This window comes from Meriones unguiculatus, chromosome 5 (assembly GCF_030254825.1).
Source record: "Meriones unguiculatus strain TT.TT164.6M chromosome 5, Bangor_MerUng_6.1, whole genome shotgun sequence".
Lineage (NCBI taxonomy): Eukaryota > Metazoa > Chordata > Mammalia > Rodentia > Muridae > Meriones > Meriones unguiculatus.
The window spans coordinates 30,388,619-30,460,707 of record NC_083353.1 but is presented as its reverse complement, the minus strand read 5'-3'; the positions used below and the strand labels follow the sequence as shown (position 1 = coordinate 30,460,707).

General features: G+C 39.0%; 1 long non-coding RNA gene and 1 pseudogene across 1 annotated transcript in view; one reads left to right on the top strand and one right to left on the bottom strand.

Moving 5' to 3' along the window:
• Window positions 1-25,765: 25,765 nt before the first annotated feature.
• On the top strand, window positions 25,766-36,094 carry LOC110561971 (nucleoside diphosphate kinase A-like; annotated as a pseudogene).
• Window positions 36,095-68,270: 32,176 nt separating this feature from the next.
• Window positions 68,271-72,089, bottom strand: part of LOC110566587 (uncharacterized) — a 15,264-nt gene continuing 11,445 nt past the window's right edge. Inside the window, exon 3 of the long non-coding RNA XR_009591839.1 lies at window positions 68,271-68,312. This is a non-coding gene — a long non-coding RNA (uncharacterized LOC110566587). The remainder of the gene's footprint in view (window positions 68,313-72,089) is intronic.

The window sequence follows — 72,089 nt, the reverse complement described above, 5'->3', positions numbered from 1 at the left end:
CCATAATATATAACTGCTTAAGCAAATAGAAATTATTTATTTCTCTCAAAACTAATTTATTTGTGTCTGATGCACATCAAGAACAACAGGTAAACAAGTCACTTCCACTGTTTTCTTTTTTCACTTACATTTCTAAAAAGGTAAATTTGCTATTACCTGTAACCTGCTGGGTAGGAGTGGGAAAGATGAGGGGGCTGCCTTCCAGCCATGCAATCCAAGATCGTTCATTGAAAGAATTTTTTCCCAAATGTGTTCTATTATTCTTTTCTGAGTAATTGCCAAAACTTTAATGAAAGTCATCTTGTGTGGTAATCTCAAAACAGCTCATGTCTAGCGAGTTTCCAGCATGAGTAAAGGCATATTAAACCACTCTCAGAAAAATGCCTCCTTACAATTGTAACTGCTTTCGGCCTCAACAGTCAAAATGCAGTGTCTGTTACTGGCATGCAGAGTCCCTAGTTGGATTTCCCATCCTAGCTGCTGGCTCCTTGAGCTGCCATAGACTGGAAATGCTGCAGTAACAGCATGTACTCAGCCTTTTGAAATGGGAAAGGAGCCAATGCAGCAACTTTTCTGCCCAATTAAAGAGCATTGTCTACAGCAGGCCTGCACAACATAAGGCCTGCAGACTGCACGCAGCCATGAAGTAATTGTTCATGACCCACCAGATTCAAGAAAGGAAGCAAGTCGAAGGACTGGTAATATGGCCCCCTATAAGCAAGAAGACATGATTCTATTCTACAGACCCCACCTTCACATTCACATGCTGCTGCGCCATGTATCTAAACTCAAGGTGGCAATCCTCCTACCAAAGGCTTCCACTACTGCAGTCCTGCCCTGGTCCAAACACTTCTGAACTGTGGGGACTGTCCTGGAGTGGAACCGGAAAACCCAGATGCATTCACCTGCGGCACGCTATTTTAACAGTGGAGAAGTGCACATCAGGGAGCGCTCTGGCTTATATTTCTGTATTAGAACATGCTTTTCTCTCGCTTCACCCTGTCATGCGGTTGCAAGTAGATGATAGGTAACTTATTGCTCAGACTGGAACACTTACAAGAATGAAAACAGAAGGGAGTAAGGTCGTGGAAGGAGGTAAAGTAGGAAGCTCCAAGACCAGTTCCTGCACCGAATGTGACAGAGTTTTGTTGTCACCAAGCACTTAAGGAAAACGTGGTTTGACCACGCCAGTAACGTGAGGTAGACTGCACCAACTACACAATGAAAAGTGCTATGGCTTTTGTTCGTGTGTCACAAATTGGAAACATGACTGAACAAACAAACATCTACGGCCTTCATCTACCAATGACCACCATCCTTGATGTGAGGAGACAAAATGATCTCAAAATTGCTTTATCACAATATTTAAATTGCTCACTTTTCCACAAAAAAAAATAGTGTGTAAAGTACAACAAAAAATAGAAACATATAACACATCACATAAAAAAATAAACTAAGAGATACCATTTCTAAGGCAGCTCAAAAATTGAGCTTAGTAGGTAAAGACTTCAACCATCATAATCATTTATGAAGGAATTAAGAAACAACTAAATTAAAATAGGCAAAGTGTGAATAAGTAAAAATATCAATAAAGGAACTGAAAAAATATTTTTGAAAGTATAAATACTGGAGCTTAAAAATATAAGATTTTAATTCACAGGTGTTCCATAGCGCATTTTATCAGGCAACGGAAAGAACGGCCCAATGCCTGGTGGAGCACAGAAGTCAGTAGAGAAGCAAGCACAGCCTCAGAGACTTACGGGACGCCATCAAAGATTCCAACACAGTGCGGAAGCTACACAATGGCAAGAGCTATCAGAGAGGGAAAAAGTTAAAAACATTATTTAAACCCTCCCAAAGTTTGATTGAAGACATGAATTTACACATTGAGAAGCGCAAAAACTCCAAGCAGGACCAACTCAAAGAGATCCATTCCAAGTGTATGATCAAATGATTACAAGTAAAAGACAGGGAGAAACAGTCCAGAAAAGAGCAGAAATGAAGAGAGCCATCATGTGCAGACTGTTTCTCATCAGAAATGCTAGAGGCCACAGGAAATAGTATGTAAAGCTATGAAAAACACAAAAAAGAGAAAACATGTCAGCCAGGTATTTAACCTAGAAAAACAGTACTTCCAAAGGAAAAACTGAGATAATCCAAGATAACAAAATCTAAGAGAATCCATTGCAGCAAGAGTTACAGGAGGGGGGGAGGGAGATGAGGTGGAGGTTCTTCCACCTGAGCTAAAGAACACCAAATAGAAACTGAAATAATACAAAGAAATCAACAATTAAGATAGTCGTATAAGCGTATCTTATTACATATTTTGACATGTATCCCTTATTTTAAAATTCATCAGATTTATTTTTGCTTCAAATATGTATTCTGTATTTATGTCATTCTCCCACCTCCAGCTTCTCTCATGATTGCTTTCCTAAATGTTCCCTCTCAAATTCATGGCCTCTTTTTCTTAAATTATCATTGATACATATATAAACAAATAAATATGCAAATATAATCTGGGCCTATTGCTTATATGTACAGGTTTTGAGAACCAAGGTGTACCCAACTTCAACTGACACATGTGCAGGAAATATTGTGAGAGAGGATGAAGAAAGACTTAGGAACCGCAGAACCAGGAAATGTGCTACGACATGCTGTCTTCAATGTATGACACTGAAACTGTGCCCATGAAATCCCAACAATATGGCTGCCTAAATAAGACCTGACAAGTTGGCATGCCAATGTGGATGGGGAACGCTCACAGGGCCTTATCTTAGGGGGACAGTCATACCTCTTTTTAATTTCTGTTTGACTTTTAAAAACAATACAGCAAACAATGAACACTTATGTTAGTGTCCAAGTAATCAGGGTCTTGCATGTTTCATGTGAGCCTTCTACCATTCAACTATACCACTGTCCTGGTTACCAGTTAAGTTTTATGTCAAGTGACACAAGTCAGGGGTATAGATGGGACTTAGGCAAGTCTGTAGGACATTTTCTCAGTGACTCATGGAGCCTACTGTCAGTGAAGTCATTCTTGAGCTGATGGGCCTGGGTTCTGGAAGAAAACATGCTGAGTAACCCATGAGGATCAAGCCAGTAAGCAGCCTTCCTCCCCTGCCTCTGCATCAGCTCTTGCTCCAGTTCTCTGCTGTGAGCTCCTGCTTTGGCTTCCTTCAAGGATGGACTACAGTGCGGACATGTAAACCCAATAAACCCTTTTCTCCCAGTTGCGTTGGTGTGGTGTTTCATCACAGAAATAGTAATCCTAAGACTACCCAAAAGGACACTTAAGAAAAGTGCACACTTAAGACCATATTCTACGATGAAAGAATGAAAGTTTTCCTTTCAGACTGGGAACAAAATAATTGCTATTTAACATTTTATAAGAAGTCGTTGTGGGATTATAATATTCAGTATTGATTTATATAATTACTAAGGTAGCAGTTACCCCTTAACCTCCTATTCTATTTTAAAAATAAATGGACACAGAAACCTGTTAGCTTTTTTTATATGCCTTAAAACACTAAGGCTGACAGATCTTAACCCCTTAAGGTACCCTGTTATCCCCAGACAAATATCCCATTCAAAATTCTCACAGATACTTTCACCACACCTGCTTCTCTCTAATAATTAGTATTGATTCATATTTATTATTAATAATCCTTTTGCTACAGGAAATTCAAGCCAAGGCAATTACATAAGAAAAATAAATAAAAGATATCCAAATCAATGTTACCCTTTACAGGTATGGAGAAGTAAAACTACTTATATTTACACATAACATGATTCTACATATTCAAACTTATGAACATTTTTCAGAGGCAAATTAAAAGTCTCTGCTACAGTTAATAAATCAATTCAGTGCAGCTGAATTGAGGTCAATAAACAGATATGAATTCTACTTCTATACAGTAGCAAAAAACCTAAAAAAAAATTAAGAAACCAATTCTACTTACAAAACTACTCAAAAGAATAAAATATCTATAAATATTGAAAGTCATGAAGATTGCATAAAACCTTGTAGAAAGCAATTAAAGCAGTCTAAGATAAATTATAGCACACCCATGTTTCTAGACTGGAATCCTTCATGTTAGGGGAAAGATCAATTTTCCTTGAGACAATACACAGTTTCTTGAATTCCTATAGAATTTCAAAGGACTCAAATCACCCAAATAGTATTTTAATGATATAAAATAGTTGGAGTTCTCACACTACTTAATTTGAAACCTTGCCACAAATCTGAAATATCTGAAGCACCGTGTCTTGGGCATAGAGATAACATATATAATAGAAGTGAAAGTCCAGAACGATCTGAACTTTTTGGCCAGTTGGTCTCTTTTTCCTTTTGAGATTTATTTCTTTGCTTTAAAATGTATGGACATTTTTCCTGGAGGTATTTCTGTGCACCACATGCATGCCTGGTGACTGAAGAGAGCAGACGAGGGGACAGAAGAGGGCATGAGACCCCTGTAACTGGAGTTACGGGTGGCTATGAGCCACCATGCGGGTACTGGGATTTGAACCCAGGTCCTCTGTAAGAGTAACAGGAACTTTGAATGACTAATCCATCTGTATCTCCAGTCCTGTCAACTGGTCTTCAACAAGCAAAAGCAGAACATTCAACAAGCAAAGAACTTTGTTTGACAAATGTTACAGAGAAAAATGGGTAACCACATATAAAATAAAGAGACTCTCTACACCCCTATTACCTCTGCATACCCCTTATAGCATAATCAGTGCAAAATAAATCCATGGCCCAAATACAAGAGCTGCAATTGTGCAACTGGTAGAAGAAAACAGAGTTACATCTTCATGACCTCCGGGTGGCAATCAAGCATTCGCTGTGTCCAACAGAGGCAATAAAATTTTAAAAAAAAACAGCTATGCTTGATAAAAAGTAAAATATTTTTGGTCTCAAAATACATTCCTGACCATGTGAAGAGGGAAAGTTGACAGAATGGGATTTTTTTTAATTTTTTTTTCAAATCATATATCTGCTAAAACACTACTATTAGGATGCATAAAAACAGTTCTTAACAACCAAAAGAAACATTAATACAACAAAAAATGAAACACTTAAAATGAAATAGGTCAAGCATGACCTGAGCCCCTCCCTCTAGCCCATACTTGCAAGAGCATCAATGGCTCAGTGCTGCCTTACTAAGCAGGAAGCCTCTCACACTAATCCTGAATTACAAAATACATTAAAACCATAGCACACGGTTCTTCTCATGTAATATACACAATAGACCACATGACAGAAGCAAAATAGTGATAACTGAAAAATAATAATTCTTTTTAAACAATAAAAGTTCAGAGGAAAAAAGGAGACACTTATCCACTTAAATATCAAGTGACAGAGTTTGAACTGGCTTCCTCTGACCCCTTCAAACACAATTCATTTTGCAAATGTTAATATTACACCTGCATGATCTTAACGCTTGCTCCTCAAGGGTTTACACATGTGTGGCTCTTCTTTTCAACTCTTTTTTATTTTATGTCCATCTCTAATGTTTGGTTTTGTTGGGGTTTGATTTGTTTTGTTTTGTCTTTTGTCACTTAGAAAAAGCAAATAGAATATTTGCCCAAATCTATCATTAAATTATAATTCCTTTTAAGAGAAAATAAAAATAAAACACAGAGAAAATACAAGTGAGGAACCTCTCTGAAATTTCCATTACATATCAAGTTATGAATGTGCACATTTTCCATAATTCATCAGATTTTCATCAAGAGAGAAAAGACCACAATTTGGCCTTGAATCTGTGGTAGAAGTTAGTTAAGAATTCCAAGGCAGGACTTGGGGAGCTTGGCTCCAATATTCCACACACTGTTCAATCCCCAGCACCACACACAAAAATAAATAAATAAATAAATAAATAACAAATAAATAAATGCTAAATAAATAAGTAAATAATAACTTTTAAAATAATTAAAAAGAGGCTTAAAACAAAACAAATATGGCTACAAATAGGCATCTGATTGCTAAGAATAGATAAACTACTTTTTAAAACTAGATGTCCCCTAACTAACATCACTAGTTGTGGCTTATTTTGGAAATGTTCTCAAACAAATTCTCTGAATTTATTTTTTGATTTAAAACCAGGAAAGAGACTGTTTTTTTAAACAATTTATTTCTTTTTTATATATTAATTACACTTTATTCACTTTGTATCCCCCCATAAGCCCCTCCTTCCTCCCCTCCTGATCACACCCTTCCACCCTCTTCTTCACGCATGCCCCTCCCCGAGTCCACTGATAGGGGAGGTCCTTCTCTCCTTCCTTCTGATCTTAGTCTATCAGATCACATCAGGAGTGGCTGCATTGTCATCTTCTGTGGCCTGGTAAGGCTGCTCCCCCCTCAGGGGGAGGTAAACAAAGAGCAGGCCAATCTGATTATGTCAGAGGCAGTCCCTCTTCGCATTACTATGTAACCCACTAAAATCTGTATATCTAAAGAAACTAATCAAGAGAGAGGACCCTGACTAAAATGCTTAATCCCCATCCCAAAAGGCAAAGAAGAAGGACATCAGAAAAAGAAGAAAACAGGAAACAAGCTAGAAACCCTCCACAAAGGGCCTCTGAAAGGCTCTGCCCTGCAGACTTATGGCCAACTGTTGGGCAGAGTACATGGACTCTTATATAAGAAGTGGGAAATAGTAAGATCTGGAGTGGACAGGAACTCCACAGGGAGAGCAACAGAACCAGAAATTTGATCACAGGGGTCTTCCCAGAGACCCATGCTCCAACCAAGTACCATGCATGGAGATAACCTAGAACCCCTGAACAGATGTAGCCCATGGCAGTTTAGTGTCCACGTGAAAGAGACTATTTTGTGGGATACGGAGGAAATGGGTCCGTGGATAAATATTTGTCATGCAAGTGTGAGGACCGGAGTTTAGATCTCCAGAGCTGTCACAAAAGCCTCTTGAAAGCCCAGTCCTTAGCAGGCAGAAAGAGTGGACTCCCCAGGAAAGGTTGGCTTTCCATGGAGAATGCCTGCTTTTGGAGTAAAGCACATAAGAAACCCAACCACTCTGAATTCCTATCTAAATGTAAATTTCTATAATGTGATCCTTCCTGTACTTTTGTAACAGATTTGGCAGAGGCCTCATCTAAAGCCCCATATTGTATTGTATTGTGTTGTATTGTATTGTATTGCATTGCATTGCATTGTTTTGTATTAGATTTGGTTATTTTTTTGTGTGAATGTTTTGACTATATGAGCACCATGTGCATGCCTAGTATCTGAGGGGTTCAGAACAAGGCATCAGATCCCCTGGAACTGGAGTTACGAGCCACCACATGAGTACTAGGAACTGAACACTGGTCTTCTGTAAAAACAAGTCCTCCTAAACCCTGAACCATCTTCCCAGCCCCTTAGTTGCCAGTAGCTTTATCTTGTCATTTTGCAAAACAAAATGCTCAAAGCCCAACTTTCTGCAACACATAAAGAATGCTGAAACCGGAAATGACGCCAATACTAACAGACATTCTGTTGTTCCTTTAACTCACTGAATAATTGCCATACATTCCCACTCCCCTCATCTCCAGAGCTCTGCTTAAAACTCTTGCTACCTGAAGCCAAATGTAAGGTTGTGTTCCTTTCACTCAGTTGTCAGTCTCTCACCTGGTGAGGCTATAGACTCTGAGAAAAGACGTGTGCTCGTGAATTTTAAGTCAACTTGACACAAGCTACAGTCATCTGAGAGGAAGAAATTTCAACTGAGACAGTGCTGTATGCAAGCCTCTCAGGCATTTTTCTTAATTACTGATTGATGAGGGAGGGCACAGCCCATGTGGGTGTGGACCTGAGTTCTATAAGAAAGCAGGTTAGGCGAGCCATAGAGCAAGCTAGAAAGCAGCACTCCTCAACAGGGCTTGCCTCCAGGTTCCTGGTCAGCCTGAAGTCCACCTTTAATGCAATAAACCTTTTGCTCCCAAGCTGCTTTTGGTTGCAGTGTTTTCTCCCAGCAGTAGAAACCCTAAATAATGCTCTAGTTTTCAACAAGTGGATCAAAGATTCTGCTTTGGCAAAATCAAATAGATCGAAAATTAAACTTTCTATATTTTTTAATTTATGTTTTTATTTTATTAATTACACTTTATTCACTTTGTATCCCCCCATAAGCCCTTTCCCCTTCCCCTACCATTCCCACCCTCCCTCCCCCTTCTTCACGCATGTCCCTCCCCCCGAGTCCACTGATAGGGGAGGTCCTCCTCTCCTTTCTTCTGATCTTAGTCTATCAGATCACATCAAGAGTGGCTGCATTGTCATCTTCTGTGGCCTGGTAAGGCTGCTCTCCCCTCAGGGGGAGATTATCAAAGAGCAGGCCAATCAGGTTATGTCAGAGGCAGTCCCTCTTCCCATTACTATGTAACCCACTTGGACACTGAACTGCTATGGTCTATATCTGTGCAGGGATTCTAGGTTATCTCCATGCCTGGTACTTGGTTGGAGAATGAGTCTTTGAGAAGTTCCCTGTGGTCAAATTTCTGGTTCTGTTGCTCTCCTTGTGGAGTTCCTGTCCTCTCCAGATCTTACTATTTCCCACTTCTTACATAAGATTCCATGCACTCTGCCCAACAGTTGGCCTTAAGTCCCAGCATCTGCTTTGATAGTGTGCAGGGCAGAGGCTTTCAGAGGCCCTCTGTGGCAGGTTCCTAGGTTGTTTCCTATTTTCTTCTTCTGATTTCCATCCTCTTTGCCTTTCAGGATGGGGATTGAGCATTTTAGTCAGGGTCTTCTCTTGATTGGTTTCTTTAGATGTACATATTTTAGTAGGTTTATCCTATGTGAAATGTTTATATGAGTGAGTATATACTATGTGTGTCTTTCTGCTTCTGGGACAGCTCACTCAGGATGATCCTTTCCAGATCCCACCATTTACCTGTAAATTTCATGATTTCCTTATTTTTCATTGCAGAGTAATACTCCATTGCGTAGATGTACCACAATTTCTGCAACCCATTCTATAGTTGAGGAGCATCTGGGCTGTATCCAGCTTCTGGATATTACAAATAAAGCTGCTACAAACATGGTTGACCAAATGTCCTTATTGTGTACTTGAGCCTCTTTTGGATATATGCCTAGGAGTGGTATGGCTGGATCTTGAGGAAGCTCTATTCCTAGTTGTCTGAGAACACCAAATTGATTTCCAAAGTGGTTGTACAAGTTTACATTCCCAACAGCAGTGGAGGAGGGTTTCCCTTTCTCCACAACCTCTCCAGCATGTGTTATCACTTGAGTTTTTCATCTTGGCCATTCTGATGAGTGTAAGGTGAAATCTCAGAGTTCTTTTGATTTGCATTTCCCCAATGGCTAATGACATTGAGTATTTCTTTAAGTGTTTCTCTGCCATTCGATGTTCCTCTACAGAGAGGTCTCTTTAGATCTGTTCCCCATTTTTTAATTGGATTACTTGGTTTGTTGCTTTTCAGCTTCTTTAGTTCTTTATACATACTGGATATTAGCCCTCTGTCAGATAAAGGGTTGGTGAAGATTCTTTCCCAATCTGTAGGCATTCGTTTTGTTTTGAAGACTGTGTCCTTTGCTTTACAGAAGCTTTTCGGTTTCATGAGGTCCCATTTATTGATTGTTACTCTTAGAGCCTGTGCTGTTGGTGTTCTGTTCAGGAAGTTGCCTCCTGTACCAATGAGTTCTAGGGTCTTCCCCACTTTTTCTTCTAACCGATTTAATGTGTCTGGTTTTATGTTGAGGTGTTTGCTCCACTTAGACTTTAGTTTTGTGCAGGGTGATAAGTATGGATCTATTTGCATTTTTCTACATGTAGACATCCAGTTAGACCATCACCATTTCTTGAAGATGCTATCTTTTTTCCAGTGTATGGTTTTGGCATCTTTGTGAAAAATCAGGTGTCCATAGGTGTGTGGGTTTATTTCTGGGTCTTCAATTATTTTCCATTGACCAACCATTCTGTTTCTATGCCAGTACCATGCAGTTTTTATACCTGTTGCTCTATTGTACAGCTTAAGATCAGAGATGGAGCTATCTCCAGAAGATCTTTTAGTGTAGAGGATTGTTTTAGCAATTCTGGGTTTCTTGTTATTCTATAAGAAGTTGAGAATTTTTCTTTCCAGGTCTGTAAAGAATTGTATTGGTAATTTGATGGGAATTGCATTGAATCTGTAGATTGCTTTTGGTAAGATGGCCATTTTTACTATGTTAATCCTGCCAAGCCATGAGCATGGAAGATCTTTCCATTTTTTTGATATCTTCTTCTAATTCTTTCTTCAGAGACTTGAAATTTTTTTCACACAAGTCTTTGACTTGCTTGGTTAGGGTTACACCAAGGTACTTTATGTCATTTGTGGCTATTGTGAAGGGTATTGTTTCCCTAATTTCTTCCTCAGCCCTTTTATCTGTTGTACACAGGAGGGCTACTGATTTTTTTTTAGATAATTTTTTATCCAGCCACTTTGCTGAAGGTGTTTATCAGCTGTAGGAGTTCCCTGGTAGAGTTTATGGAGTCACTCACGTATATTATCATATCATCTGCAAATAGTGGTAATTTGACTTCTTCCTTTCCAATTTGTATCCCTTTGATCTCCTTCAATTGTCTTATTGCTCTAGCAAGGACTTTCAGAACTATGTTGAAGAGATATGGAGAGAGTGGGCAGCCTTGCTGTGTCCCTGATTTCAGTGGGATTGATTTAAGTTTCTCTCCGTTCAGTTTGATGTTGGCTATAGGCTTGCTGTATATCACCTTTACTATGTTTAGATGAGTGCCTTGTATCCCTGATCTCTCCAATACTTTAAACATGAATGGATGTTGGATTTTGTCAAATCCTTTTTCAGCATCTAGGGAGATTATCATGTGTTTTTTTCTTTCAGTTTGTTAATATGGTGTATCACATTGATGGATTTCCCTATATTGAACCACCCTTGCATACCTAGGATGAAGCCTACTTGGTCATGCTGGATGATATCTTTGATGTGTTCTTGTATTCAGTTTGCAACTATTTTGTTGAGTATTTTTGCATAAATGTTCATGCGGGAAATTGGCCTGAAATTCTCTTTCTTTTTGGGTCTTTGTGAGGTTTACTACCAGGTGACTGTGGCTTCATAGAATGAGTTTGGTAATGGTCCTTCTGTTTATATTTTGTGGAATAGTTTGAAGAGAATTGGTGTTAGCTCTTCTTTGAAGGTCTAGTAGAATTCTATGCTGAAACCATCTGGTCCTGGGCTTTTTTTTTTTTTTTTTTTGATGGGAGACTTTCGATGACCGCTTCTATTTTCTTTGGGGATATAGGACTATTTAATTGATTTACCTGGTCCTGATTCAGCTTTGGTAAGTCGAATTGATCAAGAAAATTGTCCATTTCATTTAGATGTTCAAATTTTGTGGCATATAGACTTTTGAAGTAAGTCCTAATGATTGTTTGGATTTTCTCAGTATCTGTAGTTATGTCCTCCTCTTCATTTCTGATTTTGTTGATTTGGATGGGGTTTCTCTGCCTTTTAGTTAGCTTGCCTAAGTGTTTGTCTATCTTGTTGATTTTGTAAAAGAACCAGCTCTTGGTTTCATTGAATCTTTGAATTGTTTTATTTGTTTCTAATTGATTGATTTCAGCCCTGAGTTTGATTATTTCCAACCATCTACTCTTTTTGGTGTGTCTGCTTCTTCTTTTTCTAGGGTTTATAAGTGAGCCATTAAGTTGCTTGAATGAGCTGTCTCGAATTTCTTCTTGAAGGCACTTAGTGCTATGAACTTTCCTCGTAGCACTGCCTTCATTGTGTCCCACAAGTTTGGGTATGCTGTGTCTTCATTTTCATTGAGTTCTAGGAAGATTTTAATTTCTTTCTTTATTTCTTCCCTGACCCAGCTGTCTTTTAGTAGCAAGTTGTTCAATTTCCATGTGTGTGTAGGCTTTTTGCTATTTCTGTTGTTGTTGAGGTCCAGCTTTATTCCACAGTAATCAGACAGGTTACAAGGGATTATTTCAATCTTCTTGTATCTGTTGAGGCTCACTTTGTGACCATCTATGTGGTCTATTTTGGAGAAGGTTCTATGAGGTGCTGAGAAGAAGGTAAATTCTTTTGTATTTGAGTGTAAGGTTCTGTAAATGTTTGTTAGGTCCATTTGATTCATAACCTCTGTAAAAGACTTTGTTTCTTTGTTTACTTTCTGTTTTGTTGACCTGTCCTTTGTTGAGAGTGGGGTGTTGGAGTCCCCCATTATTAATGTGTGGGGATCTATGTGTGGTTTAAGTTTTATCAATGTTTCTTTTACAAGTGTGGGTGCCCTTGTATTTGGGGCATAGATGTCTTCAAGGTAGAATTTTCCCTTGGTAAGTATAAAGTGTCCTTCCCCTTCTCTTTTTATTAATTTTAGTTGAAAGTCTATTTTATCAGATATTAGAATGGCTACTCCTGCTTGCTTCTTGGGTCCATTTGCTTGGAAAGCCTTGTTCCAGCCCTTTACCCTCAGGTAATGTCTATCTTTGTGACTGAGGTGTGTTTCTTGTATGCAACAGATTGCTGGGTTTTGTTTACAAATCCATTCTGTTAGTCTGTGTCTTTTTATTGGAGAATTGAGTCCATTGATATTGAGAGAGATTAATGACCAGTGGCTGTTAGATCCTTTGATTTTGATGTTGGCTGTGGTCATAAGGTTGTGTGCTTGGTTGCTTTTTGTTTTATTGTAGTGTGGTTAATTATTTCTTGTGTTTTCTTGAAAGTAGCTAGTTTTTTTGGGTTGTATTTTCCCTTCTAGTATCTTCTGTTACGGTGGATTTGTGTGTAGGTATTGTTGAAATTTGCTTTTGTCATTGAATATCATGTTTTCTTCATCTATAAGGACTGAGAGTTTTGCTGGGTATAGTAGCCTGTGCTTACATCTATGTTCTCTTAGGGTCTGCATGATACCCATCCAGGCCCTTCTGGCTTTCATAGTCTTTGTTGAAAAGTCAGGTGTGATTCTAATGCGTTTGCCATTATATGTTACTTGGCCTTTTTCCCTTGCAGCTTTTAGATTTTTTCTTTGTTCTGTATACTTACTGTTTTGATTATTATGTGGTAGAGGATTTTCTTTTCTGGTCTAATTTATTGGGTGTTCTGTAGGCCTCTTGTATTCTTATTAGCCTCTCCTTTAAGTTGGGGAAATTTTCTTCAATGATTTTGTTGAAAATATTTTCTGGGTCTTGGAGCAAGGAATCTTCTTTTTCCTCTATTCCTATTATTCTTAGGTTTTGTCTTTTTTATGATGTCTTGAATTTCTTGAATGGTCTGTGTCAGGAATTTTTTAGATTTAATATTTTCTTTGGCAGATACATTGATTTCTTCCATTGTATCTTCCACACCTGAGATTCTTTCTTCCATCTCTTGTAATCTATTGGTTATGCTAACCTCTGTAGTTCCTGCTTTCTTCCCTAAGTTCTTTCTCTCCACAATTTCTTCCATTTGTGTTTATTTTTTTAATTTTTAATTTTTCCAATTCTATCTTCAGGTCTTGAGCTATTTTGTTGGTTTCCTTCCCCTGTCTGACTGTATTTTCATGTTTTTCCGTCAATTCCTTCAGCTGTTTGTTTGAACAATCCACTGTTTCTTTTATTTCATTCAGTGATTTAAGCATTTCCTCTCTAAAGGCCACAGACTGTTTGGCTGCAGCTTCCTGTATTTCTTCAAGCCATAATCTCCTTGTCTTCAATTTCCTCCATTTCTTTACGGATAGCCATGATCTGTTTGTTTTTATCTTCCTCTAATTCTTTTCGTATTTTATTTGTTTCCTCTGTTATCCTCTTCATGAACATAGATGTTAGGTCATCTTCTTGAATTTCAATTATGCTGAGGTGTCCAGGGCTACTTGCGCCTGGATAACTGGGTTTTGGAGATGTCATATTACTCTGTCTTTTGTTGGTTGAGCTTTTACACTGGCTATTGGGCTTTTACACTGGCTATTAGGTGTTTGGGGTTAGTTTCTGGTGGTTCTTGGAATCCTGTGGTAGAGAGAATCCCCTTGACAGGAAGATGGTTTTTCCTGAAGGAAGCCTTCTCAGCTTTTTGGGTATAGTCACTGGATGGCTAGTGTTTTTCAAAAGTTGCCCCTGCTCACCTCAGGCATAGAGACCTGAGTGGTAACTGTGGTCCTTCTTAGTCGAGAGGGCTCTCCTCTCGCCCAGGGAAGTCCTGAAGACAGCTGCCCTGCTTCTGGGTTTCTTGCTATAAATTTAGTGATCTGCTGCTGTAACCTGTGTGTCCTGTGGTTTGGTCAGTTTTGTTAGGGTAATTGGTTGCCCCTTGGAGCAGTATCTGGGGGTTAATCTAGGGGATTCCGGGCTTTTGTAGGTCTGAGGTTGGGGCTCTGTGCACCAGTACCAGAGTAAACTGTGGCAGGTGGGTACCGCTCTCCTGCTAACAGCAGGCTATCTGGGGCACAGCAGGTCCCTGGGTTGGGCCAGTCTGTGGGGCCTTTTCCAGGGATATACTGGGTGGCCTAAGTCTATCCCCTTTGCTTCGTTCCCTGTGAGGATTTCTCCCGACAGGGACTCCAAGTGCCCTGGGGCACACAGCTCTGTCTGTGCTAGAGAGCTGGGCACTCAGCAACTGGCTGTGCCCGTGGCTGGAGCCCAGTTCAGTGATGATGTCTCGTACCCACTGATCTGTGAGACTTTTTTCCAGGGAAAGACTGGGTGACCCAAGCCAGTACCGTTTCCTTGCTTCCCTGTGGGGTTTTCTGGCGACTAGGACTCCCAGTCTCTGGTGTTTTCGTACCCACTGATCAGCCTAGGAAGGTATTCAGGACACGCAGGTGTGTGGCTCTGGTCTGGCAACCTAGTGCCTGTGAGACCCGGGATCTCTTCCAGGTTCTGGCTGGGTGACCTGAACATGGATCTGGCTGATTCCCACACCGTGGGGGTTTCCTCTCACCTGGGAAACACGATCGCTGTTGTTTTAGGGCCCAGAGTTCAGTGTCTTGGTCGCTGTACAGAAAATGTTGTCCTGCTCCTCAGACACAGTCTTCTCCTGGCGCCGCCATCTTGCCCCCCCCCCCATTTTTTATTTTTAAATAATTTTATACATTCACTTGTATCCCAGCTGTAGCCCCTTCCCTCTTTCTCTCCCAATCCTCCCCTTCCTCCCTCATCTCCTCCCTGCCCCCTTCCGAGTCCACTGATAGGGGAGGTCTTCTCCTTCCATCTGATCCTAACTTATCAGGTATCTTCAGGACTGACTGTAATGTCCTTATCTGTGGCCCAGTAAGGCTGCTCCTCCCTTGGAGGGACGGGGAGCTCAATGATCCAGTCATTGAGTTCAGGTCAGAAATAATTCCTGTCCTCCTTACTAGGGAACCCACTTGGATACTGAGCTACCATGGGCTATGTCTGAGCACGGGTTATAGGTTATATCCATGCATGGCCCTTGGTTGGAAAAACAGTCTCATAGAAGACCCTTGTGCCCTGATATATTTGGACCTTGTGGGGTTCCTGTCCCCTCTAGGTCATACTAACTCCTCATTCTTTCATATGATTCCCTGCACTCTGCCGAAGGCTTGGTTATGGGTCTCAGCATCTGCTTTGATACACTAATTTATTTATTTTTATTAATTACAATTTATTCACTTTGTATGCCAGCTGAGCCCCTCCCTTACCCCCTCCCAATCCTACCCTCTTCTTCTTCTCCTCCCATGTCCCTCCCCCAGTCCACTGATAAGGGAGATCCTCCCTCCCCTTCCCTCTGATTCTAATCTATCAGGTTTCATAAGAACTGGCTGCACTGTTTTCCTCTGTGGCCTGATTAGGCTGTTCCCCCATTAGGGGAAGGTGATCAAAGAGCCAGCCACTAAGTTCATGTCAGAGACAGCCCCTGTTCCCATTACTATAAGGAATCCCACTTGAAGACTAAGCTGCCATAGGCCACGTCTGTGCAGAGGTTCTAGGTTATCTTCATGCATGGTCCTTGGTTGGAGTATCAGTCTCAGAAAAGAGCCCTGTGCCCACATTTTTTGGTTCTATTGCTCTCCTTGTGGAGCTCCTATCCTCTGTAGGTCTTTCATCTAACATTCTTTCATAAGATTCCCTTCACTCTGCCCAAAGTCTGGCTGTGAGTCTCAGCATCTGCTTTGATACCATGCTGGGTAGAGTCTTTCAGAGTCCCTCTGTGGTAGGCTCCTGTCCTGTTCTGTTTTCTCACTGATGTCTGATGTCTATCTCGTTTGCCTTTCTTCTTAACCAGGGTCCTCCTTCTTGCTCAGCTTCTTTAGGTATATACATTTTTGAATCATTATCCCATATTATACATCTAATATTCACTTATAAGTGAGTATATATCATGTGTCTTTCTGCTTCTGGGATACCTCACTCAGGATGATCTTTTCTAGTTTCCACCATTTGCCTGCAAATTTCATGATTTCCTTATTTTTAATTGTTGTGTAGTGTTCCATTGTGTAAATAGACTACAGTTTCTGTATCCATTACTCAGTTGAGGGATGTCTGAGTTCTTACATTTTCTGTCTTATTTGCACTTTGCTGTAGAACAGTGACAACTATAAGACCCAGAAGGGTTTTCTCACAGAGCCTTGTTAACTCGTGCATGTTATTGGTTCATATTAAAATGTGTGCTTTGTGTAGAATTTATTTACTATGCATACCAGTTGGTGTAACTTTGACACACACATGACAGAAGAAATAAACAACAAATAAATTTTATACCAAATATCATAGGCTGAAAAATCAGGAAAAGTCCATTAAGACTCTCCATGTCGTTTTCATATGCTGCATGTGTGTTTTAAATATGTTAGTATAAAGAGTGTTGGGTTCCAGAGACTGAACAAGGGTCAGTGTGAGAACACTTCATTCAGGTTGCTAATCAGTTGTAGCATGGGATGGCGTGTTGCCATTTTTACTTCAGTTTTCTTCTTTCATTTTTAATTTTTATTGTTATTTTTATTAAAACAGGGTCTCTCGTAGACCAATATGACTTTGAACTTCTAATCTTTCTGCAGCTACCTTTCAAGTGCTGTAATTACAGGCTGTGCCAGCACACCCAGTTTTGTATGGTACTGAGAATCATATGCTGGGCTTTCACACACACTATTGAAACACTTTCCTAGCTGAGCTACATCCTTAGCCCTTTCAAAGAAAAGAGCTAAATTTTCTCAAATATGTCATCTTGTCTGGTCTCCAAACTTAACTTTCCTTGGAACTACTTAAAGAAGTCAAAGTATCACTATTCACAGATTATTTGAGAGTATACATGAGCAACCCCAAAAATACTATTAACTTTTAAAAGACAAAAAAAAACTGATTTTTGTATGGATAGTTTAAAAAGAATGTTTGTATTTCCTAAGGAGAGAAAATATAAATTTGGTCTCATTCTAAACAAAATAAAAGAGAAGTTGAAAGGTAATTAAATTTCTTCCTGCAGAGAAGAAAAGATGCAGGTAAAGAAGGAAGATCTGAAACCAGACTTCCTAAATTTGCCTCATTTTCTTCTTTTAAACTATATACAAATTTAAACTTAAGGTAATTATAAAATAAATTGGTGTCAATAATTTTTAAAGTTATCTCCTGAATTTAGAAGGTATATATACTATGAAAAGGAAACAGGTAGTTTAAGGAGGTTGTTCAGAAGGAGGCATGTGACATTAAAGGGAGAATGGGATTATCCAGTGTCTATGGCTCAAGAGAAGGAAGGCGGATGGGGAAGAAGTGAGGGACACAAACAACAGAAACAAATTGTGTTTGTAAACTTCCATGATGTACGCTAATAAAAGAGAATGTTGTTTAAGCTTCTGGCTTAAACACACAGAGAACAATTATTCCAAATGACTCCAGAGAAATTTAATAATAAATTCTCAATGAGTAGTAAAATAACTAAATAGAATTTTTGAGCTGTTTCTGGTAGCCATTTTGTTACTAATAACATTGGTATTTTTAATACTGAAGTATTAAATAATCTTATTAATGTTTTTAGGAACTACATTTTCAACATGAGAGACCAGAAACACCCAAACACACACAAGCTCACATATACACAGATTAAGTAAAACCTCTTTAATACTGAATCTAAGTTAGAGAATGTCTGGAGAAAGGCCTATTTGCAAGGTTGACCCTGCAAACTTTTGTTTTGGCACACTCCTGTACCTCTGGCAAGGGTTCCTTGTACATAAACTGTTCATACAATATGGTTAAGCTAACTTGTGCTGTCTTTCTGAAAGTCTGGTGTTGTGAGCATGCCAAGCAAAGGGCACTTCATGGCCAGCCTTCAATAAGCACCATGGGCACTGGGTCTCCAAAAATGGTCTCTAGTAGACACTTCAGACACACTTCAGAACTTACTCCTGAGGGAACTCAGTTTGTCCATCCGGCTCTGTAAGAAGATCCTTCGAGCTGTTTCCCTCAAAACTCAGCTTCGTTTTCCTTCATTACTAGAATTGCTCTGTGTACTTCTGCCATAACACTAGTCATGATGATGACTGTGTGCTGAGTCCTGTGAATCCGTCTAGGGAATTACTGAACCCAGAAGTAAGGGGCTTGTCTCACCAAGTTGAACAATAACAATCTGCTTTTTACAAAAAATAAATTATACAAGACAAAAATGTATATAAATTAAAAAACTAGATACCAAAAAATAATAATAACCCAGATAAAATATGAAGAACAGATCTAAACAGAGAAGTCACAAAGTCACAGTAGAGGAATCTCAAATGGCTGAGATGCCCTTAAAGAAATATTCAGCATTCTTAGCCATCAGGGAAATGCAAATCAAAACTGCTTTGAGATTCCATTTTACAACTGTCAGAATGGTTAAGATCAATAAAACAAGGGACAGCTCAGGCTGGGGAGGATGTACAACAAGGGAACATTCCTCCATTGCTGATGGAAGTGAAAATTTGTATAGCCACTATAGAACTCACTATGGTGATTTCTCAGAAAGATGAGAATCGATCTACCTCAAGACCTAACAATACCACTCTTGAGCACACACCCAAAGGACATTTCATCCTACCACAAGGACTCTTGCTCAACTATGTTTATTGCTTCTCTATTCACAATAGCCAGAAATTGGAAACAACATAGTTGTCCCTCAACAGAAGAATGGATAAAGAAAATGTGGTACATTTACCCAATGGAGTATTGTTCAACTGTTTAAAAGAAAATGACATCATTAAATGTGTAAGCAAATGGATAGAACTAGAAAAAATAAATCATCCTGAATGAGGTAGCTCAGAACAAGAAAAATAAATAGGTATATATTCATTTATATCTGGATATTAGCCATTAAATAAATTATAGCCATATTATAATCTGTAGACCCAGAGAGGCTGAGCACAGAGGAAAGAATTAGAAGGAATACATAGCTCTCCCTGAGAGGGGGAAATAGAATGGATTATAGGGGTAAACTGGATTTAGGATAAGGGGACCAGAATGGGAGGATCAGGTGGGAAGGACATGGAATTGGGATTTCGGAAAGAATGAGTTGAGAGACAGTTAGAATTAAAGAACGGTTTAGGGCAATATGGCAACCTAGTGCAGTGAAAAAATTTTACGATATATGAAAGTGATCCTAATGAAGTATCTAAATAATGAGGAAGAGGAAACCCCTATTGGCCACCTCTTATTACCAAACAAACCTTCCAGGGCTGGGAGTGGGTTTCATCCAACTGAGCTTTTAAACAAAAGGGTCCCATGGAAAGGCCCAAACAACTCTGGCTGTTGACAAGACAATAGTTTGCTCTCCACAAACTGACAGCAAAGCCTCTTTGCTTAAAACAACACCCATACAACTCCTTAACCAAAGAGAGGTTAAGCTGGTGCCTATATAGAAACTTCATCCCCACGTTTTAGTGTCTATAACATGGAAGGGTACTCTGAAGGCAACCAAAAGAGAAAAGTAAATGCCAACACAACCACAAAACCTTTCATCTACAATCTGTTCTGCCTGCAAAATATGCTATGGAAATTGTGTCACAAGCCTTATGGGGTAACCAACTGATGCCTGATTTGACTTAAGACTCACTCAATGAGAAGAAATCCATACCTGACATGGCTTGTGTGACCAAGAACCAGAGCATAGATAGCCCAGAGATCTAGGATAAAACCAAATATCACTGGTCTAGGGGAAAAATAACAATAAAATGACTCCTAATGATATTATACTAATACTTGTAGATTGGTGCCTTATTCAGCCATCATTAGAGAAACTTCCTCCTGCATCAGGTGGGAACAAATACAGAGATGCAAAGCCTTATATTACAGAGAGACAGAGACAGAGAGAGAGAGAAAGAGACCTTGGAACATATAACTCTAACAAGATTTCTCCATTAAATCCCTTTCCTCAGAGCTCAGGGAACCCTGTACGAAAGAAGACAGAGTGAGGAGAGATAAAGGGAAAGAAGGACACCAGGAGATGAAGGACTTCTAAATCAACTGAGCAAAGCTCAGATGAATTCACAGACACTGAAGAAGCGAGCACGGGGCCCACACACATCTCCACCAGGTCCCTTGCGTTCGCACACATTCACCACAACTTTCAGTTCAAAACATTGGTGGAACTGATGAATGTGAAAACAAGTCAGTCTCTGATTCTTGTGCGTTCTTTTGGAGCTCTTATTTTCCCACTGGTTTGTGGTGTCCAGCTTTCATATAATGGTTTTCATTTTATCTTCCATTTTATTATGTTCTGTTCGTATCTTGCAGAAACCTGTCCATTTATAATGTGAGAGAAGAGGAGTGAATCTGAAAGGAGGAAAGAGGGGTAGGAACGGGGAGGAGTAGAAGGAGGGGAACTGTATTCAGGTTTCATTGTATGAGAAAAGAATCAATGTTTAATAAGAGGGGGAAAATTACACAAGAAAAAAATGAAGAAATGCCTGTAGAGTTAATGGGCAAATATTTCATTTTAATTTTTGGTTGTTCTGATAAAAATGGCAAATATTGAAATATTTGTTTTTAAAAAACAAAAGCAAGCAATGTGGTATATTTCTATGTTCCCCAAAATCAAAGGATTTTTAAGCTTATTTAGGCCACTAGACATTGTAGCATGCAATAATAATAATCCAGCACTTGAGAAGTATCCCAGGTAGGTTGGGAATTCAAGGTCATCCTCAGCTACATGAGTTCAAGGCCAGCTTATGTTACATGAGATCCCATCTCAAAACATAGGACAAACAAACAAAACAGTTACTACAGCTTAAATCTGTATTAATAATTTTGCAATTCATATTTTATGTAAATAAACTAAAATGTAAACAAAATTTAGAAAATGAAAAATTACCAACAAGAAAGTGTCAAACATTTATTGTTTATGTACTAGTATTATTTACTTATTTAAAAAAAACCATTTTGTACAAGATATACCAAAAACTTTTTTTAACTTTTATTAATTACACTTTATTCACTTTGTATCCTTCCCATAAACCCCTTCCTCCTCCCCTCCTAATCCCACCTTCCCTCCCCCTTCTTCATACATGCTCCTCCCCAAGTCCATTGATAGGGGAGGTCCCCCGTGAGGGGGAGGTGATCAAAGAGCAGGCCAATCAGTTTATGTCAGAGACAGTCCCTCTTCTCATTACTATGTAACCCACTTGGACACTGAACTGCCATGGGCTACATCTGTGTAGGGGTTCTAGGTTATCTCCATGCATGGTACTTTTAAAAATATAGGAAAAGTTATTCATCTTGCTTTGTAACTTAGTATTGCCTTAATATTCAAAGTGACAAAATTGAACTAAAAAAAAAAACTATAAGCCAGTATCATATGTTAGCATAAATAAAAAGAAAATTTCCACTTGAACTTGAGTTTCTGTACAGTCGTGGAAAGTGTGCAACTTTCTGACTCATCCATGTGCCTACATGCATTTTCATGTATATGCCTATATGTATGTAGCATAATGACAAAGGGAGGTTTCTTTCAGAAAATTAAGAATAGATCGATGAGCATTTTAAAATCTATTAATTTGTCATATTAACATATTAAAATTTCATGAGACCACTCTAAAGATGGAGAAAAAGTACTCAACATATACATGCACATTACTAAGAAATACCTCCTAAGCCAACAATATATATTCTTACTCTGATATTTAATGGTAACACTTCAAAGTGTTTTTAATCAAATACAAGCTAGCAATGTTTGCTATTACAACTACTTAACATAGTATGAAATTCTAGCCATACTTTAAACAATGTCAGGATTTAAAATGTATTGTTTTTACATTGACAGAAATGTGATTACACAAAGCACCCAAAAATAACACAAAAATTGTCAAAACTGAAAAAAATTCAACAATATTCCTGAATGTTAGATTGCTATGCAGAAGAACAACTGCATGCTTATAAACTAATAATGTCTCAGTAAAAAAAATAAAGATCTCATTTTCAATAGAAAAATAGTTATAATGAAAAAAAAATGAGCATCAAAAAAGTTCAGTCTAGAAAGCAGACACTTAGTGATTTTAGAAGAAAGCAAATTTTGCCATCTGACATCAAAATAGGGAATGCATTCTTAAACCAGACCCAAAAATTTGAATCCTTAAAGAGAGCATTTACAAGATAAAGGTTTTAAACTTTTATGCATTACATAAGCAAGGTAAAACACACACACACACACACACACAAGTGAGGCATGGTGGTACACACCTGTAATCTCAGCACTCAAGGAGACAGAGGCAAGCAGAGCTCTATGAGTTTAAGGCCAGCCTGGTCTACAAAGTGAGAGTTCAGGACATCCAGTGATTGTTTGAAACTAAACAACAACAACAAAAAAGAAAATCACAAAATGAGATACATTTAACCAAAAATAAACTGTTAAAAATAATTCTTAATCAGAAGGAAGGAGAAGAGGACTTCCCCTATCAATGGACTTGGGGAGGGGAATGCGTGAAGAACGGGGAGGGAGGGTGGAATTGGGAGGGGAGGAGGGAGGGGCTTATGGGGGGATACAAAGTGAATAAAGTGTAATTAATAAATAATAATAATTCTTAAATTAAAACGATCAAGCAATTAAAAAAATAGTGTTGGGGAGATGGCTCAGTGGGTGAGAACACTGCTGGCAAGCTTGATGACCTGAGTGGAGGCACACATGGGCGGACACACAGAAGAAGGAGGAGGAGGAGGAGGAGGAGGAGGAGGAGGAGGAGGAGGAGGAGGAGTGGGGAAAGAAGGCATGGCTGTAATTTTTTGCATTTATTTATCTATTTAATCACTTTACAGAGATCCTAGGCCCCTCCCTCCTCTCCTCACAGTCTCACCCTCATAGAAGGGGAGCTCAGAGAAGGGGAGCTCCTCAGAGAAGGGGAGCTCCCCCTTGGGTACCAAGCCACTCTGGCACCTCAAGTCAGAGCAAGACTAAGTACATCCTCTCCCACTGAGGCCAGATAAGGCAGGCCAGCTGGTGGAACTAGATTCAAAGGCAGGCAACAGAGTCAGAGACAGGCCCTACTCCCATCCTTAGTGGACCCCAGATGACTACCCTGCACATCTACTACATATGTGTAGGGGGTCTTGGTCCAGCCTAGGCATGCTCTTTGGTTGGTGGTTCAGTCTTTACGAGCCCCCATGGGCCCAGGTTACTTTACTCTATAGGTCTTCTCATGGTAACCTTGAGCCCTCAGGCTCCCTCAGTCTTCCCACTTTTCCACAAAACTCTCTGAGCTCTATTGTTTGGCTGTGGGTCTCTGTATCTGTTTCCATCAGCTTCTGGATGAAGCTTCTCAGAAGAAAGTTATGCTAGGCTCCAGTCTGCAATCATAGCAGAGTAACATCAATAGTGTCAGGGGTTGGCTCTCTCCCGTGGTGTGGGTCTCAAGTGGGCCAGTCATTGGTTTGACGTTCCCTCATTCTCTGCTCCACCTTTATCCCTACACTTCTTGTAGGAAAGACGAATTTGGGGTCGAAGGCTTTATGAATGGGTTCGGGTCCCCCTCCCTACACTGGAAGTCCTACCTGGCTGCAGGAGGCGACCACTTTAGGCTCCATATCATACTCCCTTCCCCCACCCCTCCACAGACCCCACTGCTAGGAGTCTCACCTAGGGACACCCCCATAGACTCCTGGGGCCTCCCCTGTCCCAGAGATGCCCCCCTCACCTATTTCTGTTCTCTCTCCCAGGCCTCCACCTCTACCCCCATCCCCACTCCCCCCACACCTGATCCCCACTACCATTGCCCTCTCCACCCCCTCTCCCACCCAGCTCCCTCACTCCATCTACTTCAGAGGTCTACTTTATTTCCCATTCTGAGTGAAATTAAAGCAAAGTCTCTTGGGCCCTCCTTGTTACTTAGCTTTTTTGGGTCTACAGATTGTAGTATGGTTCTCCTCTATTATATGACTAATATCTACTTACAAGTGAGTACAAACCATGCATGTCTCTCTGGGTCTGAGTCACTCAGGATGATCTTTTCTGGGTCCATCTATTTGCCTGCAAATTGCATGATGTTTTTGTTTTTAACAGCTGAGTAAGTATTCCATTGTGTAGATGTACCACATTTTCTCTATCCATTATTCAGTTAAGGGACATCTAAGTTGTTTCCAGTTTCTGGCTATTACAAATAAAGCTGCTAAGAACATAGTTGAGCAAGTGTCCTTGTTGAAGAGTGCAGCACCTTTTGGGTATATGCCCAGGAGTGGTATGTCTGGGTCCTGAGATAGAACTATTCCTGATTTTCTGAGAAAGCACCAGATTGATTTCCAAAGTGGTTGTACAAGTTTGCACTCCCACTGCAATGGAGCAGAGTCCAAGCAATCCTTGACTCAACCTGAGATTCACCCCATGGAAGAGAGCCAGCCCCTGACAGTAACAACAACACTCTGTTAGGCTTGTAGACAGGAGCCCAGCATAGCTATCTTCTGAAAGGCTCTACCAGCAAAAGAATGAAATGATCAGATGTTGAGACTCAACAGCCAAAGACTGAGCAGAGCGCAGGGAGCCTTGTGGAAGAGTTGGGGAAAAGATTAGAAGGACCCAGAGGAAACAGGAGCTTCACAAGAAGACCAACAGAGCCAGCTAACCTGAACCCAAGGGGGTCTGCTGAGACTGAAGCACCAACAAAGAACCATGCATGGACTGGATCTAGGCCCCCTACACATATGTACCTGATGGGCAACTTGGTCTTGTAGGTCCCCTAGTAAGCAGAGCAGGGGCTGTCTCTAACAATGACTGTATTGAATACTTTTAAATCACATCCCCCTGGTGGAGCTCTCTTGCCAGGCCAGCATGGAAGAGGATGTTCTCAGTCATGATTTGACTTGAAGTGCCAGGGTGGGTCAGTTGGGGAGGTCCCCTTTTCTTGAGGGAGAGGGGAAGGCAAGGAGGAAGGAGGGAGGACGAGGGGACCAAAAGAGAGGAAGATGGGAAGTACAACTGAGATGTAAAGAGAACACCTAAATAAATAAAGTTAAAAGTTTAAAATTAAATAATAAAAATAAGTAATATGCAAGTGTACATGTATACATAAATAATTTAAATGAAGTTATGCCACTTAGGGCAATAATACTTTCCACAAGAGCCATAGACTCTGTAACAAAACCCATTCTAGGCACAGGAAACCTTGCTTTGAGTTGTTTGTAAGGATTGTCCAAGAAACTCACAAAACATGTAGGTTGTTGTTGTTTCCTTTGGTTGCCTCTCAGAATGTAAGACCCCATTGCTGAAGACACCACATACTTTGGACGTAGGAATCAAGCTGGAACCTCCTCCCTAAGAACTGGCTTTCATGGTGTGAGAAGGTGCTATACAAGCTGCCAAGGGAGAGAAGAAATCAGTTCTCCCCAGATGTAAAACCTGTGAACCGCAACCATGACTGGACGGGCAAGACAGCCACAATGTGGCAGTAATGAAACTTTTTTCTTGGGGAATAACCAACAGCTGTACAGTGGGACTTAAAGCCCACTCAAAAACTAAGGAGTTCATGCCGGGGGCTGTAAACCTAGCCAGTACTGTGGCTAGAGAAGTCATAAACCCTGGTAGAGAACCTCCCTCTGCCATTTCCCAAAACCCATAGGATTTCTAATTGTATTTCAAATACTTTTTTTCGTTTTAATCAGTTTCAGTCCTTTTGCCACTTTTCTTAGCTAGTGTATAAGTGTTGTGAGAAAGTCCATGGGCACCTTGAGTTATGAAATAGTTCACGGATGCAGTTTAAGAGGGACACTTGGTGGCCTCCCTAGTAAGGGGAACAGGAACTGTCTCTGGCATGAACTCAGTAGCTAGCTCATTGACCTCCCCACCCCCCCACCCCCCCCGTGAGAGGAGCAGCCTAGCAAGAGCACAGAGGAGGATATTGCAGCCAGTCCTGGTGAGACCTGATAAGCTAGGGTCAGATGGAAGGGGAGGAAGACCTCCCCTATCAGTGGACTTAGAGAGGGGCAAGGAGGAGATAAGGAAGGGGGCTACAGCTGGGACACAAAGTAAATAAACTGTAATTAATATAAAAAAATAAAAAAATATATTAAAAAAATAGGGATACTTGGTTTTGCTCTTAGTGGTCCCATCTCTCGTTTTCTCCTGTTCCTTGTGACATTTGTTACCATTGCTCTCTTCTGTTGCCTTCAGTGAGAGGCTGCTGAGGCTGGAGACTACCTCCTAGCTACAGCTCAAGCGACAGAGCCACATACGGGTTGTAGAAGCTCAGATGGCTGGCCAAGAAATCCTTACTTTCACCTAGAGCATGTCAGATGGCATTTGGCTTCATCCATGTCACATCAGTACCAGCAATTTAGGTGTCTTTCGTTTCAGGGAATTTTATCTTTTTTTGTATTTCTCCCAGCAGTAGTAACAAGAGCTTTATCAACTGTCATTTATATTATTCAGAAATAAACAATATTTAGCATTATAAATCCAGGCTACACATCATGTATAAACACACAGAGACACACCCACACACACAGTGTATTTTCTTCTTTATTGTTTTTTGTTTTGAATTGCTTTCAACCAATAGTAAGAACTGTCCTCCATAAGTTTATTTTTATCATTGATTGTATTTTTAATTAGACATAGCTACCCTCTTTAAATTTATGAGGAAGCAGTATGATGCAATATTGGAAAACAATACTATCAAGGTGTTCCCTGGTTAATGGGTAATTAGAAAACACAAAATATAAAATATTTGTAAATATTCTCACCCCAACTGATTATTGTGCCACTTCCAAGCACTTATTTTCTAATTTTTATTGTTTTTTTAGTAAAGAACAAAAAGTCATGTTTTTTTAAAAGCTTAGTATTATTAGAAGCATTATTTTATTTATTAAAATATTTATTATAATTTCATGTATTTAGACATTTGGCCTACATATGTATGTGTGTACACCACTTGTATATGTGATGTTAGGAGAGGGTGTCTGATCCCTTGGAATTGTAGTCACAGATGGTTTAGCTTTCATGGGGATCCTGGGAACCAGACAGGTCTTCTACATCAGCAACAAGCGCTCTTAACTGCTGAACAATTTCTCAGCCCCAGAAGCAGTATCTTATACTGTCATAAATAACCTGCATATCTCTTCAGTTTGAATGAATACGAAGAATCTTAATTCAATAAAATTAATGTGATGAATCTGTTTAGGCTTTTTTTTTACCTCATTAAAACTTCAATGATTTTTGTATTTTTAAGGAACTCGCTTTCCAATAACTGGATGTTGTCAATATGTGAAAATGAAACTGAGTAGATTCATATGAGAGAGAAGGTGGGGAGCAACTGGGAAGAGTAAAGGGAGGGAAAAGAGTATTCAGATAAAAAAGAAAAACAATGCACATTGAAAAGGCTGTCTCTCCCATGCCTGCCTCACTGGTACAGATAAAGTAAAAATACAAGGCCTCTCACTGGTTGTGAGGCAAACTGCATGCTTTGGTTCCACCCTAAGACGTAATCTGTATTTTATAAAGAAATGTACTTATTGTCATTTCAGCCAGGTGATCTCTTTGTAATTGCTAGCATTCCAAAGAAGCATAGTCACCTTTAAAGTGATTAATGGTTCGTATTTTTATTGAGAAATAGGTTCTTTATCACCTATCTTTGTTTATCTCCTATTGTGTTCTCCCTTAGAAATGTACAGATGGGGCTGGAGGGATGCTCAGTGGTTAAGAGAAATGTACAAACAGAACTTCCCCCTTGTACTCCCAGCATTCTATACCAAAACAGGAGGATCCCGAGTTTCCAGCTAACCTAGGATAGTTTGTCAAAAACAAAGCAAACAAAACTTTTCCCCGCAATGTAAAACATGTATACTAACAAACAATCATAGATCTAGGGGTGAAAGTATACCCAAACTGAAATTGTAGAAATCTACAAACGCGTGAAACTAAGACAGTAAGGGAGAGTAATAACCAAGTAAAGAAGGCACTAACATTGGAGGAGGAAGACATAGTGCTTACTTGGGGTTATTTGTTTGTTCTACCGCTGAAATGAATTTCTACCCCCAAAATTAAAAATAAATAAGTAAATAACAACAGCACTAAAGATGTCTAAAGGAAGATGAGAAGCTCTGAGGAATCCTAACTCCCCTTCTTCCTTCAGAAGACACCAAATTGGAGCAGTCAGAACCACAACATATACTAATGAATTAGTCCTAATAAATAGCATATAAATAATAGATAAAATTTTGTTAATAAATTAATATGTCTCTGCAAACTGTTAAACTGCCTTTGGTATCCTGTGTGAGCACAGGAATACTTCAGATTAGATAAGCTCTAAAATGACCCAAGATTTTTTTTTTGCCATTGTTTTTAATTTTTTATTATTTTAATGTATTTATTATTTTTCCAAAATGTCTTTTCCATCAATTTTTCAAAAGAATATTTTTGCTGGGTAATTGTGGCATATGCCTTTAATGCTAGCATTTGGGAGGCAGAGGCAGGCAGATCTCTGAGTCTGAGGCCAGCCTGGTTGACAAAGTACAAGGACAGCTACGGCTACACAGAAAAATTCTGACCTCCCCCCAAAGTAACTGTGTGTGTGTGTGTGTGTGTGTGTGTGTGTGTGTGTGTGTGTGTGTGTGTATTCTTCATAAATCCAATTTCTGGACCTCTGTCTCTAAAAAAAAAAAAAAAGTTAATCTAAACTTGTTTTATATAATACCCAGGTTTCCAAGTTTACTTGGTTATTTCACTTACATAGGTGAAATAACTTACATAGGTGGTTTGTATAATATTCCTTTCATTTTTATAAATTTTTAAAACCAAGACATAATGAGAAAAAAAGCTAAGGAGAGGATTTTGAAAGAGGATCCTGTCTAAGCCAACTGTCAGTAGTCTGTTGGCACAAGGCCTTTGTGTGAACTGTTTCCAAGACCTCAGTCTGAAAGGCAGCCAAAGGCTCCACAAAAGAATAGGCCCCAAATGGCTTGCTACCTTTCACCTTTGACCCTTTGCCCAGCTGTCTCATTCTTTTGTAAACTTGAAAATCTTGTGAGAGAAGGCTTAGCAATTCTGTTTACAAATAGTGAATTTATTTCTCAGGAACAGCTTGGCAAGACATATCAAAGTCACCTGACCGATAGTTAGCATAGATAGGCCACAGACTTTTCTTACAATTAAGCCAGAGCTACAACATTTTGACTGGTTGAAATCAGCCTTGGATTATGCAGCAATCATCAATCATTTAATTTGCTCTGTAGTGCACCCAAGTATTAACACATAAAATGTGACAGAAACGCCGTGACTGCCAAGGGGCGGAAGTTATGGCTTCTTACACGGAGGAGAGAAAAAGCAACAGTTTCAACTTGAGTGCTAAAGTCCTGAGTATTGACCTCCGGCCTGGACAGCTGGCTTGCGGGTGAAGAGCAGCTGCTGCCGGTGGGGAGGACCTGAGTGCAATTCCTAGCACTGTCATGGCAGCACACAACTTGCATAACCCCAGTTCCAGGGGACACGACAGCCTCTTCTGGCCTCCAAGAGCACCAGGCATGCACGTGGAAAACACAGGGCAAACCTGGACACAAAACACTCGTGCACATAAAAGTACATAAAATTTAAAGATTCTGTCTCAACTGCTACCTCTTGATGAGTCATTACACAGCAAAAAGCATTCGGTGTTCTAGCTATGTACATCTTCAAAGTCTGGTCTTTCGGTTAGACTATACGTTACATATTTACCTGAGAAATTTACTTGACTAAATCAATTATCTCCAGCATGTCTGAACTGGTCTCTCAAGGCTGCAGCTTTGATCATTCTTTTACTTCTTTTAAGATGGATTAATTAATTAATTGTCACAAAGTGTTGATAAAGTATAGCCAGATTTTCTTTTTACACTGTGAAAAGTTATTTTAAGTGTGAATAAATCAAGGGCTTTCTAGACAGCCTGTCAGTAAAGTGCTTGTGGCACGAAGACCTGTGTTCATAGTTCCAGGATCCACATAAGTAGCCAGGCATATCAGTGATTGTAAGCCTGGAAATGGGGAGGCAGAGACAGGAGGAAACCTGGATCTCACTGACCTATCCAAACCTGTGATCTTTGAGTCCATCAAGAGATTCTATACGAAGAAGATCTAGTGGGAAGTACTTGAGGAAGAGATCAACGTGTTTCTCTGGTCTTCACCTTCATATACACACACATACATAAGCACTTCTTCACCTTTGTGCACACTCACACACATGCTTGAGCTCTTACACACACATACATACACCACCTACCCAACACCCACACAAACAATGAATAAAACAGAGTGATCACATTTCAGAAAAGTATTTGCTGAGTAATAAGGATAAATAATAAGTAAAATTGATTTATTATTTGAATTTCCTCACTGAGCTCAGCATATCAAAGCGATACATGTGCAACTCATCAAAACTATTTACTAACTGAGAGGAAGAAAAAAGTCCCTATTGCTGAAGGCATCCTGCACTTCAGAAGCAGAGTCCAGAGGCTGCTTTGCTGGAACTGCCTGAATGCCTCCTCCTTGAGGACTGCTTTTCATGATACCAGCATAAGCATGCAGGCTCCCAAGAGAGGGAGGCAACCAGCAGTCCTACCAATCTATGGTACCCATGAACCACAAAATGAGCACTGTGGCATGATTACCCTAAGGGTGTGGTAGTGGCATTCATACCTTAGCAATAACCAATACCTAACTGAGCTTAAGCCCTGCTCACTTGAAATCTCAGTAATACTGAATTACTCAGTAATACTGAAGTCATGGATCTCTGAGAAGAACCTACCAACTGCCACTGTAATAAACCAGAATAATCCCTAATTTTTTTTTGCCCTAGTGCTACAACAGAACACCAGCTGAAGCCATTTTTGACCATGCCTCCTGTGGATCTCACAGACCATCACATCCTAGGCTTCCACCCCTCCCCCCACTCCTTGCTGTGTCTCTGCATCCAACTTCATAGGACACCCCATGCTCATCTACAAGTCATACCTGATTGTCATACCAAATTGGCTGCCTGCAAACCTTCTCTCTTGTTTGTCCAGCCAAAGTAATCATCCAGACTCCTCCCTAGCTAGTACTGCAACAGAACTCCAGCTGCATCTTCCCTTTCCTGTAGTCTACTCCTCCGTGAATCCCACCTGACCTCCTTCCCCCTGCTCCAACCTGCACCCCATTCTCCAGCAGCAGCAGGCATTCCCAGTGAACACAGCAGCTGAACAGGTCAAGAGAGCAAGCAACACATAGCCATCACAATCTCTGAAAAATCAAAGAAACAAAAATCAAGGAACAAAACATCTACCCAACAGAGACAAATACAGAAATCAGCACCTAGTTCTATAATCAACACAAACCCAGATGCTTAAATGCCAGCTTAAGAACACAATCAGTAACAATCAGGGAAATATGACTCCACTAGAGCCCAATTAACTTACAATATAGTATTCCAACACAGAGATCATTAAAAATGAAATGAATAAATCTCAGAAAGAAATCCAGGAAAACACAAACAAATAATTGGAGAAAATTAATAAATCCCTTGATGAAAGCCTGGGGAGGAAACACAAAAGAATATAACTCCTTCTCAGCACCTTGTGGAACTTTCTCCAAAACCGACCACATACTCAGGCACAAACCAAATCTCAACACATACAAGCAAATTAAAATAACTCCCTGAATCCTATCAGACCACCACAAGTTAAAGATGGATATCCAAAAGAACAGAACAACAGAAAACCTAGAAAACATAGATACTGAACTACTCTATACTGAAAGACTACTGGGTGAAGGCAGAAATAAAGAAATAAGTTAAAGAATTCCTAGAATTCAATGAAAATGAATGCACAAAATACCCAAACTTATGGGACATAAGGAAAGCTGTGCTAAGAAGAAAGTTTATTTCACCAAGTCCCTTCATAAAAAAATTGGACAGATCTCATACTAAAAATTTGACAGCACACCCTAAAGCTCTTGAACTGAAAGAAGCAAATACACTCAAGAGGAGTAGATAGCAGGAAATAACCAAACTCAGGGCTGAAATCAATAAAACAAAATAAAAAAACAATAAAAAGAAATCAACGAAATAGAGTTGGCTCTTTGAGAAAATCAACAAGATAGACAAAATTCTATTCAAACTAACTAAAAAAACAGATACACAAATGAACAAAATCAGAAACATAAGAAAGACATAACAATAGACAGCAAAGAAATCCAAAAAATCATTAGGTCATATTTCAAACAAACTTTACTCCATAAAATTAAAAAATCTACAAGAACTGGACAATTTCTCAATAGATACCACTTACCAAAGTTAAATCAAGATCAGATGAGCAATTTAAATAGACCTATAATCGTGAAGGAAATAGAAGCAGTAATTAAAAGTCTCCCGACCAAAAAAGCTCAGAGCCACACAGTTTCAGCCCAGTCTTCTATCAGACTTGCAAAGAAGAGTTAATACCAATTCTCCTCAAACTATTCCACAAAATAGAAACAGAAAGAACATTGCCCAATTCATCTTATGAGGCCACAATCATTCTGATATCCAAACCACACAAAGACTCAACAATGAAAAAAAAAAATACATAACAATTTTTCTAATGAAATACTTACAAACTGAATCCAAGAACAAATCAGAAAAATCATCTACCATGATCAAGTAGGCTTTATCCCAAGGATGCAGGGATGGTTCTATACATGAAAATGTGTCAAAAACACATTATCATTGCGCTCTGGAAAAACCTTTGGCAAAATCCAACACTCCTTCATAATAAAAGTGTTGAAGAGATCAGGGATACAAGGAGCATACCTCACCGTGATAATGGCAATTTATGACAAGCCTATAGCTAACATCAAACAAAATGGAGAGAAACTCAAAACAATTTGACTAAAGTCAGAAACAAGGGAAGGCTGTCCACTCTCTCCATCCATATCTATTCAACATGGTATTGAAGTTCTAGCTAGAGCAATGAAACAACTAAAGGATATCAAGAGAATGCAAATTGGAAAGGAAGAAATCAGTGTCTTTATTTGTAGATGATATGATAGTATACATAAGCTACCAAGTATACATAATTTTACCAAGGAATTCTTATAGCTGACAAACACCATCAGCAAGTGTTTGGATATAAGATTAACTCAAACACTCAGTAGTCCTCTTATATACAAACAATAAAGGGGCTGATGAAGAAGTCAGGGAGCTTTATTTAGGTTTATTTAGGTTTGAACCCCTTACCTCCTTAGAGCCTGGAGCTTTACTGACTGAGCCACCCGAGGCTTACCAAACAAGAATACAATTTAAAAATGGTGTACAGATCTAAACAGAGAATTCTCAACAAAGGAATGTCAAATGGCAGAGAAACACTTAAAGAAATGTTCAATATCCTTAATCATCAGGGAGATGAAAATCACAACTACTCTGAGATTCAATCTTACACCCATCAGAATGGCTAAGAACAAAAACTCAAGTGACAACACATGCTGGAGAGGATGTGGAGAAAGGGGAACCCTCCTCTGTTGCTGGTGGGAATGTAAACTTGTACAAACACTTTGGAAATCAATCTGGCACTTTGTCAGAAAACTGGGAAATAGTGCTACCTCAAGACCCAGCTATACCACCCCTGGGTGTATACCCAAAAGATGCTCCACCATACAACAAGGTCATTAGCTCAACTATGTTCATAGCAGATTTGTTTATAATAGCCAGAATCTGGAAACAACCAAGATGACCCTCAATGGAAGAATGGATACAGAAATTGTGGAACATTTACACAATGGAATACTACTCAACTATTAAAAACAAGGAAATCATGAAATTTGCAGGCAAATGGCTAGAACTTAAAAAGTTCATCCTGAGTGAGGCAACCCAGAACCAGAAAGACACTGATGGTACAAACTCACTTTTAAGTAGGTATTAGCCATATAATATACGATAAACATACTAAAGTCTACAGACCTAAAGAAGCTAAATAACAAGGGATCCTGGGGAGGATGCTTAAACGTCATTCAGAATGGCAAACAGGATAGACACTGAAAGTGGTGGAAGAGAGGGAACAGGACAGGAGCCTACCATAGAGGTCCTCTGAAAGGCTCCACCTAACAGGAGATGGAAGCAGTTGCTGAGACTCATAGCCAACTTTGGACAGAGCAAAAAGTCTTAGGGAAGAAGAGGGGGATAGAAGGACCTAGAGGTGACAGGAACTCCACAGGAGAACAACAAAGCCAAAAAATTCTGCGCCCAGTGGGGCTTGCAGAGACTGATGCACCAACCAAGGAACAACCATGGAGAACACCTAGACTGCCTGCTCTGATGTAGCTGATTGGCAACTCAGTCGCCATGAGTGTTCCCAAGTAAGGGGAGCAGGAGCTGTCTCTGACATGAACTCAATTGTCTGCTCTTTGATCACTTGCCCCTGGCAATGCAGCTTTGCCAGGCCCCAGAGAAAGAGATTCCAGCAAGTTCTGATGAGACTTGATAAGCTAGGGTCAGATAGCAGGGGAGGAGAACTCCCCCTTTCAGTGGACTAGGGGAAAGGGATAGGAGGGATGAGGGAGAAAGGGTGGGACTAGGAGGAGATGAGGGAGGAGGCTACAATCGGGGTATAAAATGAATAAGTTGTAAAAAAATAAAAAAATTAAATTAAAAAAAAAGAAAGAAACTGGAGCGCCAGTTCCAATGGACATATCTACCAAATACTCCTGCACCTAAGGCTCAGATTGTCAGACAGGAGGTCCACATGGAGAGCAACAGAACCAAAAAATCTGAGCACAGGGGTCTTTCCTGAGACTCATACTCCAACCAAGGACTATGCATGGAGATAACCTAGAACCCCTGCACAGGTGGAGCCTATGGCAGTTCAGTGTCTAAGTGGGTTCCATAGTAATGGGAACAGGGACTGTCTCTGACATGAACTGATTGACCTGCTATTTGATCACCTCCCTCTGATGAGGGAGCAGCCTTACCAGGACACAGAGGAAGACAATGCAGCCACTCCTTATGAGATCTGATAGACTAGAATCAGAAGAAAGGGAAGGAAGACCTCCCCTATCATTGGTCTGGGGGAGGAGCACGGGTGGAGAAGAGGTAGGTAGGGTGGAATTGGGAGGGGAGGAGGAAGGGATCTATAGGGGGGATACAAAGTGAATAAACTGTAATTAATAAAAATAAAAAGTTTTAAAAATAAGTAAAAAAAAAGATTATCAGAGAGGAGGCACATAGATTTTAAGAACTAGAGGATCAGACTCCTAGGTATGTTAGAAGCCCGTTCATGTTAAAGACCTAACTTCTGAAGGGGGCTGTGGCCAACTGTGAGCACACCTTCATTGCTCTCCATCCGGACAGGGTTCAGTGGGAGACGGTGGGAGAGATCATCAAGCATTTTAAACAGAAGGGATTTCTCCTTCTTGGCTTGAAATTTATGCAGACATCAGAGGACCTTCTCAAGGACCTTCTCACTACGAAGACCAGAAGAACCGTCCCTTCCTTGCTGGCCTGGTGAAATACGTGCACTCAGAACCAGTGGTTGCTATGATAAGGGGGGCCTGAGGGGGCGCTGAATGTTATGAAGACAGGTCACATGATGCTTGGAGAGACCAACTCCACGGACTCTAAGTGTGGGACCGTCCAAGGAGAAGACTTTTGCATCCAAGTGGGCAGGAGCTTCATTCACGGCAGTGATTCTGTGGAGAGTGCAGAGAAGGAGATCAGCTTGTGGCTTCAGCCGGGAGTTGGTGGATTGCAAGCGCTGTGCACAGTGCTGGACCTGAGTGACAAGAGCGCGTCTGCTTTTCCCCTCTCCTTACCTCTGTCCTCACAGGCAGGGGATCAGCAACTCTAGCATTTGCTTCCTTGGACCTGGAAGGAACACCTGGCAGCTATGACTGTCTGTACAGCATTAAGTGCCTCTGGTAAATTAAAATGTTTCCTCTCAAACAGAGAGAAGAAAAAAAAAGAAAGAAAGAAAGAAGGAAAGGAAGGAAGGAAGAAGGAAGGAAGGAAGGAAGGAAGGAAGGAAGGAAGGAAGGAAGGGGAAAGAAAGGAAGGAAGAAAGAAAGAAAAGAGGAAAAAGAAAGAAAGAGAAAGAAAAAAGAAAGAAAAAGATAAAGAAAGAAAGAGAGAAAGAAAAAGAAGGACAGAAGGAAGGAAGGAAGGAAGGAAGGAAGGAAGGAAGGAAGGAAGGAAGGAAGGAAGGAAGAAAAGACAGTCAGTATCCAATAAGAGGATCACTCCCTAAATGGCAATCTCCTTACTATTAATACTCTGCTGTCATTGCCAACGAAAAAGTTTCATAAAATATAGTTTACAACAGGCCCTGTAGGTGCTATATGCAATGTTAGAAAACAGCTTTATTTCCAAAGTCTTAATATGATATGTAGAGAGTAGAATGTATATATGGAAAGTTAACTCGTGTGTTCCTAGAGCAAGAAATATGTAATGCATTGACATAAGGCCAGATACATTGAATCTGATAGGAAAGAAAATGGGAATAGCCTTGAACTCATTGGCACCAAAAAAGACTTTTTGTAGACTTTCTTTTTTTTCTTTTTTTTAACTTTAATTTTATTTTATTTTTAATTACACTTTATTTACTTTGTATCCCCCCTCTAATTCCCTCCCTCCTCCCCTCCCAAACCCTCCCTTCCTCTCCATGCATGCCCTTCCCCAAGTCCACTGATAGGGGAGGTCTTCTTTTTCTTCCTTCTGATCCTAGTCTGTTAGGTGTCATCAGGAGTGGCTGCATTGTCTTCCTCTGTGGCCTGGTAAGGCTGCTTCCCCCTCAGAGGGAGGTAATCAAAGAACAGGCCAATCAGTTCATGTTAGAAGCAGAAACAACCCAGATGCCCTTCAACTGAAGAATAGATACAGAAATTGTGGTACATCTACACAATGAAGTATTACTCAGCAATGAAAAACAAGGAAATCATGAAATTTGAAGGTAAATGGTGGGAACTGGAAAGGATCATCCTGAGTGAGCTTTCCCAGAAACAGAAAGACACACACAGTATATACTCACTCATATAGACATATAATATAGGATAAAATCTACTAAAATCTGTACATCTAAAGAAACTAATCTGGACTTTCAAAATTTTTAAAGACCTAGAAAGACACACATTTTTTAATGCAGTGGAAAATGTAATAAAAGTGTTCTATTAGGACTGGAAGACCAGGGTGCAGGGACCATGTAGGACCACCAGCACAGGGAGAAAGATGGTTTCTCCTCTGCCCTGCACGCATTATTCTGGTGACACATGTATTTAGGGTTCAATAGAAGAAAATGAGTTTCCACTGTCATGGCTTACAGACACATGCTTCAAAGTGCTTTCTAACATCAGTCCTCATTTCACTCACCTTCCCAAGTTCCTGTTGCCTTGAGTCCCTGTCTGACTGTAAGCTATAAGGTGAAATAAACCCTCCCTTTCCCTCTGTGATAGACCTATAAGCTGAATGAACCCTTTTCCTCCCCAAGTTGATTCTGTTCAGAGAGTTTCTCACAGTAACAGAAATACAAACTAAGATTTGTATAAAAAGCAGCCATCACAACTAAGCAGTCTTGGGGCTTTTTTGATAGGAATGCACTCTGTAGCCCAAGTGAACCTTGGACTCACAGCTCTCCTGCCTCAGCCTCCCAAGGTCTGGGGGTAATGTTAAGAGCCACCACACTCAGCTCACAGTTTCAGTCAATCAAAATCAAGGCAAAAAAATCTATGGTGCGTTAAAACATTAAAATTTTAAATAAGTAACATTACTGAGTTTCCTTTTGGCCTAAGGTTCTCATACAGCAAGCACTGTTGGCAACTTTGTCTTTGCTTAAAATTTTGAAAATTGTTCATTGTGAATTTGGTGCCTAAGGCTAGCCTGTCACTCCTCTCACACCAGTTCTGTTAATAAACATCAGAATGAAAATACTGTATGGAAAAAATGTGACCTTGGTAGTAACAGGCAGGAAGAAGAAAAAAAAAGGTTTCCGTAGTTTGAATAAGATATTTTTATGTAAATTACTTAGAATAAAATAAAATTTTTAGAAGTATAATAATTTATTAATCTAAATGAATTAACAGTTTGAAATTATAAACCCTCTTTTTTAACTTCTGTTTTAAAATTGGAAGCTGGGTTATTTAGCCCTGGACATCATTAAGACTCAAAGGTAAATGACTCTTTCGCTGTGGATGGCTGACAATAAAGCACATTTGTCATTATTGGTCTCTACCCAACTAAATAAGTAGATTCGTTACCCCAGTTCCAACAACTAAAAACATTTCTGGACATTATCAAATCCTCCTGAAAAAGTTTAAACTCACTAATTGAATCCCTCTTCCTACAGAAACCATGCAAATTTCATCTATATGATGATGGAGGACTAAACTAAAACCTTAGTGTATCAGTCAGGCACATGCCCAGATCTCCCAAAAATGAAGATTTTTTTAATACAACCACCTACAGCAGAGAACTTACAAGATAATGAGCAACTATGTCAGAATTCTAGATGAAACAACAAAACCCAATATTCAGTTCTCTACTAAACATAACACCAAATATTTCAGCCAATTTACCTTAAATGCATTTGCCCATTGGCAACTTTAAGCCTCAGTCCTAAAACGCTGGATGCAAAGAATCTGGAAGTCAAAGCTTACCTGAAATGAAAGGTCTATGAGAAAATCCTCCTCACGTTCAGCTGGACCTGAAGACTAAATACCTAGACTAGCAATGTGGTTTCTACTCCCAGAGCCAATGTGAAAGTGGAAGGAGAGAAGGCCGTTCCACAGGATGGCCCTCTGGCTTGCACATGTGTGCTGTTTAAGCCCACCTTTCCCCACACATACATATCATCATACGCATACCATGAAAATAATAACTAATAGATAAATGTAAAGGTTAGAACTAGACTGAAGCCTGTCCCACACCCTCTACCTATTCCCATAGGGTTTAAAAAAGGCGGTTCTGACACCAAAAATGAGGGGAAATGTTGAGAGAGAGAGAGCAGAAGAAAGCAACCTCTGTTGGCACTCATGGACATTTGCCTTACAGGTTCTCATCCCCCGAGTGAGCAGGGAATACCGAGCTAGTACGCTGGCTGGAAATCCAAATGCCAACAAAAGCCAATGCAAATTCTTCCTCAAAAAACGTTATCTTTACTGTCAGTCTTCAAACCATATCAGATTATGTTACATGTTGCAAGGGCCATTAAGAAAGAAAGGCTTCCAAAGACACAGAGCATCAGGAATTCAAAACTGTCATAAATAAAAAACAACTGAAATAGACAAAACATTAGACGTATCATTTAGAACTCGGCTTACAAAAAAAAAAAAATAGAACTCGGCTTACTATCATTTTAAATGCCGCACAAAAACAAACAAACAAAAAAAACTATAAAAGTAAGAAAGCAATTTAAAAACAATCCAAATTAAATTTCTAGAAATAAAAAATATATAATCACTGAAATTTTAAAACTCAATATATTTCTTTAGCAGCCAACTAAACCCCAAGAAAGAGAATTAAGGAAATAGAGGATGAAGCAGTAGAAACTGCAGAAAGCAATCTAAAGCCATCCAGCAGGAAAGAGTGGGAAAATGTAGAGTTATTCTATTCCAGAAAGGTTACAGCCAGAAGCACTCACATACTTTACCAAAGGTCACTTATAGACGCTTATAAACAGCTCTGAATTCAGGATACAGTTGGAAGCTGGCAGCTCCTTACGGTGACTTTCAGTGACAATGACTTGTTGTGTTTGTTCTGTGCGTGTTGCTGTCACATCAGCAACACATACATGGACACATACATGTCACATACATGGACTGTCTGTCAGCAGGTAGAGTTCAGTTTGTTGTTGGAATGACTTTGAGAACTATGTATTAGCATTGGAAATGGTTGTTTTAGACCCTTTTGTGTCATAGAGCATAAAATCATAGACTGGGTAATTTTCAAAGAAAATAAACTCATCTTTTCCAAGTCTGGAGTTGGGACAAATAAAGTGGAGACCTGCATTGGACAGTCTTCTTGCTATGGTCACCTAACAGCAGCCGGAGAGAATGAGGGCAAAAGTGGGAAAACGGGGCAAAAGGAAGCCACACTCACCTGTCACTGCTGCTGCTGCTGCTGTGTTGTTTTGAAATAGGGCCTCTCTATATAACCCTGGGTATCTTAGAGATTGGCGTGTAGATGAGGCTGGTCTTTAACTCACAGAGATCCTCCTGCCTCTGCCTCTGCCTCTTGAGTGCTGGAATTAAACGTATGCACCACCACGGCCTCCAGAACTGATTTTTTATAACAATCCTATTACCCCAGTGCTAACCAACTCTCTAGATAATGACACGAAGTGGTTCCTGAAGGCAGGACCCTCATGACCTAGTTAATTCTCAAGTATTCTACCTCTTAACACAGAGAATGACACAACACACAACTTTAGGCATCACAGTCATTTTGTTGTGTCTATTATAGCCTAGGAGCTTTTGTTTAAAGTATATAGAGAAAGGCTGGAGAGGAGGCTCAAGGGTTAAAAGCGTTTACTGCTCTTGCTGATGACACAGGTTCAATCCCCAGTACCCACATGGTAGCTCACAACCATCGATAACACCAGTTCCAGGAAATCAAAGAACTCTTCTGCCCTCTTCTGCACTGCAACACACGGACACATACACATAAAATTACCTAATTAGAAAGGTGTGTTAGAGGGGCCCCATGCTGACATCACAGAAGCAAATGTCCATACTTGAAATAATCGCCACAGTAAAGAGGATACACTCCCACAAACTGGCAACTGGCATGCACAGGACCCAAACATAGGTATATGAAACTATGCTCTTCTTTCTTGCTTGTGTCAAGCAGCAAAACTGAGAAAATGTTTGCTTTGGGGAAATCACAGATTTCAAAGCAACTGGAATCCCTATGAAATGGTTCACACATGCTACGCTGCTGTTGCTGGGATCAGGGTGCAGTTCAGTGGTAGTTCAGGGTCCTGCATCTGAGTCCAGCACTGAAAAACAGCCAGCCAGGGCTGCACAATGAGGCCCTATCTAAAATTTCTGAATGATTCCATTATAAAACTTTAGCTATGAAAACAATGTAATATTGGCAGGAAGAAACATGTAAATCATTGTAAGTACAGAAATAAATTCTTACATTTATAGTCAAGAAATGTGCTGAGAAAGTTCACTGGGGAAAAGGTAGCCTTTTCTGGATCCACACTGAGAAGGTGACATGTGCTCTCTATCTCACACTTTACGCAGAACATAACGTAAAATGAACTGTTGGTCTACTTCTGGAGCTGTGTCGGACTCCAAAATCATGTTCATTGACATCGTTTTCCTTGCTAAAGAATGAGTCCATGACTTCAGTCATGTCAGGGTAGTGCCCTCTGAATGAACTACATCCCTAAGCCCTAAAGGTATTTTTGCCCAAGTAGATAGAGCTCCTGCACTTTTTCCCCTCGATTGTTTGGTGGATGGAGTTTAACATGATGTGATTGCTGTGCTTGTCTCTCCTGCCGCTCACCTGCCAATATACTTCTGCATAAAAAATTTTAAAAAGTCAAATGAATACAGATATATTTTAAAGTAGAATGATCCTATTGGTTCAGTTTTACAAATGGAAAGACTCAAGATTCAGGTCCTGGGGATCATTGCCCTACTCAGAAAGAGGGCCTCCCTGTCAGCCACCACTGAAATACTCTCTCTTCCTAAAATTGCAATGTCGTGGCCCCTTTACAAGTTAGACACTTGGGGAAACTACACTTCCTTTAGCAAAAGTCCTTTCTTAATGTCCAGTTCCTCCTCTGTTCATTTTTTTTGATTATAGAAAGGAAAACAACATATTTTTACAGCCTTTGTTCAGGCACAGAGGTGGCTTGTAGAACTGGTATCAGTTTATAGAAATTGCATGAATGTTAACAAAACATCCTAACAATTTTTTTAATCTGAAAAATAAGCTCATCATCATGAATCCACTTTGAAATACAAAAGTAGAAATCATGCTGTTCTTAAAATTGTTCAAAACTGTGCTTCATGTTTAAGTCAATTTGTTTTCTTCTTAAAGAGTTGATTGTATATCTTATTCTGTTAGAAAATATGATATATCACAAAGTAGAAAAGTTAGAATATGTGCCGACAATCAACCAGGAAAAATGGATCTGATTTATAATTCACTTTGAGAATGTCTAGTCAATCAAGTGATTTGTAATCATAAAGACTGCCAGAATTGTATTTCATTGTCTTTTATTGCCATTTTTTCACTGTTTCTTAGCAGCACAAATTAGAACACATATATTTATTTAGAAGTTTTTTTTTTTTTACTACTAATTAGGGTAAAGGATATACAATTTGAACGGCCAAAATATATAATATCACCCAAAAAAAAATAAGTCTTACTGTTTGTTGCTTGAACAACAAAAATCTTATTTCCAAACCATTTCCCCACTTATTTTTGAATTATTTAGTGGATATGTCATTCATAAAAGTCCATTTCAATTCTGTATATTCATTTAGTTACTTCTGTATATTTTAAAATAAGTAAGTCACTCAGTGGAAGATAGTTGGCATCAGAGACCTGAAGCTTCCTGTTGCTCCATGTCAATATCTTTACTGTACATTCTCTCCGCAGTCTAAATTTAAAAGTAAACACATCCTAAAAAGAATAAAAATTTTACAATTATAAAACAAAATACAAAGCCAATGGAAAGTTTTTCATATTACTAACAAAGTAATATGGTAAATAGGTATTTTAATGTAAAACTATTGAATCATGTAAAAAATGTCAGTGTGGTTATTCTAGACATAATTACCATTTTAATCAAGACTGCATGACATAAGGGTGGTGACAGATTCAAAGCAAATGAAACTTTACACCTGGTAACAAATGGGACATCCTTTAATTTTTTTCATATCCAAACAGGCATCTCCTTTCCCACCTTGAACTGCTGATACCCAAGCACATGGAGACAGTATTCAGAAAACTAATAATGTTAAGGTCAATGAACACTAAAATCTAATTCCTAGTAAAAAAATTAGTTACTTAATTTTGTTGGTCATCTTCCAATCGCAAATAGTTGTTCAAAATTGTAAAATTCTGTGTAGTGACTTTAAGAATCTAGTACGATTGGAGTGAGGGTATGGAAAGCTATTTACACACTGAATAGTCCTGGAGAGAATAACCATTCTTTAATTCAACAGCTGTTTGTTAGCCACCCTGCATCATGGGTCATGGATCACACCAAAAATGGAAATGCAAAACAAAAAAATGAAACATTAAACATGCGACTTTTGTGCCTATCTTAAAAACTGTCTAGTCTGGCAACTAAGAGCAATGAACTACGATTTCTACACCAGATCCCTGAAATGGAAAAGCACAGTGACAGAAGTCAGTCACAAAGAAAACTGAATCTCACATGAAAAACTGCTGCTTACAAGATAAGCCAAAAACAAACACTATGATGGTCAAGACAAAAATACAAATTAAGACAAGAATGCAAAACAGATTGTCACTGCAGCGTGATCAGGAGCCACTGAGTTGGCCTGAAATTATTAGTATGCAAGGACTCCCATGATGTTGGATGATAGAAAGGGCTGTCCTAGGTGAGGCTGGAGTAATCTACAGTAGTATGATAGCAGAGAACCACACAACGACTAGAAGGAATAGAATCTGTATATTTTATAAGCAATAAAAGCCATTGAAAGATTTTAAATATGAAAATCACAGGTATATGAGGCCATAGCTCATGTAGAACATGAGCCTAACATTTGTGACTACAAATACAATTTAAAAAAAAACTTACAGAAACACAGGTTTTCATAATTTCTAAACAATTATGTACTTTTTCATTGACAGTGGTTATGCTGGCTAATTGCAGGTTGACTTGACGAAGGCCAGAGTCATCTGATAGGAGAGAACCCCACTTGAGAAGAGCCTTCATAAGAGCGGGTTGTAAGGAAGCCTGTAGAACATTTTCGTAGTGGTTGATGTAGGACAGCCTAGCCCATAGTGAGGGAAGGCATCCATGGGCTGGCGCTGGTTCTGGGTTCTATGAAAAAGCCAAGGGGAGCATACCAATAGCTGTACCTCTGAGGGGCCTCTGTAGCAGATCCTGCCTCCAGGTCCTCACCCTGTTTGAGTGCCTGTCCTGACTTTCTGCAGTGATGTATTGTGGGTGTGTAAGTGTAAGCCAAATAAACCCTTCCTCCTCTATGTGCTTTTGGTCATGGTGCTCCATCATAGCAAGAGTAACCCAAGTTAAGACAGTGGTCAAACCTTTCATATTTCATGATATATCTGCTAGACAATTAACTACCATTTAGATGACCTGTCTTGTAGTTAAATGTCTTTCCCAGAATCCGAATGTCAGTCTCTAGAAAACATGAGACTTAGCTACCAATTCTGCTACTGGGGCAGATACTCAAGATGCAATCTGTGTGCAGTAGATAGAAGAAATATCACAGGGCCTCAAGCCTAGGCAAAGAACTATAAGGAACTAAGGAATGCTGAGAAGAGGAGAAACAGCCTTCCCCAGGGAGAATACACCAATCAGGTGTCAAATACCAAGTGGTCAGCCGTTAAAATATACTCCAGTAATATTACAAGGACTGAGCAGGCTGTGTGTATATATTTAAGGATATGGATAGCCAGGCAGTGGTGGCACACACCTTTAATCTCAGAACTTGGCAGGCAGAGTCAGGCAGATCTGTGAGTTTGAGGACAGCCCAGTGTACAAAGTGAGTTACAGGATTCCCAGGGACACATAGAGAATCCCTATCTCAAAACAAAACAAAAAAGAATATGGATGTATATAAATATACATACGTGGGGGGGGTGAGCGAAGCAACAACTAACAAAAAAGAGGCACGAATTTGAAGAAGAAGAAGAGGAAGAAGAAGAAGAAGAAGAAGAAGAAGAAGAAGAAGAAGGGTTATGTGGAAGGGTTTGGAAGGGGAAAATGATGAAATTATATTATAAGCTCAAAAAAATAAAGACAAGTTTAAAACATAAAAGAGTTCAGGGCAGGTGTAGAGTACAAGCCTCTAAGCTCTGTGGATAAAGGTTAAGGCAGGGGATCTTGAATTTGAGGCCAGCCTGGGCTAGCAAGGACTTATTTTATTTTATATAAAATACATAATTATATATATATTTTTTCATGAGATTATTCACATGACTGTATAAATATAAAACACTAACTTATAATGCCTAATATGCTGAAAGAATATCAAAGTTATATCTGTATAAAGTCCACAAAAACAAAAGTTTTGGCTAGACACACTTTGATGCTACAACAATGATTTTGGTCATCTGGACTGGGCGACAGGATTGTAGCTGTCCCATTTTGTTTACATGAAAGCTTCATCTAACCTGGCACACACATCTAAAGGTGGCACACACCTTTAATCCCAACAAAGGAAGGCGGATCTCTGTGAGTTCAGGCCAGACTGGTCAAAAGAGCGAGTTCCAGGACAACCAGGACTACACAGAGAAACTCTGTCTCAAAAACAAAGCTTCTTGAAGTTACAGGAATATCACCATATGTGGCTTTCTTTTGGGGTCCTCAGGTTATGCTGCAAATTGCTTACCCACTGAGCATCTGCCCAGCACCCACAGTTTTCTTTTTCACTGTTATTTTGATTGCCTACACTCAGTTAATGAAGCATCATACGTCAAGATCCTAGTAGTGTCCCACTGAATAAAGTAATATTCAAGTATTTTCTGTGTATGAGAGTGACCACGACTCACCGTCAGGAAGGAGGAGTTTCCAGCTGCTTTGAACAGTGGACGTGGACCTGCTGATTGTTTACAGTTTTTGCCCAAGTTTCTTCCTCAAAAACAGCTTAATATCTACAAATTGAATGCTGCCAATTTCACAGGGGAAAAAAAGGCAATATGATTAACACCAAATAAAACTCATCTTTGAGTTCAAACTGCTATATTCTGATAAACTTAAAAAAAATCAGTGAAGTGTTTTTTAAGATTTATTTATTTATTTATTGCAGATAAATGCCCTAGCTACGCGTACTCACTGAAATGCTTTAAAAACTGTCTAATTCATGAAAATTTACATTCATGTGTACTCTGGTATGTTTGTTATATTCTACGAAATCATTGGCACAGATAAGAAGTAATCAACCCTAACCTCTGCCCCCAACTGAAAATGTTCTCAGCTGTCTTCAGGAAAGATTGCTGCTGATATGTGGAATCTGACGCCTCTAATGGCGATGCCCAAAGCATGGATGCATGCCAGCTTTGCCTCCCTCATCACCAGCAGCAATAACTGGGGAAATTACAGAATATTTTTGTTAATGTTAGCAATATTCTCAATAGCATTAAATGCAATATGACTACAGCCAAAATTACTTTGACATTTCCCAAAATTCTGAAAAATATTCCCACTTTTCATGAAGAAAAATACTTTAATTTTTAGCTACTGTACTCATTCTCCTTAATATAGAAGTTGTGTAATAAAGTGCTTCTACCAATTCTTGAAATGGAATTTTACTGGTTTTTAGTTGACTCTGTTTCATGAGGGTTGGAGGGAAGCTTAGACATTACTGAAAAACATTACACATAAAATTAATGTTATGCCCCTATATTGCATAAAAGATTCATATATTCAAGTGAAAACTGTTAAAAATCCTCAAGAAGCAGTTAACAAATACAACTCAGAACCACAGTGCTCTGAGCACAGCACTGTCTGAGAGTCCTGTGAACACGAGGGCTTACTTTACAATTTCAGAACAGTGGCAGCAGTATTACTGAAACACTAATTTAAGAAAAAAAATTTTGAAAAACCAGATGAACAAATCCCAATTTGCTGTCATTTGTAACTAGTGATGTACGGAAACTAAATTTATATGTTTTGAAAAATTCAAAATAGTTAACATTTGTAGTAAGCAAATATATGCTATGTCCTTTACTAACAAAATCATGTAGGTGAACATTAGAAAGACAAACAATTGATGAAAAGAGTGAATCTTAGAGCCCAAGACTTTAAAAAATATAGTTAAGAAATCAATAAAAAAAAGTTTAACCTTAAAAAGTCACATTTTTATAGATTTTTTTTTATTTTTTAGTAACTACACTTTATTCACTTTGTATCCCCCCATAAGCTCCTCCCTCCTCCCCTCCCAATCCCATCTTCCCTCCTCTTTCTTCACGAATTCCCCTCCCCAAGTCCACTGATAGGGGAGGTCGTCCTCTCCTTCCTTCTGATCTTAGTCTATCAGATCTCATCAGGAGTGGCTGCATTGTCATCTTCTGTGGCCTGGTAAGGCTGCTCCCCCCTCAGGGGGAGGTGATCAAAGAGCAGGCCAATCAGAATATGTCAGAGGCAGTCCCTCCTCCCATTACTATGTACCCAACTTGGACACTAAACTGTCATGTGCTACACCTGTGCAAGGGTTCTAGGTTCTCTCCATGAATAGTCCTTGGTTGAAGTATGAGTCTCTGGGAAGTTTCCTGTGTTCAAATTCTCTGGTTCTGTTGCTCTCCTTGTGGAGACCCTGTCCTCTCCAGCTCTTACTATTGCCCACATCTTACATAAGATTCCATGCACTCTGCCCAGCAGTTGGCCATAAGTCTCAGCGTTTGCTTTGATAGTCTGCAGGGAAGAGCCTTTCAGAAGCCCTCTGTGACAGGTTCCTAGGTTGTTTCCTGTTTTCTTCTTCTTCTGATGTCCATCCTCTTTGCCTTTCGGAATGGGGATTGAGCCTTTTACTCAGGGTCCTCTCTCTTGATTAGTTTCTTTAGATGTACAGATTTTAGTAGGTTTATCCTATGTTATATGTCTACATGAGTGAGTATATACCATGTGTGTCTTTCTGCTTCTGAGACAGCTCACTCAGGATGATCCTTTCCAGGTCCCACCATTTACCTGCAAATTTCATGAAGAGATCAATAATTTTTTTTAATCATCAAACAAAAAGTCTCAGCTATGTATAGCTACTTACAAAAGAAAAGATTAAATTATAGCCAAGCTTTGTGCTAGAGCCGGTAGGGTTCAGTGGAAAAGTAGAGCATCGTACTGGAACATAGCAACAACCATAGAGAAAGCCTGAGGTTCCTTTTGCAGGCACAGATGAAGAGCATCCAACAGAACTATTGAAACCATCTGCTGCAACCTGTGGTGCAAATCCATGGCCACCTGTAAACAACAACAACAACAAAATCTGTTTGCTTCAAAGGGCTGTAAGAATATGTTCAGTCACAATTAAATGTTTAAAAGTATTTCAGCTGTATTCTCTTTATCAACAAAGTCTCCATAATGTTGCTCTCCTCCATCCTTTAAATCACTAGGAAACTGGGAGTCCTCTCTGAGGCTACAAAGTCTGAAAATGGTTCCTCAATTTGATTTCCAATTTCTACTGTCAGAGGACTAAACGAAAGTTTGTATTATCAAAATATATTGTATACAGGTATTCTTGAAATAATAAATATGAAATTCTTGAATAATAAACATATTATTTTTTGAAGTCTAGTAAAAAGAAAGTCCAATGAAAGTTAGCCTTTATATTATCCTGTAATCAGTTCTAAAGTAAGTTTTATGCACAATACTACAAATGCTAAAAGAAAGAAAGTTTGGCTTACAATAAAGCCTTCAGAAGAACAATATCATTTGAGATAATAAGAAAGTACTCGCTGGGAAGAGAAACAAGTAAGACAAAGGCCTTCTTAGTGGAGGAAGAGGTATGGCAGTATTCTGAAAACATTGAGTAGTTTGGGGGAAAGTAGATGATGGAATGAGAAAGACATGGGACAGATTGCAGAAGTACACAACAGATCAAAAAATAATGGATCAAAAAAGCTCTTTCCTCATCAAGAAGTTAAGCCAGGAGAACAATATGATCATTAAAAATGTCTTGACAACAGCTGGAAAATAGGAGGGTCAAGACTGATGACAAAGACCTCAGTCACACAAGACAAGTCTGACTCAACCTAATGATGCCTGGAAATAGAGTGACCCAATTCATCACCAATGACCATCAAGTTAGTTACCCAATGTATCATAAATTCAAATATATATTTAGAATATTATGGAATCTAACTTAGTTTAGAAAGCTGTGTAATATGATCTTCAATGAAAGATATGTCAAGAACATAACAAGTATTATATGATTCAAAAATAGTAATAATATTAATAATTCTCTCTCTGAGTATTAGAGCTATGTGTTGTGCTCTTTTGTTAGAGATATAGTACAAATATTAAATGCAGGAGTTATGCTGTAGGCAGATCAATTAGAACTAAGTGCCACAACTGCATTTTGATTCCTGTGGCTTTCTGTAATGTTCTCCATATGTTGCAAAGAAAACATTTCCTTGAAGAGGGGTAAGAACCATACTCATCTATGGGTAGAAGGACACATTTTTAGAATGTTGAGAGGATTAGGCTGGTTTAGGGACGTGGCAGTTGTCGAGTCTCTCCTCTAAGAGCCATGATTTCACCAGCTCTGGGCAGGTGTCTAGGTTTCCCTACTGTTGAGTAGGCCCTAAGTCCAATTAGAGAGCTGTTGGTTACCAACAAGGTATTTGTGCCACTATCATGCCCTTCGGGTAAATATGCCACTCTAGTTTGTGTTTATATGCCTAAGAGACATAGCTGGGTATGGCAGGACTTGCTTTTCTCTTCCTTTGGAAACACGTGTGACACTTCCCGATACCATGCAAGCTAGTCCTCAGGAAAGAGACTTCCAGTTTGCAGGCAGCTTAGATCCTCTGATCCTGTGTCTAAAGCCAATAACGACTTCAGCAGCAGGGACTTACTTTCTGCCTTTTGGATAACCAAAAGAAACAGTCATAGCCCAATATGTTTTGAGAGTCTCTTGGACAACAATGGTCAACAGTTCGAAAAAAGGATTCTCATACCTGGTGTTGGGGTTTTTGTTAGTCCAGGGCTCTTGGAGGAATTGTGAGGTCAGATGAAAACTCTTCCTTTCAACTATATATGTATATTTTTTTGTAAGAACAGACAAGTCCTGTCTCAAAAACACGTATTCATATGTGACTCGCTTATTGGCATGCACTCATATTATTCCAATGTTTTGATAAACTTCAAACATATATGAAACCACTAACAAAGAGCTTTCAAATATACTATCTCAGAAACGTTACCTATCATTAATGGGTTAAATTTTATCCTCTCAAAAGATCATAATGCCCTAACCTCTAGCTCTTATGAATATGACCTTATTGAAAACAAGTGTTTTTGCAAATAACAAAAATTCAGATGAAGTTATTAGATTGGATTCTGATCCAATATCACTTACATGCTTCTAAATAAGGAAATTTACATACAGAAGCAAATATGCATGTGAAGGTGAAGGCTGAGACCAGAGTGACACATCTTCAAGCCAAAACCACCAAAGTTTGCCAAACAGTCTCCAGGAAGGAACAAGGCCAAGAATAGATTCTCTCTCACCACCTTAGAATGAGCCAATCCACTGACATCCTCACTGCGTCCTTCCGAATGCAAATAATCTCTGTTGCTTAGGTCTCCAGGTCTGTGTGACTTCAGCAGCATGAGAAAGATAATATACTTTTTAGGTGTGACTATGCTTTTACTCCTGAAGGTCAAGATATAGAAACAGAACTGAAAAATTTAGGATTAAAAAAAAAAAAAGATGGTGGAACAGAATGGTGCCTGTGGCAGAGAAATGTGGAACTAGAGATGCAGGCAAGAGGTACGGGAGCAGGTCAGCAGACAAAGGAACATGTTGTTGCCGAGTAGGGCCTGTTCTTGGGCGCCTGGGAGGCTTGAGCCACCAACCACCTGACCCATATCTTGCCCCATCGCTGCCAAGTAGGCCCAAGCCACTGCTCCGTTCGAAGGCCCAGCTGCCACTGCTCGCGCTTCTCGGGAGAGAGCAGAGCACGAGGCTGAGGGACTGCCTGTGAGCCTCAAACACGATAGTCATTCCGGGCTACAGACAGGGCAGCTGGCACTGGAGCTTGCACAGGTCTTGCCCCTGGAAATGCAGCCCAACACGCAATCCCCCTGACCCTGATCAACAGCAACTCACGGCTGAGAATGAGAGATATTGAAGGCTTCTGTGCCAACCTCTCCTCCCAGACCCCCAAAAAGAAGTAGTCCAGACAGGAAGCTATTGAAGAGAGTCCTTAAATTTTGTGACAAAGATGCTGAAGTATAGTTTTTCACAGCTGATGGCTTCTGTGGTGGGGTGGAGGAAGGACTCAGATTTCTTTAACGGGTTGGCCACTGGAAATTTGACCACGCGCCAATGAATATGTGGGTAAAACAAAATGACTTGGTTTTTTTTTTTTTCTTTTCCCTATTTCATGTGGAAGTGGGGCACAGGGTAGCAGGTGGATCTCGGAGGAATAAGAAGAGAGTTTGATTACAGCACATTTTTTTGAAATTCCTAAATAATTAAAATATTATGTTGGATGGAAAAAAAGGAGGTAAATAAATTATAAAAGCTAAATGAAAAACTCAAACTTTTCCGTTCAGTCTGGTAATAAACACTATTTAATTAACTAAGCCAGCCTACTGGCAAAAACTCCTGTACATTTTTTACAGGACTGTACCTTTATGCTGTATAGTACCATTGATAGAGATAATGTGGATTTATCAAATGAAAGAGTAAAATCACACTGTAGACATCGGGATAGAAGCAGAATGTGACATTATACAAACTCTCCTTTGCTTCATACAAGTTGTTTATGTGGGTTTGGGCTTCTGTAGGAGTGTGACTTTGTGTATTATTAAAATATAACATAATAACTACTTGATTAAAAACAATGACATCATCACCAACCAGAAATTGGCTCCAGATTGATAGATATTTTATCTGAAATCCTCATTCTATCACTCGCACTCGCTATCACTTCAACTTGGGCAAATTGATGCCTAAGCCTCAAATTCTTTTCTAAGGTTTATTTTTAACTGGGTGTATGTGGGGTGAGGATGCATTTGAGTGCAGGTGCCTACGGATGACAGAAAAGGGCACTGTCTTCCCTAGAGTTGAAATTACAGGTGGTTATCAAGCAGTTTTTGTGGACACTGAAAACCAAATTCACATCCTCTGCAAGAGTAATTCAGACTCTTACTCCCTGAACCATCTCTTCAGCCCCCAAGCTCAAAGTCTTTACCAGCAAAATAAGAAGTTTTCATTTTACATAAAAGTGAATTAAACTAAAGAGCATATGAAATGTGCCTGACAAACAATAACTGGCCAATGATGACACAATGGTTCTTTATTTGTAGAAAAGGAAAACCACAAATTAAGGTGGAGGGAGTTGGTAGTAAGTTTTGAGGTTTTGAAGATCAAACTCATGGATATAAGCCTACCAGGAAGATAACCCTGTCATGAGGTTCTGTCACTGAGTTGTGTTTTTTGTTGTTGTTGTTTTAAAAAAACAAACAAAAAGAAAAAAAAAAACTAGTTCTCACTATGTAGCCTACATTGGCCCTGGACTCATCAATCCTCTTGCCTCAGCTTCCAGAGTACTGAGGTTACAGATAGGTGTCATCATCTTGATATAAAAAATATCGCCTTTTACTAGGTCCTCAGTAGACTTGCACAATTTTTAAATTATTTCCCAAAACACATGAAACTTAATGTTAGAACTGAAACAGAAACAGGATCCTAGTGACCTTGGGCTTTAAGACAGACATTGCTTAGTAGTGCTTTCAGAGCTCCAGGATATCGTGGGCATTCTACCAGATCACCAGGGTTAGCCAGGTCAGTATGTCATCTTCACAAATCAAAATGGCATCATAATCATGTAAAATGGCTAAACCTACTGTAAGCTTATACCAGGTACACTGATGTGTCTCTTTATAAATGGGTCTTAGAAAATATGTATCTCAAAAACAAATAACGATTTGAACTATAGCTCAAAGTGGCAGCGTGGCAAAGTGAACTATGTACAAACGCTGCTTTGTGTCCAGCGGGTCCTCAACACATCAACAAGAATAACAGCTAATTTTTTAAAAAACGGGTAACAGAGCTAAACAGAGAATTCCCTGTAGAGAAATATCGAATGGCAGAGAAACACTTGAAGAAATGCTCAACATCATTAGCCATCAGGGAAATGCAAATCAAAACAACCCTGAGATTTCACCTTACACCCATCAAAATGGCCAAGATCAAAAACTCGAGTGACAACACATGCTGGAGAGGTTGTGGAGAAAGGGGAACCCTCCTCCATTGCTAGTGGGAATGTAAACTTGTACAACCACTCTGGAAATCAATTTGGTGCTTTCTCAGACAACTAGGAATAGGGCTTCCTCAAGATCCAGCCATACCACTCCTAGGCATATATCCAAAAGAGGCTCAAGTACACAATAAGGACATTTGCTCAACCATGTTTGTAGCAGCTTTATTTGTAATAGCCAGAAGCTGGAAACAGCCCAGATGTCCCTCAAATGAAGACTGGATACAGAAATTGTGGTACATCTACACAATGGAATATTACTCGGCAATGAAAAATAAGGAAATCATGAAATTTGCAGGTAAATGGTAGGACCTGGAAAGGATCATCCTGAGTGAGCTGTCCTAGAAGCAGAAAGACACACGTGATATATACTCACTCATATAGACATAGAACATAGGATAAACCTACTAAAATCTGTACATCTAAAGAAACTAATCAAGAGAGAGGACCCTGAGTAAAAGGCTCAAACCCTATCCCAAAAGGCAAAGAGGATGGACATCAGAAGAAGAAGAAAACAGGAAACAACCTAGGAACCTGACACAGAGGACTTCTGAAAGGCTCTTCCCTGCAGACTATCAAAGCAGATGCTGAGACTTATGGCCAACTGTTGGGCAGAGTGCATGGCATCTTATGAAAGAAGTGGGCAATAGTAAGATCTGGAAAGGACAGGAACTCCACAAGGAGAGCAACAGAACCAGACAATTTGAACATAGGGGTCTTCCCAGAGACTCATACTCCAACCAAGTACCAGGCATGGAGATAACCTAGAACGCCTGCACAGATGTAGCCCATGGCAGTTTAGTGTCCAAGTGGGTTACATAGTAATGGGAAGAGGGACTGCCTCTGACATAATCTGATTGGCCTGCTCTTTGATCACCTCCCCCTGAGGGGAGAGCAGCCTTACCAGGCCACAGAAGATGACAATGCAGCCACTCCTGATGAGATCTGATAGACTAAGATCAGAAGGAAGGAGAGGACGACCTCCCCTACCAGTGGACTTGGGGAGGGACATTCGAGAAGAAGGGGGTGGGAGGGTAGGATTGGGAGGGGAGGAGGGAGGGGCTTATGGGGGGACACAAAGTGAACAAAGTGTAATTAATTTAAAAAATTTAATTTAAAAAGAGTTTATAAAAAAGAATAATAGCTAATCTTAAAAGATAATTCAAAATTTTTATTTCAGAAGTACTCAAAAAAGAAAAAGCAATAGATCATCAAAATCCAAGCAAATCTTATGATATCATAGAAGCGAACTGATAGAAACACTAATTATTCTGCTACGGCTAATCACAAAACATTGAAATTGAAAGCTATCTACATCTACATTTTGTCTGTTTTTCCTTCTTTATTGAAAATATACTCTTCTCTCATACAATACATTTCAACCACAGTTTCTCCTTCATTCAGTTCTCCCAGCTCCTCACCTCTCCTCTCTCCAAGATCCACTTTCCATCTGTTTCTCTTCAGAAAAGAGCAGGCCTCCAAGAGACAACAAATAAACAAAACAGGATACAATAAGATAAAGCAAAAGCCCTCATATGGAGCTGGACAAGACAACACAATAGGAAGAAAAGAGTCCCAAGAGCAGGCAAAGACTAAGAGATTCACCTGCTCCTGTTAGGAGTCTCACAAAAACAACCTAACAGCCATAACATGTGCATAGCATGTGATGCAGACCCACAAAGGCCACACGCTTGCCTTCTCAGTCTTTGTGAGCTCATATGAGCCCAGTAAGTCATGTTCCCCTGGTGACTGCAATCCCCTCTCTCTCTCCTACAATCTTTCTTCCCCCTCTTACACTGGTTTCACCAAGCTCTGAGAAGAGAAACCCAATAGAGACCTACAATGTAGACTCTTTCTACACATAATGTCTGGTTGTGGATCTTTGTAGCTGCTCCCATTTGCTGCTGGAGGATGCCTCTCAACAAAAGAAATCAATAAATGATATTCTTCTAATGATATCCTAATGATATTCCACTATACTCATATATCTACATTTAAAAAGAAATAACAAAGCCAAGGAAGGCTGAAATTGTTATAGGGAAAATGTTGGCATTTTTATCAACAGTTTAAAGTTCCAAAGTAGATATCTACACTTGGATAAATTTAATGGAAAGTATAACAAAGCCCTATTCTTTCAAAACAGCTATATATTTATTTTTAAATATTATTTAATAAACTTTAGTGAGCTAAAAAAAATTCTCTAAAAGTTCTATATTAGTACCAAAGTTCATGTGTGTTTAAGACTAGACAGAGTAATTTTCTAAATATTTGTAAAAGCCAATCTTACTTTGTAGTTTATGTGCCCTAACTTTAAATTAAATAAGCTGTCAGTTACACTTTAAAAAACATGAACCTATTTCTTGCCAACCTAAACAACATAAGGGCCTCTTTTTCAGAAAATTACCATTACACAATGTTTTTATTTATAAAAAATAATTAAATTGATGTGTTTAATTTAAACAAAATATGTTTAAAATATTGAGGAAATTTTAAAACTGAGATAAAGACACAAATGTCATATACCTCTCAGGTTATATGGCATGAATGCTATGATTCTCATTGTCCCAAAACTATAATCTGATTTTTTTCCAGAAAGTACATATCAAGGTTGACATGATAGCATAGTCTTGTAATCCTTTACAAAAATTTGTATTTAATATTTATACATGCTTATAATGTTCAGATCAAAGCTATTACCATTCCTTCACTTACCTCCAATTCTCCCCCTACCCTCCTCATGCTACTTTTCATTTTCAATTTTATATACTCATTTTTTTATTACCCACTTACTCCATTTAGTACTGCCTGTGTGGACATGGGTATGGAACCATCTGCTGAAGCAGCCTTTCAGGGTTTCCATCTTTGAAGTAAACTTGATTCTTCCTCAATTGGTCATCAGTTGCCAATACCTCCTCAGGTAAGGGTGGACTCCACGAGTCCCTCCCTCATCCATACTGGGATTCTGATCAGCTTAATCTTGCACAAATCTTGTACATGAAGTCATAGCCACTGTGAGCTCATGTATGCAACTGTACTGTCTTATCCAAAAATACTGTTTCACTACAGATAGCTACCAGCTCTGACTCTTCCTGTCCTATCTTCTGAGCTATCAAGTGGAATAAATATTTCATCTAGACCTAAGCACTCCACAGGCTCTTATTCTCTGCATGTCGACTGACTATGGGTCTATCCACCACCGCCTACTGCAAAGAGAACTTTAACAGATGAGGGTTGAGAGGTGCACTAACTTCTGAGTATCACAACTCACTGTAAGTACTATGTTCATTTAACAGAGTAATGGTATTTGATTCTTTTCTATGATGAGGACCTCTCTATCTATAAAGTTTTGACCTAGTTAATGGTATCAGGACAGCTGTTCAGATGTTCAAGTCATCCTCAACTACCTAGGGAGATTGAGCTACATGAAACCTTGTCTCAAGAAAAACCAAAAAAAACAAATAACTTAAAACAATAAGAAAATGTGATGTACATTCTTTTTCTGCTCATATAATAATATAAGTAAAACCACATGAACATTTTAATAAGAAATAACATCTGTTAAATTTTGAGTAAAAAGCGGGATCATTACTATCTTTGTGGGAATAAGGACCATGTACTTATCACTTCAGTAAACTTTAATCATAACAAAATATAAATGTATCTGTATTTATTCTTCAAAAACAATTCAAGACCTGAAGATGGAAATGGAAACAATAAAGAAAGCACAAACTGAGGCAATCCTGGAAGAAGAGAACATAGAGAAGAAAATACAGAGGTAAGCATCTCCAACAGAATATAAGAAATAGAGGAACGAATCTCAGGTGTTGAAGACACAATGGAAGAAATTGATGCATCTGTCAAAGAGGATGTTAAATCTTAAAAATTTCTGACACAAAACATTCAAGAAATCAATGGCACCATGAAAAAAAATGACACCTAAGAATAATAGGAATAGAGGAAAAAGAAGATTCCCATCTCAAAGGCCCAGAAAATATTTTCAACAAGATCATAGAAGAAAATTTCCCCAACTTAAAGAAAAAGATTCCTATAAGCATACAGGAGGCCTACAGAACATCTAATATATTAGATCAGAAAAGAAAATACTTCCATCATGTAATAATCAAAACACTATATATACAGAACAAAGAAAAAAATATTAAAAGCTACAAAGGAAAAAGGCCAAATAACTTATAATGGTAAACCCATCAGAATCACACCTGACTTCTCAACAGAGACTATGAAAGCCAAAAGGGCTTGGACAGATATCAAGCAGACCCTAAAAGAACACAGATATCAGCCCAGACTACTCTATCCAGAAAAACTCTCAGTCATCATAGATGGAGAAAACAAGATATTCCATGACAAAAACAAATTTAAACAGTACCTATCCACAAATCCAGCCTTACAGAAAATACAAGAAGGAAAATATAACCCAAGAAGGCTAACTACACTTAGGAAAACACAGAAAATAAATAACTTCATTATAGCAAAACTAAAAGTAGACCAGCACACCAACACACTACCACAAATAATACCAAAATGAAAGAAACTAATAGTCAGTGGTAATTAATTTCTCTCAACATCAATGGATTTCACTCTCCAATAAAAAGATACAGACTAACAGAATGGATGAGCAAACAGGACCCAACATTCTGCTGCATACAAGAAACACACCTCAGTCATAAAGATAGACATTACCTGAGAGTAAAGGTCTGGAAAAATAAGTTTTCCAAGCAAACAAACCCAAGAAGCAAGCAGAAGTAGCCATTCTAGTATCTAGTAAAATAGACTTTCCACTAAAATTAATAAAAAGAGATGAGGAAGGACACTTCATACTTGTCAAAGAAAAATTCTACCAAGAAAGTAGCTCAATTCTGGACATCTATGCCCCAAATACAAGGGCACCCACATTTGTAAAAGAAACATTAATAAGACTGAAACAACACATAGATCACCATACATTAATAGTGGGAGACTTCAACACCTCACTCTCACCAAAAGATAAGTCAATGAAATAGAAGCTAAACTGAGATATAATGACACTAACACATGTTATGAATCAAATAGACCTAACAGACAGCTACAGAACTTTTCAACCAAACACAAAAGCACCTCATGGAACCTTCTCCAAAACAGACCATCTAATAGGTCACAAAGTAAGCCTCAACAGATACAAAAAAAAAAATGAAATAATCACTTGTATCCTATCAGATCTTGACTAAAGCTGGACCTCAACAACAACAGAAATAGCAAAAAGCCTACACACACATGGAAACTGAACAACTCTATGATAGCTGTGTCAAGGAAGAAAAAAAATGAAGAAATTAAAAATTTTCTAGAATTCAATGAAAATGAAGGCACAACATACCCAAGCTTATAGGATACAATGAAAGCAGTGTTAAGAGGAAAATTCATGGTACTAAGTACCTTCATAAAGAAATTTGAAATATCTCATACAATTGACTTAACAGCTCACCTGAAAGCTCTAGAAAAAAAAAAAAAAACAAAAAACGACACACACAAGAAGAGTAGATAGCTGAAAATAATAAAACTGGAATCAATAAATTAGAAACAAAGAAAGCAATTCAAAGAACCAAGAGCTGGTTCTTTGAGAAAATCTGCAAGATAGACAAACATTTAGCCAATCTCAATGAATGACAGAGAGACACTATCCAAATCAACAAAATCAGAAATGAAAGGGGAGACGTGATAATAGAGACTGAGGAAATCCAAAGAAAAATTAGATTTTACTCCAAAGCCTATACACCACAAAATTTGAAAATCTAAATGAAATGGACAATTTTCTTGATAGATTCAACTTGCCAAAGTTGACTCAAGATCAAGTAAACAGATTAAATAGTCTTATATTCCCTAAGGAACTAGAAGCTATCTATCGTCAAAAGTCTCCCAACCAAAAAGATCCCAGGGCCAGGTGGGTTCAGTGCAGAATTTTACCAGATCTTCAAAGAAGAGCTAATACCAATACTCTTCAAACTCTTCCACAAAATAGAAGCAGAAGGAACATTACCAAACTCATTCTATGAGGCCACAATCATCTTGATACCTAAACCACACAAAGACTCAACAGAAAAAGAGAATTTTAGACCAATTTCTCTTATGAACATTAAAATACAATGAACAATAAATTATTTGCAAATCAAATCCAAGAACACAATAAGGATATCATCCACCATGACCAAGTAGGCTTCATCTCAGGCATGCAGGGATGGTTCAATATAAAAAGTTCATCAATGTAATCCACCATATAAACAAACTCAAAAAATTATGAAAAAATGCATGATCATCTCCTTAAATGCTGAAAAAGCATTTGATAAAATTCAGCACCCATTCATGTTTAGTCTTGGAGAGACCAGGGATATGAGGTACATACTTAGACACAGTAAAGGCAATATACAGCAAGCTTACAGCCAACATCAAACTAAAAAGAGAGAAACTTAAATCAATTACAGTGAAATCAGGAACAAGGCAAGGCTGCCCACTCTCTCATTATCTCTTCAACAAAGTTCTTGAAGTCCTAGATAGAGCAATAAAACAACTAAAGGAGATCAATGGAATACAAATTGTAAAGGAAAAAGTCAAAGTATCACTATTTGCAGATGGTATGATAGTATGTATGATATACATAAGTGACCCCAAAAATTCTACCGCAGAACTCCTACAACTGATAAAGACCTTCAGCAAAGTGGCTAGATACAAAATTAACTTAAAAAAAAGTATACAAAAGACAAACAAGCTGAGAAAGAAATTAGAAAAAAACAATACCCTTCACAATAGCCACAAAAAAAAAACACTTTAAGTCTCTGAAGAAAGAAACTGAAAAAGATATCAGAAGATGGAAATCTTCCATGCTCATGGATCAGCAAGATTAGCATAATAAAAATGATCATCTTACCAAACACAATCTACAGATTCAATGCAATTCCCATCAAATCACCAAGACAATTTTTTATAAACCTTGAAAGAAAAATTCTCAACTTCATATGGGAAAACAGAAAGCCCAGAATAGCTAAAACTATCCTGTACCATAAAAAATTTTTGGAAGTGTCTCCATCCCTGATCTCAAGCTGTACTATAGAGCAACAGTAATAAAAACTGTATGGTACTGGCATAGAAGCAGACTGGTGGATCAATAGAATTGAATTTAAGACCCAGAACAAACCCACACATCTATGGGCACTTGATTTTTACAAAAAAGCCAAAACCATACAATGGAAAAAAGATAACATATTCAACAAATAGCGCTGGTCTAAATGATGTCTACAAATAGAAATATAAGAATAGATTCATATTTATCACCCTGCACAAAATTAAAGCCAAAGCAAATCAGAGACCTCAGTATAAAACCTGACACACTAAATCTACTAGAGGAAAAAGTAGGGAAGAGCCTTGAACTCATTGGCATAGGAGACAACTTCCTAAACAGAACACCAACAGCTCAGGCCCTAAGATCAGCAAGTAATAAATGGGATTTCATGAGACTGACAAGCTGTAGAGCAAAGGACCCATCATCAGAACAAAATGACAGCCTACACACTGGGAAAAGATCTTCACCAACCCTATATCCAACAGAGGCCTAATATCCAAAATATATAAAGAACTCAAAATTAAACTGCAGCAAACTAAATAATCCAATTAAAAATGGGGTACAGAACTAAACAAAGAATTCTCAACAGAGGAACATCAAATGGTGGAGAAACACGTAAAGAAATGCTCAGCTGTGCTGGAGAGATAGCACAGAGGTTAAGAGCACTGTCTGGTCTTCCTGCGGTCCTGAGTTCAAATCCCAGCAACCACATGTTGGCTCACAACCATTTAAACAGGGATCTGATGCCCTTTTCTGGCATGTAAGTTTACATGCAGCTAGATCACTCATCTACATAAAATAAATAAATAAATCTTTTTTAAAAGAAGAAATGCTCAACATCCTTAGTCATCAGGGAAATGCAAATGGAAACAACTCTGAGATTCCATCTTACACCCATCAGAATGGCTAAGATAAAAAAACTATAAAGTGACAGCACATGCTGGTGAGGATATGGAGAAAGGGGAACCCTCCTCCACTGCTGGTGGGAATGTAAACTTGTACAACCACTTCAGAAATCAGTCTGGCACTTTTTCAGACAATTGGGAATACTGCTACCTCAAGACCCAGCCATACCACTTCTGGGCATATAACTGAAAGATTCTTCACCATACAATAAAGACATTTGTTGTGCTATGTTCATAGCAACTTTATTCATAATAGCCAGAATCTGGAAACAACCGATGTCCCTTAACCAAAAAAAAAAAAAAAAAAAAAAAGGATAGATACAGAAATTATGGTACATTTACACAATGGAATACTACTCAGCTACTAAAAACAAGGAAATCATATTTGCAGACAAATGGATGAAACTAAAAAAAGATCATTCTGAGTGAGGTAACCCAGACCCAGAAAGACATGCATGGTATAGACTCGCTTATAAGTGGATATTAGCCACATAATACAGGAATAACCATACTACAATCCACAAGCCCAAAGAAGCTAAGTAATAAAGAGGACCATAGGAAACATGCTTAATTCTCATTCAGAAAGGCAAATAGAACAGACATGGAAGTGGTTGAAGAGAGGGAACAGGAAAAGAGCCTACCATAGATGTCCTCTGTAAAACTCCACCAACAGGGGATCGAAGCAGATGATAAAACCCACAGCCAAACTCTGGGCAGAGTGCAGGAAGTCATACAAAAGAGTTGGGGGTAGAAGGACCCAGAGGGGACAGCAGCTCCATTAGAAGACCAACTGAGCCAACAAACCTGGGCCCAGGGGACTTGGAGAGACTAATGAACCAACCAAGGACGATGCATGAAGAGGACCTAGACCGCCTGCTCAGATGTAGACCACAGACATCTCAGTCTCCATGTTTGTTCCCTAGCAAGGGGAGCAGGGGCTGTCTCTGACACAGTCTTTGTTGCCACCTCTTTGATCACCTCCCACTGGTGGGGGTGAGGGCTTCCTAGGTAACAGAGGACGAGGATGAAGGCAGTCCTAATGAGAATTGATAGGCTGGGGTCAGATGGTAGGGGAGGAGGGCTCTCCCTTTTTGAGGACTAGGAGAGGGTGTAAGAGATAGGTAGGATGGAACTGGGAGGAGTCAAGGGAGGAGTCTATAATCGGATGTAATGCAAATAAATTATGAAAATAAAAATTAATATAAAATTAATAAAATATACTATATGACATAAGGGACCCAAAAAATTTTACTAGAGAACTCCTACAACAGATAAACACATTTAGTAAAGTGGCTGGGTAAAAGATTTACTAAAAAAAAAAAAAAAATAGTCCCCCTATGTACAAATGCCAAATGGAATAAAAAAAAAAATTCAGGGAAACAATGCACTTCACAACAATAGCCATAAATAATATAAAATATCATTCAGTGATTCTAACCAAGCATGTATGATAACAAAAAAATTAAAAGATTTGAAGAAAGAAATTGGAGAAGATATTAGAAGATGGAAAGATCTCCCATGGAAATAAATTGGTAGGATTAACATAAGTAAAAATGACCATCCTGCCAAAGCAATCTACAGATTCAACATGATCCCTATCAAAATTCCAACACAATTCTTTATATACCTTGAAAAGACAATACTCAACTTCACATGGAAAAAAAAAACAGCATAGGTAAGATTAAGATAATCCTGAACAATAACAGAATTTCCAGAAGTGTCACCATCCCTGATTTCAAGCTTTAATACAGATCTATAGTAATAAAAACTACATGGTACTGGCATAAAAATAGATATATTGATCAAAGGAATCTAGGCTCAAAGACTCTAACATAAACCAGATACACTGAACCTGACAGAAGAGAAAGTACAGAATTAGCCTTCAACACATTGGCACAGAAGACAACTTCCTGAACAGAACACCAATAATGCAGGCACGAAGATCAACAATGAGTAATTAAGACCTCAGAAAACTTTAAATCTTCTGTAAATGAAAGCAGACCATCAACAGGACAAAATGGCAGCCTACAGAATGGGAAAAGAATTTCACTGATTCCAAATTTAGTAGAGGACTAATGTCCAAAATATATAAGGAAATCACAAAAACTAGATATCAAGAAACAAATATTGAATTAAAAGTGAGGTACAGACCTCAACAGAGATTTCTTCAATAGAAGAATCTCAAATGGCTGAGAAATACTTAAATGTTCAGCATCCTTAGCAATCAAAGAAATGCAAATCAAATCTACTTTGAGATTTCATCTTACACCTGTCAGAACAGCTAAGATCGATCAATAACATAAATTATATGCTGGCTAGGATGTGGAGCAAGGGAAATACTCCTCCATTGTTGGTAGGAGTGAAAACTTGTACAGCCACTATGGAAAACAATATGGCAGTTTCTCAGAAAATTGGGAATGGATCTACTTAAGGACCCAGCTATACCACTCTTGGGCACATACCAAAGGACACTCCACCTTACCACAAGGACACTTGTTCAACTATGTTCATAACAGCCTTATTCATAGTATCCAGAAACTGGAAACAACCTAGATGTCCCTCAACTAAGGAATGGATAAAGAAAATTTAGTAGTTTTACACAATGGAGTATTACTTAGGAGTTAAAAACAATGACATCATGAAATTTGCAGGCAAATAGATGAAACTAGAAAAAAATCATTCTGAGTGAGGCAACCCAGCCCCACAAAGACAAACATGGTGGGTACTCACTTATAAGTGGAATTAGCTGTTAAGTAAAAAATAATCATGCTACAATCCACAGACCCAGAGAGGAAAAGTAAGGAGGACCGTGGAAGGGAAAATAGAGTAGATCTTGTGGCTGCAGTGGGAGTGGGTGGAAATGGAAGTAAGAGGTGGAGGGGGGAGAGTGCAGTGCAAGGAGAGAGTACTGGAATTGGAGGACATTTGGGGATTATGTGGAAGTCAAGTAAGGGGAAATTCCCTGGAATCTATGAGGGTAACCCTAGCCAGGACTTCTAGTAATAGGGATATCGAGCCTGAACTAGCCATAGTCTATAACCAGGTAAGGCTTCCAGTGGTGTGACTGGGACACCAACACAGACACAAAAACTTTCTAACTATAACCTGTCCTGCCTGCAAGAAATGCTGGAGCAATGGTGGTGCATAGCTGTGGGAGTGGCCAACCAACGTCTGATTTAACTTGAGACCCACTACCTGAGATGGAGCCCATGGCCAACATTGCTTGGATACCCAGGAGACTGGACAGCTCAAAGACCTAGGGTAGAACCAAAGACACCTGAAAAAGAAAACATTCTGTGAAATGATTCCTAATGATATCTGCTATACTCATAGATCCATGCCTAGTCCAGTCATCATCAGAGAGGCTTCCTCTGGCAGCTAATGGAAGCAGAAGCAAAGACCCATGGTCAAACATTAGATGGCAAGAGAGCCCAGGCTGGAGTTCTCCACTGGGGTCCCTCCAGTTGGAGATCAGGGAACCTGCAGAAGAAGGGGAAGAGGAATTGTAGAAGCCAGAGGGGTTGAGGACCAGGGAGGAAAGCACACCCCACAGAATCAACTAAGTAAGGCTCCCTCCAGTTGGAGATCAGGGAACCTGCAGAAGAAGGGGAAGAGGAATTGTAGAAGCCAGAGGGGTTGAGGACCAGGGAGGAAAGCACACCCCACAGAATCAACTAAGTAAGGCTCATGGGGTCTCACAAGCTGAAGCAGAGGCAATCACAGAGCCTGCAAGGGTCTGTGCTAGGTCCTCTGCATATATGTTATGGTTGTTGTCTTAGTGTTTTGAGCTGGTAATGCAGGTGTTGCTAACACTTTTGCCTGCTCTCGGGACCCTTTTCCTCCAGCCTGGTTGTCTCAGCCTTGATGTGAGGGTTTGTGCCTGGTCTTATTGTATCTTTTTGTGCCATGTTCAGTTTACGTCCCTGAGAGACCTACTTTTTTCTGGGGGGGAGTCGGGAGTGGGGAGTGGGGGAATAAAAGGAAGAGGGGAGGTGGGGGTACTGGGATAAGTAGAGGAAGGGGACACTGCAGTCAGGATGTATTGTAAGAGAAAACATATTTTTTAAATTTTAAAATAAATTATATTGTATAAAATTCTTAAAGAATAAGTAAAACATCATTTTAAAGAGTATTATTAATAGTTTTATAAATCTCCAAACATATGTGCATATGAACATATTGATCTTGAAAGAATAGACCTGAGAAAAGATGAGCTTTAATTGTTGCTTTTCACATAAAAGGAGCATAACCCTGTGTGAATACTATGAATCAGGCTTAATCATCCCAACTAAGAATGAACTGAATTTGCTAGATAGAGTAAAAGCCTGAAAGAGAAAGTGTACATGTGTGTCTACATGGCTACATTTAGAAGTTTTTTCTCCAAAGAGAGTTTAAGAGCATTTCTTCAAATCATTCCATTTGTGCCGTTTTCACTTTTGTGCTCTTGTACTAAATAAGTAAAAACCAAAGGCTTTTTCAAGTAGACAGTCATTTCTGCTGTGAACATAGCACGAACTATAAAAAGGACAAAGTAATTAAAGTCCTGACTGACAGGATCAACTAAAAACTAGCTACACGTGTGAGGAGAGAGTCGGGGCCATCCCTGTTCTCCTGGTCCAGCTACTTTAAAGAGGCAGAGAGTTAACTCAAAGTGAAAGGACCAGTGAAAACCCTCTTACTATCTAAACTGTCATTGTTTTCAAGAAAATTTTTGAAAAATACAAAAGGAATTCAAAGGGCCTGGGGTTGCATGCTCTTCTCATTCTATACGAGGCTTCTAGGCTGAGGTACTTCACTATTTTTTTTCCTACAGAAGTATTAAAATATGTGGGGGAAAGCTCTTTTCTTCTCTTGTTTTCATCACAGCCTTCCTTTCTATATCCCTCCTTCTCCTTAAGAACCATCTCTAGGAGATGGAGAAATGGCTCAGAGGTTAAGAGCACTGGCTGTTCTTCCAAAGGTCCTGAGTTCAATTCCCAGCAACCACATGGTGGCTCACAAACATCTATAATGAGGTCTGGTTCTCTCTTCCGGCATACAGGCACACATGTAGGCAGAATACTGTATAAATAATAAGTAAAATAAATCTTTAAAAAAAAAAAAAAAGAACCATCTTTAAAAAGTACAACCATCATACCACAAGTGCCGGAACAGAAGTCAGAGGAAGTGAGTTTGGCTCTTGCTCTTTGACTTGCTCTACGGCCTTGGTCACTAACCTCTCAAAGCTCATCTTCCCTTTTTTCTTTTTTTTTTTTTTCAAGATTTATTTATTATTTATACAACATTCTGCCTGCACACCAGATCTCACTATACATGGTCGTGAGCCACCAGGTGGTTTCTGGGAATTGAACTCAGGACCTTTGAAAGAACAGCGAGTGTTTTTAACCTCTGAGCCATCTCTCCAGCCCTCATCTTCACTTTTTAAAACTTGCTTAATATGGTCAACACAGGATAATTTCTGTTTGTTCAATATGGTTATAGTAACATCAGAAAGCAATTTCATGGACAAAGATGGTGAAGCAAAGAAATGTGTAGGCAAAGGTGATTCTAACTGCAGTCACAGAGCCAACATTTTTTAATTTTATTTTATTTATGTATTTATTTATTACAATTTATTCACTTTGTATCCCTGCGGTAGGCCCCTCCTTCACCTCCTCCCAGTCTCACCCACCCTCTCTCTTCTCTCCTTATGCCCCTTCCCTAGTCCCCTGATGGGGGAGGACAGATAACATTTTTAATTCACTTATTTAAGCATAAATCACTGATGTCATATTTTAGACTATTTTTAAAGGCAAACAGGTAACAACCATCAAACCTAGGACAAAGTCATGTCTTTAGCAGCCATATGAAAACATATTCCAGGAGGCTTCAATTTTATTAGTGATGTTTTATGCCTCAAGCAAGTTTACAGAAAATGTATATACATATCTATACATATACATCCAATCATTTTTCATATGAAATACTTTTTAATCATATTTATGTAACCACCACAGCATCTGTAACCAAAAGCTAAAATTAATGAAAACATTTCTTTGAAATTGTAAAGGCCAGTGGAAATAGTTGTGTGTGGTTTCAAACATTCTCCCGCTGAACTTAAAAGGTAAATATTGGGGGTAGGGATGCAGCCATTAACCATGTGCTCAGCATGTGCAAACCCCAAATTCTATCCTTCGTATTACATTTTCAGGGAAGATGTTACTATGTTCCTTTAATGTAAGAAAAACATGAAATACATTATGATAATTCCTACTCTTCCTATAATAACAAGAAAAAGTTCGCAAAAGGCACAAAAAACAAAATAAGCTATATTTGTAGCTTGATAAACTCATTTAAGATAGTGAGAAAGGTAAGGGGAGGAGGACGTCCCCTATCAGTGGACTTGGGAAGGGGCATGGGAGGAGGTGAGGGAGGGAGAGAGGGTCGGATTGGGAGGAGATGAGGGAAGGGGTTAGAGCTGGGATACAAAGTGAATAAACTATAATTAATAAGAAAATAAATAAATTTTAAAAAGAACTTTGAATCCTGGAACAATATTTTACCCTAAAATACCCTTCTTTAATTTTAGCCAAAAGTCCAATGTAAATATTGACAGCATTTTAGTGCTGTCTTATGTTAGAGGATGATCTAACATATGTAATAAAATATTCTTTTAAAAAAAGATAGTGAGAGAGATGATACACAGTGATTTGTACTCTAGACATATGCCTGGGAAAAACGTGTGAGAGCCACCTCTGAAAGCCTAATGTTACTTGTTTTCACTAGACAAGCCGTAAGTGCAATAACTTGCCTGCAGGTCAGCACAGGTCCTTCCAAGCTTCCATGTGGAGGCTACCTGCAAAACCAAGTGCCTCTCACAGATCTGAGATTTTCCAACAAGAAAGTATAGATCACTCAGCAAAATATATTGACTGTATACAACCATAATGGCTCGTTAATTGTCATTATGATGCAGATATGTACGGGAAACAGATGTTCCTTTTTCCTCTCAGCAGCACACAGAAAAAGTGTAAATCTGCTGATGGCGCATGGACTACCACCTCAGCCCAATACAAGGGGAAAGACATTAGCGCATGACAATATTAGTTTTTACTACACAACTAATTGCATAAAAAGTAGAACTTGAGATCATTAAATCAATATAATTTTCAGCATGACAGAAAGGAAATAAATAGATTTGTATAACCAGCCTCCCTATTTCACATCTGCAGTTGAAAAAATACTTCTGAGACACTAAGCATGTGCAAAAATACTACCACTGCTTCCAGAACACAGCAGAGGATGGTGCTCTGCCATCTTTGCTTGTGCAATGTAAATTAGAGTGCTGCATTTGCAGAGAACTTCTGTCCAGAGTATTGGTATAATAGCTAGAACTTTTCTGGAAAATGTCTTGGCAATCAATGCAAAGACTCTGCAAAACAGTCGGTACCTTCAGTGCGAGTAGTTAATTTTCTCTAATAATATATTGTGTGGAAATAGGCATAGATGAATAAGGATTTTTTTAAATGCACATCTTGGTAATAATAGAAAATCAGAAATCTTATTTCTCCAAAAGTGGAGTAATGATCAATTACGGTGCATGTGTTAAAATACTGTCAAGTCAATATAAATGATGTTAATAATAATTTAATCATATTTAAATTTTTGGAGGAAAATATACAATAATTAAATAAATGTCATTTTTAATTTTTCACAAATTCTACCTTTTAAATCAGAAAATATTGCAGGTTTTTTTATATTGTATTCCTATGTTCTAATACAGCTGTCTTTGTCCAGTTTCCAAAATATTTTTGGATCAAATTATTCTATTTATAAAATCCTCTGAAGTAAATTGACTTGAGATTAGGTAATGTGTTATTTAATGTCTAAATCTGGCAGAGAAAGAAAAGCATTTGCCATTCACACAGGTAATACATTCTCCCCCTAGCTAAGCAGGTTAACTACAAGTTATAAGACATCTATGGAATAAACTCAAGTGTCTGCTTACAATCTACATGTTCTGTTACATGCCATCAATTCCAGAATTTTTCAAATTAAAAGGATTTCTAAAGCCAGTGAAGTAGCTTATTAATTGTTCTCCTCTTTATGCCAATAAAAATATTGCCATAGCTTTTCTAGGACTCTTGGTTTCCTTCTATTTTACAAGAAGGCGCTGATTTGTCTTAGACTATTACTGTCTATTACTTCTAGAAGTCTTGAGGAAAGGTGGGAAGCAGCAAATTCTGGCAATCTGCCTAAAGAGAAATCAATGAAACAAATTAATCCTTCGCTGGCTGCAATGACACAGTAATCCATCATTCAGGGCTGTTTTCTATACCAAATCAGAGAGCAGCGGAAAGAGCCCTGGGGACATCACAGACAACAACTTCCACAACACTGGGAAAACACTGAAGAATCAGTTTATTTAAAGAGGATAGATTTCAGTTGATTGCCTGTTTTGTCAAATAAATATTTTTCTTCCACAGTATGGTGAACCTCAGGGTCAGGACTATATCTCTAGAATTCGGAACCTAATATTCTAGCTGACACCACGAGGGGATACATAGTTTAAGTCATTCGGATTGTTAATTAGTATGATCAAATATCTGATGAGTAATCTCACCTTTTCCATCCAACTTTCACTTGTTAGCCGTGTCCTCTTCTCATTAGGGTTTAACTGTAAATCTCCATACAACTCCTGTAACATTTCCTTGTAAAGCCCGTATGGGGTGTTACCTTTTGCATCATCAAATGTATTGTTAGACATATGTAATTTTCTAAGTGCTATGGAAAGTTTAAAGAGCTGAAAGTTTTAATTACTGTTTATATTGTGTATTTCACCAAGCAATACAGATTGTGTAAATAAATAGCATTTTAAAGTGATAAATAATTATTTTTTTATAATTGTCAACAGTGCTGAAAGATAAATGTCATTTGTTCTTAAAACGAAATTGTAATCGTCAATGTACCATGATACACACACTCAGTATAATTACTCATACCAAGAGCGTGCACTGTGATGTAGTCAGGGTCAGACTGCTAGACTAGTATGCATGAAACCTTAAATTTGATATGTAGAACCCCCAAACAAACAACCAAACCATATTATCTACATTTACACGTCTTATGTATGAATCTAGGCACATGAGTATCTCTGACTTAGCTAATGTACTCTAAGGAGGAGTAATGACAAGAACAACATATCACCACTGTTTCATGCAGGCATAATTTCTGTAGTTACACACGAGGGGCTAGTGGGAAGACTTCAGAGAACTGAACAAATCAAAATCAAAACATAAAAACATAAACATTTCTAGGGCTCCTGGAATGTTGAAACCGTAGAATACTTAATCACAGATCCAAAACACGAAATTAGATTAAATAAATGCTAACCATTCCGTTTCTGAGTGACATCTTCAATAGCAAGGTTTGTAGCCATATGATCACAATTCCTGGTCATGCTGATGCATTTTTAATTCAATGCATGAATCTAGTATTTATTGATTTAATAAGGTTAGGGGAATTACATTGTTGCTGCTACTGATGAACTGTCAGCAATTTAATCTAGTGAAATCTTACAGAGAAATGTGTGTTTAGGAATGGGAGAGTTAGAAAAGGAGCGATAATCACCTATATATGACTACTTACTGCTCATGACAGTCGCAAAAGCAAAAACTGTTCTTTTCCAACTGCTTTGAACTCCAGACTTTCATTTTCCTAAAGCTGTTGTGTACCAGCCGATTGAACTGACCATGAAGGGACAGCCACAGAATTTTGCAGAGGGCCCTTTAAAATCAAGGGAGAGATGACTGCCCCATGTTTACCTTCTAGACTCTCTTCATCCTTTGTTTTTTTTGTTTTCCTGACAGAGCAGTCCAACCTGGCCTTGAACTCATTACATGGCCCGGGCTGACCCCAAACTCTTGATCCTCCTAAATCACTCTCCCGAATTCTGGATCCTTGCCAGTTTTGAGAAACGCACTCCTGGGCACACACACACTCACACAGGCATGCACACACAAAAATCACATGAACATGCACACCTAACAGAATTTCAAGGACTCAACCAATGTCCTCCCTTCCCTGGACCCTCACATTTTCTATGGCAGAACTCAGCATGCAGAAAGACAGAAGACGATGGAGGAATTTTTTTTTTAAGGGCAGTTCTGACAAAACAGAATCAAAGGAGAGAAGTTTTTAAAGTGAAGTCAGAATGAGAGAGGGGCCAAACCCACCAGGTTCTGAAGCAAACTCTTGGGTTCTGGGTCCTGGGTGATACCCTGTTCGTGTGCTTACTTTCCCAACCTGGACACCTGGCAAGCATGTTGTGCCCCAGTTTTCCCTGACTTTGAAGAAATGGCTAATCTTAGGAGTGGAGCTGCTGCTGGGGTCAGTAAAACTATGCTAATTGTGAGCCTAATTGCTTCAAGCAGTCTTGCCTCTAAACAGGGAGAGCCCAGTTGATGGAGTCAGTCTGTTCCTAATAAAATGAAGAAGCACTGAATTAAATTCCCAAGGAAGGCACTATAAAAGTTTCCACAGTGTAACCAAATGACTTCACCTATGCTATTACCCCTGAGATGACATCTTTGAAAGAAAGCAGACCCCAGTTGGGCTCCATATTCATAA